General features: G+C 32.4%; 1 protein-coding gene and 1 long non-coding RNA gene across 4 annotated transcripts in view; both read right to left on the reverse strand.

Annotated features, from left to right (window-relative positions):
- Positions 1–26,035, reverse strand: part of LOC127838961 (fibropellin-1-like) — a 40,325-nt gene extending 14,290 nt beyond the window's left edge. Inside the window, exons 1-6 of one of the 3 annotated variants that reach the window (XM_052367096.1) lie at positions 25,965–26,035; positions 16,343–16,398; positions 14,965–15,104; positions 14,645–14,783; positions 13,267–13,383; positions 6,855–6,971 (exon numbers count right to left, since the gene is read on the reverse strand). In XM_052367096.1, the coding sequence (XP_052223056.1) occupies positions 6,855–6,971; positions 13,267–13,383; positions 14,645–14,783; positions 14,965–15,104; positions 16,343–16,391 (562 nt within the window). In that variant the 5' untranslated portion in view covers positions 16,392–16,398; positions 25,965–26,035. Of the gene's footprint in view, positions 1–5,596; positions 5,686–6,854; positions 6,972–13,266; positions 13,384–14,644; positions 14,784–14,964; positions 15,105–16,342; positions 16,399–25,964 lie in introns of those variants that run through there. The other 2 variants (XM_052367095.1, XM_052367098.1) reach the window with 2 other exon arrangements.
- A 22,996-nt stretch (positions 26,036–49,031) lies between these two features.
- On the reverse strand, positions 49,032–54,413 carry LOC127838713 (uncharacterized). The gene is made up of 4 exons (XR_008029921.1): positions 54,342–54,413; positions 53,579–53,636; positions 51,024–51,161; positions 49,032–49,167 (listed from the first exon to the last, which is right to left on the reverse strand). It is a non-coding gene; the product is annotated as an uncharacterized LOC127838713 (long non-coding RNA).
- Between the last annotated feature and the right edge of the window lie 6,535 nt (positions 54,414–60,948).

A 60,948-nucleotide genomic window follows, 5' to 3' on the forward strand; every position in this document is an offset into this window, starting at 1 on the left:
ATTCGACTCTGTTCTTATTCCCGTAACCAGACACTAAAGAATTTTGCTTTTTACTATACATTGCTAATTGTTTTTTAAACATACACACAGTTTCTTTTTCGTTAAATGTTTATTTTGTTTAACTTAAAATAAATAACGTCATCGACTTATCTCCACTAATCTCTGATTCAAGTATGACACAAATCAGTCACTTGCTTAAGTATTTGTTCGAAAAAGGGTCAGGAGGCAAACCAAGATAAAGTGTTAATAGGTAAACAGGTTAACTGACCGCTGGGATATGAATAAATACTGTAAACAACAAACGCATAACTCAAAAGGAACTCAATTACAACAAATCCCTTATACTGAAGGGACAATAAATCAACGATTTTTTGTTTAAAGTAAGATTTACGTTAATATATATTTTATTTGAAAATATCTACATCAGAAAAACTCGCAGATATATAAATTTTGTATGAAAAAGACATGCTATATTGATGTCGTCTATAAAACATTCGTTTTTAGCAGTATTAAAGTTTACTCAGCATGATAATCTCTTAGCAGAATAGAAAATGTTTCCATTTCTAACAATTGCATCTTTTACTATAAATCTGTTTCTAGTAATATATAGTTCTTCGTCCTGGAATCATGTGATACATATAAAGGCATATCCGTTTAATGTTGTTTGTGGTATCGTTTAATATGAGATTATACAAAATCGGGTGAGAAGATTATATTTTATATAATTAAACGGAGTTTCTCAATCTAAAAATTATTTCTTTACTTTAAAGAAAACGAATTGTGTATATTTTGGCTTTTTATTTATCTATGCTTTTGTAATGATATATGTATGAAGCAAACTTAAAAAGAACATTTTTTTATACATACTTTCTAAAGCCAAACTAGTGTCAAATATTTCAAAATTTTGCATCTTCTAATTTCTCAGAAATAGATAATTGCCTCAAGGCCAAATTTGTATTTATATAATCGAAAATTTTATTTTATTACAGGAAAATGAAAGGTATTTATGAATCAATCTACACTCCTTTGCTTTGTGTCCCTCTGTAAGTCAACTTTCTCCTTAACAATACATGCATGGCCATATGTTAAAATAATATTTATCTTCTGCTAGTGCAGTTGAAATATAGCTTTGTTTATATTTGGATGTTGTTGGTTGTTTCTCATTCTCCCCCTATTGTACTGTTTAAACTGTTTTAATTATGCAATTTTGTGTGTCCTCTTTATATTCGACATTTTGCTACAATTAGTATGGTGGCTTCTATTTTAATGCGGTTTTTGTTTTTGAGTGTAAACGAAACTGTATGCACAAGATAGGGAAAACATGAACGTTAAAAATACTCAATGATATATCGGAGAAGCTATATTGACCGTCTGCTATTGTAGCACTCAAACGGCAAAATAACATATTAATCGTACCCATGAATTAAATGAATTTAGCGGTTAAATATGTATTCCGTCGAGCATACAATCGCCAAAGCATGTCTCTGATTTAGACATCGCAAAACATATCCTTTGACATTTAAATACCCTTGTATTACGTTAACATTTAAATAAAAACTAAGATCACTAACTTTTTTCGCGCTTCTAGATGTGAACATATCTATCCTATGCGTACTTCAAACATAACAATATGATAACTGGCTCACGGGTTTCACATTGGAGCGCTCGCCAGCCAACTTGACTGTTGCACTGATAGCCTCCTGCTTGTTTATCTACACACGTTCCTCCATTTTGACATGGTTAGTTTCTATCGATTAGCTGTAGAAGTATTTGTTGTTGTAAAGGTAGTAGTAACAGTATTAGTGGAATTACAATTGTAAAAACAATAAGTAATGATACTAGTAGTAGTAGTAGAAAGAGTACCTGTAGAAGTAGAAGTAGTAGTAGTTGTGGTAATAGTATTAAGACGAAGGCGTTATAGTAGTGGCAGTAGTAATTGTGAGAAAAAGTCACACTTAGTTTACACCATGTCAATTTGTAAGTTTACATTTTATTTATCGTGTAATAATATAAAAAGTATAAGATTAACTTTAAAAAAAACTTTCGCTATTATTAATTTAAACGTTCATTCAGATTGTTCGATCAGGCTTGTCATTTAGGTCATTCAGCGTAAAGGTTTGAATAAATAATCCATCCTAAAATATTCAATGATGAAAATGTGCGTCGGTTAATACCCCTTGTTTCCGCAATACTGAATCACCATGTATTTGCTACAAATATAGTAAACTTGTTAAAAATATCGTGTTTAATTATAATTCTATTTCCACGGATATTTATGTAATAAGAAATTGTCCTAAACCATGTGACTCTTCTAGTTAAGAATATGTATATAGTCCAGTTGGACTGGCGAACTTAATTTCATTCAAAATAAAAACCTAAGAAATTTACTACGCAGAGGCATTAGTATAGACTTCTTATCCTATCGATTTTGATAACTGCATCAAGAAAATCGAAACATCCTTACAGGAATATTGTACTTATGGTGCGGGAAGGAAAATGCTGAAATTACTGCAGTCAATGAATGGAAAACCAAAGTAATATGTATGGCCATGATTAAGATATATTTTTTGTAATACAAATCCTTTTGCCTTACCACATTAACCTAAATATAATAAACATAGTCTCTGTAAATTGCTTGACGACTTACAATCTAAATCCTTCATAGTTCCTGCAGATGATGATGCTAATAATGTTATAATAATACGACGAGAGTTTTATGTCTAAACGATTTCACAAGAGCTTTCACAAACTACATCATATTTTGATTACAATAAGCAACCTAATGAAATCATTGCCGACTATATTGCCGAATGCAAAAATAAAATGTTATAGTAAATATTACTGACAAGAAATTGCCATCACTTTACTGGATACCTAAGTTACATAAAACGCCATATAAAAGTCGTTTGTTTTATCGCTCATTCATTGTCTTGTACAACCAATCAATTATAAGTGTATCTAACATCTACATTGAGTGCTATTAGATATCATATAGGAAAATATTGTACTAAAATTTATGTAAATAGTAATATAAACGTATTTTGGTAAAACAAACTCCTTAGAAATAATTGATACAATTGAAAAGAAAAATATAAATTGTCACAAGTAGGCACAATTGATTTTTGTGCACTATGTACAACGCTTCCTCACACTTTAATAAAATTCAAACGTGTTTCGTTGATTGAAAAAAAACCTTTGCAAGAGAGAAGTGTTTGTATCTAAACACTAACACACCTTGTTTTCAATACAATATTAGATAAATTCAACATCTTGACTTTTGTGCAGCACTTACTTTTCTTCTGGATAACTTGTTGGTTGACTTAAATGGTAAAATATTTAAACAAATTATCGGGGTTCCTATGGATACTAATTATGCGCCACTAATAGCTGATGTTTTTTAATATTGTTATGAAAGCGATTTTATGTTAGACTATAAAACAATATAATCACAAAATTTACCGAACGAACTAGTCTTAAATAGATCGTGTCCATCCAATACAGATGCTGCGTATTTATACTTACATCTTACTATTAATAATAATATGATTAAGACAATTTTGACTTTGAAACTTTAAATTTTGCGTTCCTAGATGGTAACATCCCGAAAGGTCCATCCTATGGTATTTACATTTCGCAGTTGGTACGTTACGCCAGAGCATGTTCATGTTTTAAAGATTTTAATGATCGTAATCGTATATTAACGAAGAAATTGCTAAAACAAGGTTATTTGTATCATAACCTACGTAGTAAATTTGCTACATTTCACTCAAAGTATGGTGATTTAATTTTAAAATATAATGTTTCTTTAAAATTGCATTTAACTAATGGAATTTCCCACCCATCATTTTATGGAGATGTTTTGAAGCGTGTACGCAACTTAAAATATCTAAAAGAAAATGTTTATATGAAATTTAATCAACTCATAAATATCAAAAAGATAAGGTGTTAACGTACTTAGAAACACATGCTTCTTGGTTTTTGATTCTATATCTTTCTTCTCTTAAAATTTGGAATTATTAATGGAATGACATTTAATATGTTTGATTCTTTAAATATTTAATAACCAAAGCTGGTTTTATTGTAAATTCGATTTTACAGTTCTGCCCCTTTTATATTTTAATTTTTATTTTACAGTATTGATCCTCAAGTTATTTTGGATTTTGTTAACGTATCATGTCATCGCTTCTAAATTACGTCATACGACACACTTTCACAGTTCTGGGCTACATTGTTTTTTTACGTCATCGTGTCATAGCTTCTAAATTACATCATACGACACATTTTCACTATTTTGCGATACATGCATAGTCCATCGGGTTTATAGCGTTAAACTATTGATATTTTCTCTCTGACGGACGTTTCTTGTTTGATTTATTTTTATTGTTTTATTTTTTTGGTAGTCACATAAACAACAAAGCTATGTAATATGATTCTTTTACACCCATTATTGCTGCTACTTACTGTTGTGCGCGATGATGATCTGAAATATTAACTTTATGATGTTATATTCTTAAATATTTTTCTAAAAAGAAAGGATGTAGTTGACACTTGTTCGTAATTTCATTTCATCGTTTCTCCAAAAGTTGGAACTCGTTTGCTCTGATCTCTTTACAAATATTGAGTAATTAAATGGTAATTTAATTTAATGCGTTTTAATTCCGGTTTATTATTGTTTAATTTGAGTTGCAATGATATGAGGTTAAATTTAATTTAAACTTATATATATCATGAATATTTCTGTGCCAAATGTGAGGTTGAGCGCTCTAAAACCGGTTTAAACCCCCAATTCTTTGCATTGACCGTTCCAAGGCGGTGACCCGAGCTTTATTCTTATACGGGTTTATGTTGTTTTGTGTTGTGCTGCTTTGTACTGTAATGGCAATTGTTCACTTGCCTTAAATAGAGGGCCAACTAATTGTATATAATAAGAATGCAATACTGCTCCAGCAGCCGGAGTTTTACTTCTTTATATAAGAAATCATAAAAGCAGTTATAGGAGTGTTTTCATGATATACGAAAATGGGGAATATTTATTTTATAGTTTAAAAAATCTAAATAAGGCCAGAATGCAGACAACACTTACCACCGCGAAATTTCCTATCGTTTGTATCATCTACACATTATTGACATTTAACTGTGACAACTTAAGCCAGATCCAAGCGCCGTTTAAGACAAGTTGAAAATGCGAAATGTTGGGGACTTTACGTACGGCGATGTTACACGAAGCTCATTACAGGTTTTAATCCTTGATATGACATGATTAGGTACGAATTGTGTGATTTTCTACCATTGAGAACAGAAAGTGTCTTAAATAAATAATTATATATTGAAAACCATTGTCAAATTTTGCCTAACTCTTACACCATATGAATGTTCACGCTAGACTTTGATTGCCATTATGGTTTGGTGTCAAGGTTAATTCAATGCAGCAATCATCATTCTTACTGAAATATGGTAGATAATATCATTCTGTATTTTTATTCGACTTTATAAATTCACAGTTATATCAAACATTAACGCATTAATTATTTTGCTTTGCTTAAATATTTCTATCCTATGTTAATGCCAAAAATACCAATAATGTGAAATCTCTTACTTGTTTCACATTGGAGCCCTCGCCAGCCGACTTGACAGTTGCACTGATAGCCTCCTGCTTGTGTATCATCACACGTTCCGCCATTTTGACATGGTATGGACTCACACGCGGGAATTCCTAAAATGGATGAAGCTTATTTCACTTCATTATTAGTATTAGTAGTTAAAAAAATATTATGATTAGGTATATATTCAACGTTTATATATTGATGCATTTGGGATTTTCGAAAAATGGATAAAGATTAGGAAAAATGTTCTCGAATAAATAATGGAATATAGGCAAACATATGGACAAATTTTGCAAACACTTATATCTTAAATATTTTCAATGTACATTGTTATTTCAATAAGGATTCTATGTCGAGATTAATTAGTATAAGAAGTAGTAGAAGTCGAAGTAGTAGTATTAGAAGTAGTTGTAGTCGTTGTTGTTGTTGTTGTAACATTTGTAGTAGAAATGGAAGTAGCAGTAGTAAAATAATCAGTAATGATAGTAGTAGTTGTGGTAGTAGAAAAAGTAGCAGCAGTGGTAGAAGTGGTATAAGTAATAATAATAGATGCAGCATAGTAGTAGTTGTAGTAGAAGTGGCTGTAGTAGTTACTATGTTTTTTACGGTTATCTTCTCATTTAGGTTATTCAGCCTTAATGTTTGAAGGAAATGATTTAAGCAGTTATAAGTATTTTCGGGACATAGACAAATTGGGAATATCGATTTTATAGTTTAAAAAAACCTAAATAAGGCCATAATTCAGACAAAACTTAACGCAGCAAAAATTCCTATCGTTTGTATCAACTCCACAAAAATGTTATTTAACTGTGACATCTTTAGCTAGATCCAAGCGCCGTTAAGAACAAGTTGAAAATGCGAAATGTTGGGTACTATACGTGGGGCGATGTTACAGGTTTAAATCCTTGATATGACATGATAAGATACGCATTGTGTGATTATCTACCAGTAAAGAAAATAATGTGTCATAAATAAATAATTATATATAAATATATATAAGTGTTGCCAAATTTTGCTTTAATATTACACCATATGTATTTTCACTTTAGACTTTGATTGGCATTACGGTTTGATGACAAGGTTAATTCAACAAAGCAATCAGCATTGGGACTGAAATATGGTATATCATCTGGTATTTTTATTCGATTTTATAAGTTCAAAGTTATACAAAAATAAACGCATAAATTATTCTGCTTTTCTTAAATATTTCTACGCTTACGCGAAACATACTAATTATGCAAAATATACTACTTGTTGAACATTGGAGCCCTCGCCAGCCGACTTGACAGTTGCACTGATAGCCCCCTGCTTGTGTATCCACGCACGTTCCGCCATTTTGGCATGGTTTGGACTCACACGCGGGAATTCCTAAAATGGATGAAGCTTATATATCTTCATTATTATTATTATTATTATTATTATTATTATTATTATTATTATTATTATTATTATTATTATTATTATTATTATTATTTTAGAACAAAAAGTAGTTGCCATCGATGTTTTGTAGGAGTAGTAGTTATTGTTATGGTAGTAGTAGCAGTGTAATGGAAGTAATAGTAGTATAACACTATGTTATGATAGCAGTAGAAGTAGTAGAAGTAGTACTTCTAGAAGGAGAAGTAGTAGTTGTGATAATAGTATTTGTATTAGAAAAAGGCGTAATAGCAGTGGTAGAAGTAATTGTGATAAGGAGTCACACTTAAATTTACGTCATGTCAATGTTGACGTAAACAAGTTAGTATCGGGTAATAATATAAAAATATCAGACAAACATTCGAATAAACGTTCGCTGTTATTAATTTTTTACGTTTATTCAAATAGTTCGATCCAGCTTGTCATTAAACTCGTTGCAATTATAAGGACAGTTTAAACTAGAAATTCATTACAGACAATGATTCCCAAATGAGTCACAGGTTTTGCCACAGACAAATATACTTTATGTTGCTTTTATACTGAAAAAATATTTTTTGCAATATTATATCAAATCAATATAATATTATATCAATATAATATCTAAGTTTAAGTATGATATCGTCTGCAAGTACACAGCCGAGCATGAATCAACACACATTCGACTCTGTTCTTATTCCCGTAACAAGGCACTTAAGAACTTTGCTTTTTACAATACATTGCTAATTGTTTTTTAAACATACACCAAGTTTCTTTTTCGTTAAATGTTTATTTTGTTTAACTTAAAATAAAAAACGTCATCGACTTATCTCCACTAATCTCTGATTCAAGTATGACACAAATCAGTTACTTGCTTAAGTATTTGCTCGAAAAAGGGTCAGGAGGCAAACCAAGATAAAGTGTGAATAGGTAAACAGGTTAACTGACCGCTGGGATATGAATAAATACTGTAAACAACAAACGCATAACTCAAAAGGAACTCAATAACAACAAATCCCTTAAACTGAAGGGACAATAAATCAACGATTTTTTGTTTAAAGTAAGATTTACGTTAATATATATTTTATTTGAAAATATCTACATCAGAAAAACTCGCAGATATATAAATTTTGTATGAAAAAGACATGCTATATTGACGTCGTCTATAAAACATTCGTTTTTAGCAGTATTAAAGTTTACTCAGCATGATAATCTCTTAGCAGAATAGAAAATGTTTCCATTTCTAACAATTGCATCTTTTACTATAAATCTGTTTCTAGTAATATATAGTTTTTCGTCCTGGAATCATGTGATACATATAAAGGCATATCCGTTTAATGTTGTTTGTGGTATCGTTTAATATGAGCTTTTACAAAATCGGGTAAGAAGATTATATTTTATATAATTAAAGGGAGTTTCTAAATCTAAAAATTATTTCTTTACTTTAAGAAAACGAATTTTATATATATTTCGGCTATTTATTTATCTATGCTTTTGTAATGATATATTTATGAAGCAAACTTAAAAAGAACATGTTTTTATACATACTTTCTAAAGCCAAACTAGTGTCAAATATTTCAAAATTTTGCATTTTCTAATTTTCTCAGAAATAGATAATTGCCTCAAGGCTAAATTTGTATTTATATAATCGAAAATTGTATTTTATTAAAGAAAATGAAAGGTATTTATGAATCAATCTACACTCCTTTGCTTTGTTTCCCTCTGTAAGTCAACTTGCTCCTTAACAATACATGCATGGCCATATGTTAAAATAATATTTATCTTCTGCTAGTGCAGCTGAAATATAGCTTTGTTTATATTTGGATGTTGTTGGTTGTTTCTCATTCTCCCCCTATTGTACTGTTTAAACTGTTTTAATTATGCAATTTTGTGTGTCCCCTTTATATTCGACATTTTGCTACAGTTAACATGGTGGCTTCTATTTAAATGCGGTTTTTGGTTTTGAGTGTAAACGAAACTATATGCACAAGATAGGAAAAACATGAACGTTAAAAATACTCAATGATATATCGGAGAAGCTATATTGACCGTCTGCTATTGTAGCACTCAAACGGCAAAATAACATATTAATCGTACCCATGAATTTTATGAATCTAGCGGGTAAATATGTATTCCGTCGAGCATACAATCGCATAAACATGTCTCTGATTAAGAGATCGCAAAAAATATCCTTTGACATTTAAATATCCTTTTATTACGTTAACATTTAAATAAAAACTAAGATCACTAACTTTATCGCGCTTCTAGATGTGAACATATCTATCCTATGCGTACTTCAAACATAACAATATGTTAACTGGCTCACGGGTTTCACATTGGAGCGCTCGCCGGCCAACTTGACAGTTGCACTTATCTACACACGTTCCTCCATTTTGACATGGTTAGTTTCTATCGATTAGCTGTAGAAGTATTTGTTGTTGTAAAGGTAGTAGTAACAGTATTAGTGGAATTAAAATTGTAAAAACAATAAGTTATGATACTAGTAGTAGTCGTAGAAAGAGTACCTGTAGAAGTAGAAGTAGTAGTAGTTGTGGTAATAGTATTAAGACGAAGGCGTTATAGTAGTGGCAGTAGTAATTGTGAGAAAAAGTCACACTTAATTTACACCATGTCCATTTTTAAGTTTAAATTTTATTTATCGTGTAATAATATAAAAAGTATAATATAAACTTAAAAAACAAACTTTCGCTATTATTAATTTAAACGTTCATTCAGATTGTTTGATCAGGCTTGTCATTTAGGTCATTCAGCGTTAAGGTTTGAATAAATAATCCATCCTAAAATATTCAATGATAAAAATGTGCGTCGGTTAATACCCCTTGTTTCCGCAATACTGAATCACCATATATTTGCTACAAATATAGTAAACCTGTTAGAAGTATCGTGTTTAATTATAATTCTATTTCCATGGATATTTATGTAATAAGAAATTGTCCTAAACCATGGGACTCTTCTAGTTAAAAATATGTATATAGTCCAGTTTGACTGGCGATCTTTATTTCATTCAAAATAAAAACCTAAGAAATTTACTACGCAGAGGCCCTAAGTATAGACTTCTTATCCTATCGATTTTGATAACTGCATTAAGAAAATCGAAACATCCTTACAGGAATATTGTACTTAATGGGGCGGGAAGGAAAATGCTGAAATTACTGCAGTCAAAGAATGGAAAACCAAAGTTTTATGTATGACCATGATTAAGATATATTTTTGTAATACAAATCCTTTTGCCTTACCACATTCACCTAAATATAATAAACAAAGTCGCTGTAAATTGCTTGACGACTTACAATCTAAATCCGTCATAGGTCCTGCAGATGATGATGCTAATAATGTTATAATTATACGACGAGTGTTTTATGTCTAAACGATTTCACAAGAGCTTTCACAAACTACATCATATTTTGATTACAATAAGCAACATAATGAAATCATTGCCGACTATATTGCCGAATGCAAAAAAAATGTAATAGTAAATATTACTGACAAGAAATTGCCATCACTTTACTGGATACCTAAGTTACATAAAACGCCATATAAAAGTCGTTTGTTTTATCGCTCATTCAGTGTCTTGTACAACCAATCAATTATCAGTGTATATTACATCTACATTGAGTGCTATTAGATATCATATAGGTAAATATTGTAATAAAATTTATGAAAATAGTAATATAAACCTATTTTGGTAAAAAAAACTCCTTAGAAGTTATTGATACAATTGAAAAGAAAAATATAAATTGTCACAAGTAGGCACAAATGATTTTTTTGCACTATGTACAACGCTTCCTCACACGTTTATAATATTCAAACATGTTTCGTTGATTGAAAAAAATCATTTGCATGAGAGAAGTGTTTGTATCTAAACACTAACACACCTTGTTTTTAATACAATATTAGATACATTCAACATCTTGACTTTTGTGCAGCACTTACTTTTCTTCTGGATAACTTGTTGGTTGACTTAAATGGTAAAATATATAAACAAATTAGCGGGGTTCCTATGGATACTAATTATGCGCCACTAATAGCTGATCTTTTTTATATTGTTATGAAAGCGATTTTATGTTAGACTATCAAACAATATATTCACAAAATTTACCGAACGAACTAGTCTTAAATAGATCGTGTCAATCCAATACAGATGCTGCGTATTTATACTTACATCTTACTATTAATAATAATATGATTAAGACAAGTTTGACTTTGAAACTTTGAATTTTGGGTTCCTAGATGGTAACATCCCGAAAGGTCCATCCTATGGTATTTACATTTCGCAGTTGGTACGTTACGCCAGAGCATGTTCATGTATTTAAGATTTTAATGATCGTAATCGTATATTAACGAAGAAATTGCTAAAACAAGGTTATTTGTATCATAACCTACGTAGTAAATTCGCTACATTTCACTCAAAGTATGGTGATTTAATTTGAAAATATAATGTTTCTTTTAAATTGCATTTAACAAATGGAATTTCTCACCCATCATTTTATGGAGGTGTTTTGAAGCGTGTACGCAAATTAAAATATCTACAAGAAAATGTTTATATGAAACTTGTAAATTTAATTAACTCATAAATATCAAAAAGATATGGTGTTAACGTACTTAGAAACACATGCCTCTTGGTTTTCGATTCTATATCTTTCTTCTCTTAAAATTTGGAATTATTAAGGGAATGACCATTTAATATGTTTAATTCTTTAAATATTCAATAACCAGAGCTGGTTTTATTGTTGAATTTGATTTTACAGTACTGCCCCTTTATATTTTAATTTTTTATTTTACAGTACTGATCCTTAAATTATTTTGGATTTTGTTCACGTCATCGTGTCATCGCTTCTAAATTACGTCATACGACACACTTTCACTGTTCTGGGCTACATTGTTTTTTTTTACGTCATCGTGTCATAGCTTCTAAATTGCATCATACGACACACTTTCACTGTTTTGGGATACATGCATTGGTCATCGGGTTTATAGCGTTTAACTATTAATATTTTCCCTCTGACGGGCGTTTCTTGTTTGATTTATTTTTATTGTTTTATTTTTTTTAGTAGTCACATAAACAACAAAGCTATGTAATATGATTCTTTTACACCCATTATTGCTGCTACTTACTGTTTTTGCGCGATGATGATCTGAAATATTAACTCTATGATGTTATATTTTTAAATATTTTTCAAAAAAGAAAGGATGTAGTTGACACTTGTTCGTAATTTCATTTCATCGTTCCTCAAAAAGTTGTAAATCTGTTGCTCTGATCTCTTTACAACCATTGAGTAATTAAATGGTAATTAAATTGAATGCGTTTTAATTCCGGTTTATTATTGTTTAATTTGAGTTGCAATGATATGAGGTTAAATTTAATTTAAACGTATAATGTATCATGAATATGTCTGTGCCAAGTGTGAAGTTGAGCGCTCAAAAACCGGTTTAAACCCCCAATTCTTTGCATTGACCGTTCCAAGGCGGTGACCCGAGCTTTATTCTTATACGGGTTTATGTTGTTTTGTGTTGTGCTGTTTTGTACTGTAATGGCAATTATTCACTTGCCTTAAATAAAGGGAAAACTAATTGTATATAATGAGAGTGCAATACTGCTCCAGCAGCCGGAGTTTCACGTCTTTATTTTAGAAATCAGAAAAGCAGTTATAGGTGTTTTCATGATATACGAAAATGGGGAATATTTATTTTATAGTTTAAAAAATCTAAATAAGGCCATTATGTAGACAACATTTACCACAGCGAAAATTCCTATCATTTGTATCATCTACACATTAATGTCATTGAACTGTGATAACTTAAGCCAGATCCAAGCGCCGTTTATGACAAGTTGAAAATGCGAAATGTTGGGGACTATACGTAAGGCGATGTTACACGAAGCTCATTACAGGTTTAAATCCTTGATATGACATGATTAGGTACGAATTGTGTGATTTTCTACCATTGAGAACAGAAAGTGTCTTAAATAAATAATTATATATTGAAAACCATTGCCAAATTTTGCCTTAATCTTACACCATATGAATGTTCACGCTAGACTTTGATTGCCATTATGGTTTGGTGTCAAGGTTAATTCAATGCAGCAATCATCATTCTGACTGAAATATGGTAGATAATATCCTCCTGTATTTTTATTCGACTTTATAAATTCACAGTTATATCAAACATAAACGCATTAATTATTTTGCTTTGCTTAAATATTTCTATCCTATGCTTACGCCAAAAATACCAATCATGTAAAATCTCTTACTTGTTTCACATTGGAGCCCTCGCCAGCCGACTTGACAGTTGCACTGATAGCCTCCTGCTTGTGTATCATCACACGTTCCGCCATTTTGACATGGTTTGGACTCACACGCGGGAATTCCTAAAATGGATGAAGCTTATTTCACTTCATTATTAGTATTAGTAGTATTATTAATTATTATTATTATTATTATTATTATTATTATTATTATTATTATTATTATTATTATTATTATTATTATTATTATTATTATTATTATTATAGTAGTAGTAGTAGTAGTAGTAGTAGTAGTAGTAGTAGTAGTAGTAGTAGTAGTAGTAGTAGTAGTAGTTGTTGTTGTTGTTGTAGTAGTAGTAGTAGTAGTAGTAGTAGTAGTAGTAGTAGTAGTAGTAGTAGAAGTAGTAGTAGTAGTAGTAGAAGTAGTAGTAGTAGTAGTATTGTAGTAGTAGTAGTAGTAGTAGTAGTAGTAGTAGTAGTAGTAGTAGTAGTAGTAGTAGTAGTAGTAGTAGTAGTAGTAGTAGTAGTAGTAGTAGTAGTAGTAGTAGTAGTAGTAGTAGTAGTAGTAGTAGTAGTAGTAGGTAGTAGTAGTAGTAGTAGTTGTAGTAGTAGTAGTAGTAGTAGTAGACGTAGTAGTAGTAGTAGTAGTAGTAGTAGTAGTAGTAGTAGTAGTAGTAGTAGTAGTAGTAGTAGTAGTAGTAGTAGTAGTAGTAGCAGTAGAAGTAGTAGTAGTAGTAGTAGTAGTAGTTCAAATAGTAGTAGAAGTAGTAGTAGAAGTAGAAGTAGTTCTAGTAGTAGTTGTAGTAGTAGAAGTAGAAGTAGTAGTAGAAGTAGTAGTAGTTCTAGTAGTAGTAGTATCACTTCATTATTATTATTATTATTATTATTATTATTATTATTATTATTATCACAGTATTATTATTATTATTATTATTATTATTAATAGTAGTAGCAGTAGTAGTAGTAGTAGTAGTAGTAGAAGTAGTAGTAGTAGTAGTAGTAGTAATAGTAGTAGTAGTAGTAGTAGTAGTAGTAGAAGTAGTAGTAGTAGTAGTAGTAGTAGTTATAAAAAGCATCAATACCGAACAGCAGTGTTTCAGCGGAATGTTCTTTATTATTGTTGTTCACAACGTTAATCTTAAAACAGTAAACATAATCGTTACAGAACCACTGCCCGCCATGTCTTCAACTGCAATATTTTAGATTTATCAATGCCTTCTGTAACGCAAATTTCCATGCATGTTTTTCGGTGTGTTTTGAAGAAAAAATATTGCTCATTATCTTGAGCATAAAAACATTACATTTGGCGTCAGCGACACGATTAATTGCGTTAAGTGATGTACATACACGCCCGTTGATTATGTCCCTAGATACATGCATTTACCCTGGTTTTTGTAGACGCTGATTGTCCACCATCCTCCGCACATCTTGCTTTTGTCCCCAGAACACGGGTGGTTACAATAGGAATCGGGCTTTTTCACTGCGTTGTTCAGCGAATCACCACAGAAACACTGTATTGTGTACTATTTGTAAAAACGGTATCAAATATGTATCAATTACGTCCCAAAGTGTGATGCCGAAAGAAATAATAAACCGTTTTATGAGTAACTCAATTTTATAACTCCAGCCATATCAAAATTTCATCCATGATTGTGATGCCAAAAAAAAATAATGAACAGTTTTATGAGTAACTAAAATGTTTACCTCCACTCCAGAGTATTTGTAATTGGAGGCACGGCAGAGATTAGCACACACATCAGGTGAGTTGGTTAGAATCTGGTCTGGTTTTTTAAAAGACAGGACACGGTCCCAGTTGTCTTGATAACAGCCTATATACGAGGTGGCTATAAGTATATAAGTAATATATATAAGTAAAACATATATATATATATATATATATATATATATATATATATATATATATATATATAGATATATATATATATATAGATATATATATAATATATATATATATATATATATATATATATATATAGTACTACTACTACTACTAGTACTATTGCTACAACAACAAAAACAACTACTTCTACTTCTACTACTACTACTACTACTTTTACTACTACTACTACTTCTACTACAACACCTACTATTACTACTACTACTACTACTACTACTACTATTACTACAACAACTACTTCTACTACTTCTACTACTACTACTACTAATATTACTACTACTACTAATACTGCTTCTAATACTACTACTACTACTACTACTAATACTACTACTACTACTACTACTACTACTACTATTTTTACTACTACTACAGTACTACAACTAATAATAATAATAATAATAAATGAGTAATGAAGCTGCGGACACATTATCAGGAGAGATATTCTTGTCCGCATGTCAATCATTAAAGTCGAATGTCCGATTGCCAATACAAAACAAGACTATGCACACTAAGACTATGCATACGATGCGACATTAAACATGAAAAATAATGTAAGATGGGTTCACAAAGTGAAGTGTAGTTTGTACAACAATATAGTATATACATCTTGAAAGTTTATGTGATATGGTAAAATGAAGTTATTACCAATCACATACTCCATTCATCGAGTATTAACGAAATTTATACAAGGTTGTTATATAAAGTTTAAATGCTTATCAATGCAAGTGTTGTTGTTGTGTTTTTTTTTCAAACAAATATTTCATCCAGCTTAAATACGAAAGTATTCGTGTCAAATGCATGGCAAACTTGTATAGCTATAGCTGATTAATCAAGGTAAAAATCGCATTTATAACAAATTGACAACAATTGTCAATGTGGGTGATTCAACGTATGAGTCGTGTTGTGATAAGGGGGTTAAATGCATGTGTAAAGTGTCGTCCAAGATTTTTCTGTGCAGCCCGGACAGACTGATCAGGGTAAACACGTTTGGTCTACACTAGATTTGTTTCTAAAAAGACTTTCTTTAAACGCAAAAATATCATAAAAACGGAAAGTGTCGTCCCTGATACCGGTATGCTAATCGGGGACGACCCTTTACGCACATGCATATAACCCACTTTTCACAATGCGATGCTAATATCTAAATCGTTATGTGCACCATACCTGACACGCTTGACAGCAGTGGGGCAAGAATAAGAATATGGAAGAACATCTTGAAACTGAAATCAACAACACAAACACAATTTAATTAAATAAATATTACAAGAATCTGAATACAATTATTTCAAATAAAACCTACCCAATTGAATCGGGATGCCATTTGTTAACAAAATTGTATTCCACATTGCTTTTATGTTTTCCAAACTAAAAGCTAAAAAAAAGTATCGTAACTTAAACCTTTACGTTAATGTATATACAACTTACAATAAGTTCATATGATAAACGTCAAAAACCTTATTTAGTAAAAAAAATAATATATTTTTAAAATTATGTTGTAAATATTCGCTACACATTCATAATAATATCAATAGTGAAATGTAACGATAGAAAATAAACACTTGTAATGCATATGCAAAGGATAAATACTATTAAACTATATATAATTGGCTATTAGTAAGATCCCGATTATCGAAAATAAGTTGTTAAATTGGCCATCTTATATTGTTCTGTTGGTTTCCGGCTCTATAAGTCAAAATTACGTGATAAAAGTACATGTAAAATAGAACAGGTTCAACTTTTACAAAGTTGCAGACAATATTATGAAACTTGTGGGCTTCAAACGTAGCGATCTATAAGGATCTATCTGACCATACCATGCTTCTATCCGATTTAGGCAATAATATAAAATTGTTGAATCGTATTTTCAAGCGCCCATTTCTGTATTATATAGGCCCGCTCAACTTGAGAATCTCATTCGGTTCGATCGTTTTTTAACCTTAATACATGGGCAATTATAACAACAGATGAACTAATACAATCAATTTTTACTCCGACGAATTATCCATTAGTGATAATGTTTTTACCAACATTATCAATTGTTAAGACTTTTTTAAAGTCTTGTTTTTGTAAAGTGTATACTACATGAGTTTGCACAACAAAACAAATATAATATCAATCTACATACGGCAGTGAGGTTAAACATGAACAAGTGTAATAAAACACATATAAAGTAAAAATTATTTAATTTATATTCAAATACATTGCATACATACTATACGGTTGGACGATTAATACTAAAGCGATAGACGACTATTAGGCATGCACGCAACTTTTGAATTGACTTGAATTTACCAGTTGATACAGATGTATTCATATATAGATATTTGTGTCGTCTATACGGCTATGTTTATTTCATTACTTTTGGTTAAATTTTCGGATTATATTACAAAGAATATGAAAGAAATGAAATATTTGTTTAATCATTGTCTGCTTTGTCGATTGTATGCACTGATCTCACGCATACGAAGCATTTGAATTTGAAGTAATACTTTTAATTACAGTTAATTTGCCGCTATAAAAAACGGCGAAAGATCATAACCTACTTGTCCGATTGAAACTAAAAAGTATAACATGCATATTTGGTTAAGATAAGATTAAATGTTAACAAGAACAAAAACGGCACAAAAGCAGTTGTGCATTTATTGCAGGAAAATCAGGGGAAAGTGCAGAATGTCCAATATGGCTTATCATCAATATTATCCGATTGTCCAAGTGCAGATTGTCCAATATGGCTTGCTATCAATATTATCCGATATTATATTGGCATACTCAACCTGTGAAAATTATGTCCAGATTTAATGATATTGTATTACATGTACTCAGGCAATTTTTTACCCTAAGACAAAATGACAAATGCATGACATATGCTTACAGCCTTCCTGCAAAGTACTCAGTACTACGGGATAATTAAATCGTCGTGTCAATTTATTGTCTTCTAGGAAATTGATGCAAACATTATACGTCAGCGGCTTAAATTCAACATTGCCTGTTAAAGCTCCAATCTTCATTAAAATAGGTCAGAACATTTGCCTCCGTGTTTGAAACTGGGTCACGTGGGCTCAAAAACAAATTATCTAAAGCTTGTGAACACCAATCTCTATGTTGCACGTTTTCGCAATACATTCATGAGAGTTCTTGCCGTGTCGCCTGGTTTACGAGTGTTCATCATTTTATTTTATTTTAAATCTACGTCGGCTGAATTAAAATGTTCCGGTCGGTAATGCACCAAGGCTGTCTGTGGGCTCAAGAGTCACCTAAGAAGACATATTTTGAGTGCAGCCATCATTAAACTTGCTAAGAACATTTATTGTAATGGTAACTCAGCCGAGTTAAAGAATGGTTCCAGTCTGTTGAATAACATGGAAGCCATGTAGCAAGTTTTATCTGATATCGACTGAATCGACTTTACATAATTACCGGGTCCAAGATAGTTTGCTTATAACTTAAGTAAATATAGCAACAAGGAAATTCAAGAAACATTATCATGACGAAAAGTCTTGTAACCGACAACTTATATCATACCACACAGGAAATTTATTAAACAAAAAAAAACTGGTATAATGAATAAAGCCTTAAAAAGTGTACTAAAAGCATTTGGGGATTAAATCGGTTTGACGGCTAGCGTAATCTCACACTTAGTTGTTCTTACGTTTCTTTGAAGTGAACTCCCTATTACTCACTTCCCTACAAACATCATGATATTTTCTCTGAATTTACTGTCTCTTTTTGAGAATGCATTTGATTAAATCAGCATTACTTTTGCGAAACACTCAATATCTGTCTTACTTTTATTTGAACTTTTTATTTGAACAATTCTGTATACATGGCTTGTCAGGAATCCAATCTAATCTCTCCAAAGATGGCCTATCGAACATAGTTGGATTTAACCTATACATCACAAAAGTAGAGTTTCATCGTAAGTTGTTCTTATCAATAACTCTCAAATCTTTAAACAGCAATATAAATTGTATACCAAATGTGCTGCCTTGGGTCATGCAACCCTTCCGTATCAATAAATATGTTTTCCAGTCTATAATATATTTCAGTGAACTCTCTAAGCAGCATTAACTATGTTCATACATATTTGTCCTCCATGATAATATGTAGAGTTTATTTGATATTTGTTAAAACGAATTTAAGGAATTGCAAAAGTGTGTATTATTTGCGTTTTGTTAAGTATTATTGTATAACTTAATGAGAAAATTTATTCTTAGATATCTAGTTCGAAAATTGTTTCGGAAGGTTTCAAAACATGGCCTTAATGGGACAGGGTAGATGTCAAATAAGAGCTTTAGTAAAACCATTGAAATACTCTTTCTGCCCCAATCATCAGGAATCTTGTTATTTTTTATTAAACTTTATATTTGCCATTTCTAGTCATATATGCAAAAGGAAATTCATTATAGGTAAGAATTAATATTATGTGAATTTGAAGATGTTGATCTTCATGATATTCATTCGTGGGATCGTGTGCGCGAAGAAAAATCCAATGAATAAACCTATTGTTTTATAATGGAAAAAGATAAAATTTTAAATTTTAATAACATAATATTTTCATAAGTATTATAAAATATTGTTAAATCCTATTAAAACATATGAGAATGGGGACGAACGGCTGAAAAAACGAAAATACCACAAAAATATAAATTGCACAACAAACGAAACAATGACATTACATTTGTGTTTTTAATGAGCTACTGTCCGCTCCAACAAAAAACAATTTAACTCTAGAAGAAAAAAGAATCAAATTAAATATCAAATTAAATTTCAAATATAAATAAGATGTAAGCTAAAACACGTGTAATTTTCATTTAATAAAGAAAAATGCTTTCACGCGAATGACTTTCCCAGTATCGATCTAATGGCGCTTTATTTAATCATAAGACTTGCAAATAAATATACATGCAACACTTACACTTGTGAAAATTCGCGGCAAAGTCGTACCTTGGTGACAAGCCTCAGTAAAATTAACGCGAATTGACTTGACATAACGATCAAAAGAACAAAGCTCTATGTCCGTATGGGTGGTAAGTTTGCTTTGTCATTGACAATAATTTGATAAAAGTAATCATATAAAACAAAATATATTGTCCTCATTTGATTTGTGATTCTTTTCATTTTCTTCGTTTGTTTTTAAGCAATTATCGTTATAACTGTTCATTTTGAGTTTTTTAAAACATATATTTGGCTATGTATATATATTTTATATATGTACGCGTGCAGTTTACATACGAAACAAAATTCCTTTGAATCACGCAACAATCATGAATAATATCGCCCATCGACATTGTCGACTCGCAATCTAAGGTGTTCTACAAGGTTAATTTGGTGTAAAAGCAGACATATTTTGCGCAAATCTTAAGTCTCGATGTGCTTTTAAAGACTCAAACATATTGTCTGATGAGATTAGATTATTGACAGACATTTTGCGAATTTTTCAGACACCCATACTTGTTATATGTGTATATTTCAAATGATATTCATCCAGGCAGGAAGCACAACAAATACTTGTTTATGCTAGAGCCTCACCCTGTAATGTTTGGAATAATGATCAAGTAAAAAAGCCAATTGTCTATTTGAGTCATTAATTTGTTCACGGCACACGGCTCTTTTAAATCATGTCGCCATAAACGCGTAATAAATCGAGGCTGCCTGCACCTTTGGTCGGAGGCCTAATAGATTGTTTGGTCCGCCTGCCCGGTAAATAGTATACCCTATAGATACGTCTCTTATTAATACTCACTATGTTGTAATACAGTTTTTAATTTTTGTCCAAACGGATTTGTTTCAATCATTGTAAAAGTGAAGTTTTTGTTTAACTTTTTTGCATTCTTAATACTCAAAATCTAATAAACATTGATTGATTTATACAATCTTTAATAAATAACCCCTTGCAAGTTGTGGAGACCCAGCACCTAGATAATAGTAAATTGTGGGTATATGGTTTAAATTAATTGTTTGCATTTTAACCCAATGATAGTTGTGACTTATCTTTTAAAATACCTTCCTATTATGAATATTTATTACAACATTTTTGAAAGGTTTGTTTCTGAGTTTTTTTTGTTAAATGAATGTTTTCGAAGCCTCTCATTTAGTTACTTATGTTTTCTTTGTAGCAGTTCTTGGTTAAACAGTGTTTTTTACAAAATTTTAAATGTTAATAGTTGTGCTAGTACACAACATCACATAATTCAACAGTATTTTAGGTCTGTCCTTTTTCATGGTTATAAAGGCTATAAGATACGTTACAATATTTAACACGTTGTTAAATGTATAAGATAGATGTCATTAAAAAATTTCCTTGACAGTATTCTCATTTATTGTCGTTATAACAATTACGCATGTACATTGCAAGTTCAATATTCAGTAAATAATTGATGATATTATAGAATTCACCAATTCAATTGTGTTGCCTGAACATATTTAATTGAAACTGGACTGAAGAACCGTCAAAGCACATGAAGAACAGCAACAACAACAAAGAATACCAGCTGGTTAAGGATCTGAAAAGAATAAAGCAAGGGCGAATCACCACAATCCAGGTAAAAGATTGAACTATCTGTCGGAGGAAAAGGACATCCTAAAGAGGTGGACAGAATACTTCTCAGAGCTTTACAACTACAGAACCGCAGGAGAACCAGAATATCCGAATTTCCCTCCAGCAACCAACAACTTTGACCACCCAATTATTTGTGAAGAAGTGGAAGCGGCAATGAAATCGCTGAAGGATGGAAAGTCAGCAGGACTGGACAACATCCCAGGACAGTTGGTGCAGAAAGGGGGACAGAAATCAGCGCCTTATTAAACATCTGCAACAACATCTGGCAGACAGGGGAATGGCACACACCGGGGATCCCTCATCATCAATCTTCCTTAGAAAGGCAACTTATTGCTGTTCCGGAACTATATACCTATTAGCCTCATCAGCCACTCGAGCAGGACATGCTAAAGATTTTGCTTAAAAGCGTGAAGCTGTAAGCGGAAAAGATAATCGCTGAAGATCAGGCAGGCTTCAGAAAAGGGCGCAGTACAACCTAGCTTAAACCTCAAGATACTGTACGAGAGGTACCTACAACACCAACAGGACCTCTACCACGTCTTTAGTGAGCTTAAGGATGAATTATACCGGGTATGACATGCAGCATTGTGGGCTTCGATGAGGCTGTGTATCATCAACGCCAACCTGACATGAGTCATCGAACATCTCTAGGACAAAGCCACAATTGCAATCTACTTCAAAAACAGCATGTTGGGACTGTTTCAAAACTACAACCGAAGTGAGACAAGACAGTTTGCTTTCTCCCAACCTCTTCAGCATATACTTGGAGAGAATCATTACTGACGCGCTGGAAGACCACGAGGGGACATTCAGCATAAGGGGAAGAACCATCACAAACTTACGTTTTGTCGATGACATATATGACAACGCCGCAAGCGAAAAATAGTTAAATAACCTAGTGAAGCGATTTGACAAAAAACCCCAGACTTCGGAATAAAGATCAGTGCAGGGAAATCCAAAACGGATGCCTTCCTACATACTGGGACATGCACATACAAATGGACTCTTACACTTAATATTTGTTATGTTAAAATGTATATTTACATTTGTAAAATGAACGAAACTAAGCCCACTCTAAGAGCAGCAAAATCCTAATTGTCCTTGCATGACCATGTACTGAATGACATTTACTTGTTTAATGTTTTGCGTCAAAATAAAGAAAGAAACCTATTTTTACCTATTCTGCAGTAGCTGTGAAAGGGGACTTAAGCAGTCATGTATTGTCAATTATTTGTTTGACAAATATAGTTTAAATTGTAATGTCAAAGCTATTGATGGTACAATTTATATAATTTGTTGTGTGAACTATGTTCTGTGTGGATTGGGATGCCCTGGATCCTCACACACTTATTTAATATGAAAATAAAGTATATTGAACGAAAACAAAACAAATGTTGTGGTCGAAATAACTTATCATTTTACTTGTTTTGTTTATGCCGTTGTTATTTCTTTTTAAAGGTTTCGTTTGCATACAAAAACCTATTAAAATTGCTTCCAATCATTTATCAAAACTTCCATTCTATTTATATAAAACTTCACTTATGAATGTCTCTTCCTTATTATCGCAGAAAAAACCGTGATTGTGCAAGTCAAATTTAAACCAAATTATCGATGCTTCGTTGGATATTTCAAAGTATCTTTAATCTTTAATTGAAGTTTGGTGGCTTGTTGGGCAAATATGTATTTTATCAGATAAATTGGGAATTAATATTGCTTAATGTAACACAATTAAGTGAACACGCCTGCAATAATCAAAGTTTTCTCTGCAGAGTTGAAAAATGTAACATTTAAAACAAGCAAATTTCGAATATTATGTATCTATTGTTTTCTTTTAAAGCTTAACAAATGTGGAAAAGTGTTCAATAAGGTCAGATGTTAGTTATTGTATTGTTGGGCTCTTGATTTTGTTATCGGTATCCCGGGTTAAATAAGTGACACAACACGTGTTTTGTCGAGAGATATTGATAACGCCTAATAACCTTTTAATTGTGTCGCAATATAAACTCGTAAATGGCGCCCTTTTATGCTTTGCATCGATAGCTTTCTTATTAAGATGACATGGTCAAAAAATAATGTAAGAAGAACAACATAATCGATAAAGTGATACCTCTTACCTCAAAATAAACTATATACTATTGGTGAAATTAGACAAAAGTGTTTTTATGGTACTTAAAAGAAGAAATGGAACATGAACACCACTTAGGTATATTACGAGATTAATGAGACTCCTTTTGATTTAAATTGCAAAAAGCGGAAGATGTAAAACAACGTTTTTAAAAGTGTAACATCTACTGGCGCAGTTAATATAAATTTGCAATTAAGCTGTTAATGCTTAGTACAATGCAACCGAAACTCAAGTAAATAATAATTATGAACAGTACGTTTATATAATATTAATTCTTCAATAATTGAAAACCTCGGGTTTATGATTATGTTCACGCTTATTGATTCTGCTGTATAAGCATAACGTTAACAAGTGCTATTTTTGAATGATTCATACATTCACTAGGACCAACAATAATGCGAATACAACAGCAAATGTAATCTCTATTACTTAAAACTATTTCGAGTATTTAATTAAGTACTGAAATAAAGACGTGAGTCTATCGAATAAACTATGTTATGATTGACTTAAACCCCTCCGTCAGCATACTTATTGCTTTTTGTTCCGAGTTTACAGGTCATACAAAATTAAGATAACACATTATGCTTATACCATACATGAGTAATGATGAAACCTTTCTATCATTATAATGTTCAGTAGATATACGTATAACTGCATTAATTGCTTATTTTAGCAATTGTGTAAAAGTTTTTGTGCACGTTAAACATTAAAGTAAGGTTGCATTACCTTTATTAAGAAAATTTAGCCAATTCGCACAGTTTTAACAAACAATTTGTGATGAGTCAAAATGTTGAAACAATTCAGCCCATATGTTCCCTATGTTGGTCTTGAAACAATTGATAAAACAACACCATTTTTTTCTTGTAATAATTTTCATGATATTTTTAATTTGTATCAGTTAAAATACGCAACTTTACAAACATCACCCGATTTGAGCGACACAATATTTCTAGTTGTAAGCGATGTATGCAGTAATGTTGATATTTGTATGATTGTTGAACATGTACGTGTACTCAACAATCGCTTGTAACATTTATATTATATATGTTGTTAAATAAAAAAACTACTTAGTTCTACATCTTTTTAGTATAGTTCGCATCTGCAGAATATTTCATCACAGAATTTTCTAAATGGAAGGTTTTTGTCGCTTTCTCATTAATTTACATCTTCGTTCTGACGGACTTTTATCTAACCACACATCATGAACACCTCTCCCTAGATGTTTATTTAAAGACCGACACTTAAATACAAACTTATTTCTTCGTTGTCGTTTGCATTTATAATGGTCTTTTACAATGCCAAGTTAATTTGAAAATACAAACCCGACCGACCTTTCTTTGACCTGATTTTTATTTGATCGGTATTTCACGTGACACTTTTGAGTATGTTTGCCACATTCAACAGTATAAGTAACAAAATCGCTTATTCAAATTGTAAATAAACAAAAATTTAAAGAGATTTTGAACATTTATGTTATTGATAAAAACTTTTTGTCTAGTAAGAAATGACTATTATAACTTTCATTATTACTTTCATTATAAATACCCTTTTTTGTATAAGATATATTTATAATTTCTACATAATCAGTATTTTTTATATTTTTTTTATTATAACTATTAGTATTAATTCTTGGTAACAATTGTTATAATTAGTAGTGTTGTTGTCATCATATAATAAATATAATAATTGCGATTTATGTTCTCAATTGTATACTGTGTATACTGTGTAAATGACATCATTAATATTTTATGTAAGTCTGTCACCATTACAACATGTTAAACTATCACAAGGGAAAAATTATGAAGAACTTAAGGTCTAACCCTTTTTCCATTATGTATGTTTGTACAAATGTATATATTTGTACAATGTAATTATTTGGAAATAAAAAAATGTTTAAAGTAAGAAATGATGTGAGTATATATAAAAATAAGAATCAAATAATATTGACTTAACTATATGCCCTATTTTTGAGATTTCAGGAAAACAAACAATTAGTTTTTCGCCTAATGGGCGATGCCTTACTCTGTCGTACCAACACTTTTAAACAATTACATAATAGTAAGCAGCAAAAATAAGCCAAAGTGATATTGTAAATAAGTTACCTTTTTTAATCGGCAGCGCTTTGTTCGTCTCCGTCCAGGAAACGGTCATAAAAAGCTTGCAAGAAACACTCCGACACTGACTTTGCATGACTGTGCCTGCTTTATTTAAATACCCGAAATGAATTGAAAAAATGTATATTGTCCAGACTGTAAACAATGGAAAGAGATAATAGGATATCCCACCCAATCACAGTAATGTTGATATTAAACCCATGCAACATTTGCACGAACAAAAGCGATGGTGAACAATGGAAACAAATGAAATTGATAAATTATGCTTTGTGAATTTGACCAGGTTTGTGTGGGTACAGTAACATCCTTCGGAAATGCAGCGCGTCAAACACTGTTTATTTATCCACACATGTTGCATGTTTACAAACGCATGCACATTTATGAATTGTTTGATGTGTGTTCGAAATGATATAGATATGCTTTTTAACTCATCATTAGATTAAAAACACAAAGAACATTGCATGTCCCATTATGTAGTGTTGCAAATGTAATCATATTCGTATCGTGCGGTATCTGATCGGTTGCACACCACAATATAATATATTCGTAATATTCAATATACCAAAACAACACCTGTGTCAGTTTAAATGATAAACTGAATCGCATGTGCCTCAATGTTCTAATATTACATAGAACAATTAATATTTCATTAAAATTATAAAGCTATTATGCAACATCTGTTATTATTGAGATGTAGCATTACATGTTATATGACCAAGAACGCCAGCTTGTTTCAAGTATTATATTCGCAAGAATCATCATGTTATAAGACTGTTATTATACCGGTTCCACAAGGTCGAACTAAACGTGTCTGCCCTGCTTCCGTCATATCTCAATGTTATTCCGTCATTCCGTCCGTTTATCCGTTCGTCAGTCCATCCTTCGGTAAAAAATGTTCCTGCGATTTCTCACAAAGTATAAAAATACCTGGATGAACCTTGGAGTACTTATGTAGAGCAATATGATAATTATAAACGATTTCGTTTAAGTTTATCAAGGTCAGATTTTTTTTAAATTTCAATATAACGAAACTTTACATTGTAATAAATTAAAGAATACTTTATATATTATCATGAAAGTTGGTATACTCCTCATTAAGCTAAAGGTTTCTCATAAGTATGCCTGACAATAACTTCCTCCGTTTATCATAAAACTGATTCCTGCGATTTTCCAAAAAAAAAAGATTCTAAGACGAAACTTGTCATCCTTATAAAGGCTTATGTAGGGATTGTGCAGAATAGTTTGTTTTTCACCTGCGGTAAAAAGGTAAGGTCACTGTTTCTTACGAGAGAACTTAACTTAACATTTATTTTTACTTAGCTTCATAGATGAGACCATTTCACTTGGAACACATACTTGACTATATATGTGTCTTGTGTATGTCTTTCAGCCCTTCCATAAAATAAGGAAACTGGGTTAAAATAATAATAGTGATGAAATGATTATGAGTGACCATATATTCTGCAGATGTCAAATATTAGGTGACACAAAATAGAATTACACGAAGTATTGCAATTTCATGAAAGGTTAATATGAAAATAATATAATTATACGATAATGACGATGCAAAACAATGGTATTATTTATTGTATGATATCTATCATGGGACATATTTAACCAACTGTTGCAAGGTAATTTGACGATAGCCCACAATGAAAACGTTACACTCGACCGTTTGACTAAATTTCACAATTGGAACACGCAATAACAGCTGTTTGAATAACAAAAGCACCCCATCAAGTATTAAATTGATGTAATGTAGTAATACTTGATACGTCCGAATAAGTATGCAATAAAAAATTACATTACTAAGCTCTTATAACAGCCTATGTTTCAATTTTATTTGGCCAGTCTAATTTTATGGTTTCCTAGGTCTCTAATAGCAATTTTTTTAATTGGATTACTTTAGACTATGTCGTTTGTAGTAAACACGTTTCATGTAATCGGTTATTCCGTTCAAATTTTATTATCAGTTCCATAATAATTCATCTAAGCATAACGTCTTTGTCAGCTGTAATTTGTGACGGCCGAACAAGAATCGCTTATAAGCACATGCACATATAATGCCATATTGTGTGGAATATAAGTGAAGGACGAAACCATGTAAAGATACTTTTAACTGTGTTTCTGCACACATTTTGTGACCTTGGAAACATGTTTAAACGTTGGACATCACTATCTTATCAGGAACATGTTCAAAGTTATTTTTTTTTTGAATTGACATTCGTGACTAAAAGCTGCTTGACGTATCATAAGCAGTTATAAGCAGTTATATTGTCTGAATTAACGGTGCTACCGGTTCAGGTCTTTGTTATAATTTGCGCTATTTAAGCTATTTAAGAACTCTCTTGATTTCGGAAAAGATTCTAGAAAACGAGGAGCGGTATTTTGCGGAAGGATAACGTGATCAAGATCCATCGCGGGCCGTTTTCTCTTCATAGCGCCAACGATATATCTAAGGTCCTTGTTCGGTATTCCGGACAAGGGATATCAATAAACAAATTTACTCTTGAATTTTGAGCCACAGTGTGCAGTTGATATTATTTCATTAATTCATTCATTCATTTATTGTACATTTGTACATATGTGGCCACCAGCCCAAATACTAAATACAACATTTGTGTGCACCTGACAAGTGTCACCAAATAACCATATTACTTAACAATTAGGTCATAACTGATATTACATATTCTTTGTACGGACATTTACGTTTTCGTATCAAAATACAATATGTATTGTTCCAATGACGTCAACGACATCAATGTAAATATAAATTAGATTATTATAATATATATTATATATATATAGATATATCAATAGAGAGAGGGAGAGAGAGAGAGAAGAGAGAGAGAGTCGAGAGAGAGAGAGGAGAGAGAGAGAGAGAGAGCGAGAGAGAGAGAGAGCACGAGAGAGCGTATATAGAGATGAGCGAGCTATCTCGAGAGCTTCGAGCGCCGCGAGACTACGCATGCAGATCGCGAGGAGAGAGAGAGAGAGAGGAGAGCGCTCGCGCGCGCAGAAGCTAAATTGCACAACAGTAGCCTAGCCGCACAAATTTCTGAACCGTGACAGACTATTTGTCAAATTAATTAAAGATAAAAAAAAGAAATGCTCGTCATTTTGCCTTAATCTAGACTACCTATTAGAAACGAAAGAATAGGTAGTCTCAAGGCATCAGCAATAATTTTACTATCAAAAGTAACATTTCAAACATCATGCTCGATTTATATACCGTATGCTAACGAAAAAAGGTCACAAAATAAAACAATACGCTATTCACTAGTCACATAAATATAGACAAAAACTGTACAGAAAATATTAATTGTCATATATGGGCATAAACAGACGCCTCTCTTCTAATGCATAATATATAAACATAGCAAAATTTTTGAATGGTTGTCACATTTCTTGTTGACATAAGTCTATTAAATACCTCTTGACTTACATTATTTAAGTAATGAAACGGAAAATACTTTCTTCTTAATTCTGCATATAATGGACATACCAAAACAACATCATACTCATCCTCAACACAGACGTCACAATAAACATAAGTTCTATATTTACGTTCCATGTTAAAAAATCTACCTTTCTCAATCATATGGTTATGTGAGCATTGCCTAAAGTTTGCGAGGCATTTCCTGATTATATATATATCGATAGCATTAAGATTCTGTTCAGTACCAAATTCACCTTTGTAATTGATGTAATGATACCATTTACTATTTTCAACACACCGTGCTCTCCAATTTACAATAATTTGAGTTTTCAGCTCCCTAACATAACAATCTAAAAATAGCTTTTCATTTAAAACTGCCAGTTCCTCCCATACATAACCAAAGCCATTGAAATACAGTGAATTTCTAACATCAGTTACCCAGTTACAATAACCTAAACTATCATAAAACATGTTATATGTAAGGCGTGGGTATCTATCGTTTGGCATACACAACAACCTTACCCAGTATTTTATACACCTTTTTGCTTATGATATATACATGGGATATCTTCACAAATCACCAAGTACAGCGTCGTTGCATACCGATTTATTGGAACCTAGGAAACGTTTACATGTATACATATGTACAGTTTCTACTGCAGGCATAGATTTAAGACCCCATAATTCGGAACCATACAATAATATTGTTGCAACTTTACTATCAAACAGCTTAAAGAAAGTTTTATAAGGTAAACACTGGAACTGTTGGAGAGAATCAAAAATACATAAAAGAGCGTTTTAGCTTTCAAGGATGACGCCTCTGCCATTTTATACATTGATAATTTACAAGTAAAATATACTCCAACATATGTAAAACCATTTACTATCTCAATAGGTACATTTGCATAAGACAATCTCTCATGTCTAGAAGGACGTCCGCCTCTCTTAAAACACAATATCTTTGTTTTCTCAATATTTACACTCAACTTATTGTTAGAACAAAACGTTTGCAGGACATTCAGTTGCTTTGTAGACCAATGACTGTATCAGACAAAAGTGCAATATCATCGGCAAACATAGGTAGAAATATTTCTACTATATCTGGAAACAATTGAATCCCGCGGATATTGTTTTCAACTAATAATGTATGTAATTCATCAATAAACAAAAAGAACAAAATCGGACTGATCTTACAGCCCTGACGTAAGCCTAAAGGACATGAAAAACTTTGGCTTAAACCTTGTGATGTTCAAACACATGCTTTTACAGAGACATAAATTGATTGTATAACATCAAAAAGTTTACCCTTTATACCTTGTTTTTGTAAACTATTATACAGAATAGGACGATTGACAGAATCGAAGGCTTTCTGGAAATCGACAAATGCACCATATACAGCTTTTCTCTTCAAACAAAAATATTTCTGAATAATTTCATATAACACATATGCATTATGAATGGTTGAGTGCGCCACCCTAAAACCACTTTGAGATTCGTATATCCTGTCGTACGCATCAGCATAAAATGTCAGTCTCGTTGTAATAATCGATATAAACAGTTTACGAACAACATCGAGTAATGAGATACCTCTATAGTTATTTGTAGAATTAATATTTCCTTTCTTATGCAAAGATACAATGATACATTGAGTCCAACTTTCTGGAAATTCACCTGTCATATATAAGCTATTGAACAATTTACGAAGAAATGGCAATAGCACAGTTTTACTATAAATAAGTTGTTGCGGTATAACATTCCCACCGACAGCCTTCTTAACATTTAGACTTTTAATAGCAGCACATATTCTTCACATGTTATACATGCATTAAATATAACGTCTTCCATATCGTCAATAATGACTTGTTTGTCGCCTAACTCTGCCGGTGAGTCATAATTGGGCAGTGTAAAAACACCCTTATAATGTTCGTACAACTCCTCCAGTGTAATATTTGGTTCGCTGCGTGGCTTGCCCTTCAGTCGCCTCATATACGCCCAAAAGTCTCGGTTACCTGTCGATTCTAGCTTGCTTATCGCCCGCTTATTATATAAACAGCGTTTCCTCTTACACGACTGTTTAAAATATTGGTTAGAGTTTAGATACATTTCTAGATCGTTGTCGGTACGACTACATCTAAAACGTTGTAACAATTTCCTACAGTCACGTTCGGCCACATTACATGTCGCTTTAAACCACGGAGTTCGCCTATTTACAAAATTTCGTTTTACCCTCTTAAAACGTTCACTTCATTTAGCAATAACACCCTCAAACTCACTGATTATTACATTTATATCTTCGTTCACATCGACCAGCTTATTTTCCAATATACAAAACTTTTCACTCAAAATTGCTTCTGTAAGCCCATGCACTTAGCACTCTGCATTTTCATCGTTTATATGGTAATTACTTATCTCCCTTTTGGAATTCGACGTATTCGGACATGGCGCTTTACATTTTAAACATAATGACAAAGGTAAATGGAAACTCTCTGGATAGTCAAAAAAACAAAGCTGTCTATATAACTAAACATACTTTGTGACACAATGAAATAGTCAATTGTACTTCGCCCGTTCGAATTTATAAACGTGAAATCAGAACTTGCGGATCCAAATCGACCGTTTACAATATAACACCCATATGCTTTACAAAAGTCAACCAGTTCTCTCCCATATCTATTAACAACGGAGTCTCGGTTTATGCGTACAATACCAATGTCACCATCAAGAATACCATCAAGATCCTGAAAAATTGGAATATTGCTGTTACACACTATGAAGTCTAACATATCCGATGTGCGTTCGTTAAGATCTCCGCATATAATATATTCTACATTCGTTAAATTTATCTCACTTATAATATCTTTTATTTGTTGCAGAATGGACCTATGGTTATTACTATGTTCATAAAGGGGTGACGACTCCGGGGGTATATACAAATTCATAAATATAACATCTTTATGAAGGTCAAATAATGATTTGTCAATTTTTAGTATAACACCGTGCTCAAAATTGTCTACAATACGAGTAATATATTTTGCGATATTGTGTTTAACTCCAATGACTACACAACCCATTGCTCTTCCGCCGTCTAATGACAATTTGGCCGTACAAAAATATAGTATATGATTTGTAAAATAATTCAAACAATAATCCGTGTCCACATCCCAAGTTTCCTGTAAACCGAAAATGTCATATTTTTCTAATCGCAAACAAATATCAAAATTACACAATTTGGCTTTAAACCTTCAATATTCCAAGTTAATATTCGTGAGTGACGTCAGTTGGGTTACCAATGTCCATGACAACACCATCTGACTGCTCATTCATCTCCCTCTGACGTACTGCCCGGTGATAAATACGGCTGTTATCACTTTTGCGTTTAGTGCACAATTCACCATTTTTAAAATAACCAACGAGGCCTTTCTTGTTTACTTCCTTAAGTTGTTGTCGTTGTAAGTACGAGAGGTCGTTTGATATCCTGATCCCCTTGGCCCTAAGCATGTCCCTGTACTTAAAAAGTTTAAATTTGTCATTGCTTCGTGAAAACGGCACCAGTTCCATGCGCGTATCGTCGTTTTCAAGCTCAGCATCGCCATCTTCTCTCGCTCGTCTTTCTCGCTTTTCCCCAATTCGCCGATTCGACACTACTGATGTTATATCGAGGGAATCACTTTCCTCCGTGACGCCTAGAACCTTATTCGCTTCAACTGCAAGCAATTCTTTTTCGTTCGTTTCCGTTTCTTTAAGCCCAAATAATCTCAATGAACATTTTAACCGATCAGATTCGATGATATTTAATTGTGTCTCAATGTGCGTTATTCGCCGCTCATTACATTAATTAATTGCATTCATCGTTGATAGATAAGGCTTGTAGATCTATATGCAGAACATCAGACATTTCCGATATATCTCCTACTCGTTCCTCTAGTTTACCCAACCTGTTATCAGATTTATTTTGTGCTTCTTCAACGCGATTAACCTTCGAACGAATAATAGAAATTTCAGCTTTTAACCCAATAATTTCGGTCTTAACACTGTGGACTTCCGACCTAACCTGTCGAATTTCATCATTTCTGGTATGGATAGCAGACAAAATGTTCTCCATATTGTCAGTCAAAACATCAGTAACAGGGTCTGGGTTTAACTCGACATCTGACGACAAAAGCAGGATTCTAGCCAAGTAGCCCGCATATGTGCTTGTATACGTACACATGGACATAATCTCCTGTCGCAATATATAGATGGTGGAGTGACAGACATCGTAATCATTTGCACCAAAAGTGTCCTCTACATATCGAACAGAGGCCATAACACAGTATAATACACAAAAAGCAGAAAATAGAAACATGCTCGTGACTAAAGTTTGTAAGTGTATGTCTGTCCCATTGTGATGGCAATGGTATTTACTTGTTTTCTGTGTTCGCCATCTAACTCTCAAACTCGTAGCAAAACTACATATATTTTTATACTATATATATCTATTACGAATCTTTGTCCATTCCAAAAAGGTCCACTAAGTCATGTATAATTCACGAATATATCGGTGCAATTAAAAGAAAAGTTTAAATTCAGAGTTTAGAGTTTTATTTATCAGGACATAAACAGTTTTTGATTGGTCCATTTTAGAGGCTTGAACACGAAAAAAGTCTGCCTAGAACAGTTGACATCAATCTTCTAAACCGTATCGAAAGCCATTGAGTTCAGCATATATATTATCAAGATACAGTATCTACATAATATTCATAGTAATATGTGATTAACGGTTACATGTAAACTGTTGTATTATCAATTCGATTAAATAATTACCATTTAACTTGTGGGAATTAATTTTTTTATAAATGCCTTTTAATCGAATTATACTTATACTCCCCAAATCAATGCCTTAAAAAAAAGAATTGACAATTTCCAAAAACAAAACATGAAGCAAAGTTATCAAAATAAGGAAATCAAATTCGCTTAAATAAATAACATCATTTGTCACAGAGAAAACAGCAGTCCCCGTCCGGGTTTATGTTGACGCAATCTCCAGAAGTTACGCAAGCTTAGCTTAAGTCAGTTTTTTGCATGATCCACATTTAAGTTTTGGTTTAATTATATAACCATAGTATTTTATACCATAGTAGCCATCCATTTTGTCTAAAGAGAACGTAAATAACGAGCATATTTCCCTCTTTTTGCATACCACTGCTTCCACTGTCACTGTTTACCAACATCTCAAACCTTGAGTTTGAAGTCAATATGTACAAAAGATGTCGAGCAATTGAATCGGAGAGAAAGCATTGGTATCACATATAGGAAGCTAAGGCACCCGTTCTATATGTGTCATTCGTGTATATGTATAGTTAAGCCTTCAAATGCCACACTTGATTTAGACCTTTATAAGATCAACGCTCAACAAAGTTCATGTTTTACATATCTTAAACTTAATCAAAGTAAAAATGACCTGTTCGCCTAGCATATTTACAAATACACTATAAGTGTAGAAGAGGCAAATCAAGTTGAAAGAGTAATATATTGACGAAACATCTCTGATATAGTAGTTTTTGTTTTTTTAGTGTGTGTTTACGTTAATGACAGGACGCGTATAAGATACAACTATAAACGAGGCTCATAAATAATATCATTCAAAATAGATTTAATAAAATATATCACACAAAACAAGATACTGTTTCAAAAAAACCAAACACGTCAAAATATTGGTTTTTGCAATTGACATAATGAATATTTTTTTTAAACAAGATATATTGCAGAGATTGGCTATTATCGTGTCTTAATTTGCTTGAATGTGCAAGACAAATGACATGTGCGAATAATAAACTTTTACAAGGTCAATTATCAATTCTAAATTGTTGGCAGGTTGATCATATTTTATATGATTCTTCGTGCAAGAATATTCAAAAGCTCTAACAATGATTTAGTTGCTATGGATACATCTTATAGTTATATTATAACGATGACACCAATACATTCGTTTCTAAGAACGGCTCAAGACAACAGCATGGTTTTAATCACATGCATCTTAAGATAAATGTATCAAAATAATTAAATTGAAATGCAATAATGTATATACAAATGTCATTATAAATCAAATATGATTATTGTAGCTGAAAATTCAGGCGTACTTTTTTGATAATGCTGTAATTATTAAAAATACGACTTTGAAAAAATCAAATAGAAGCAGCACAAATTGTATCGGGTTGTACAAAAATTGTCTTGAATACGGAGCTCTACAAAGAGGTTGGGTGGTTAGGCGCTGAAAACATAAACTTGTTCGTATGTATAAAATCACAAAGAATCTTACGCCAGCTTACCTCAAATCTATTGTACCGGAAACAATCGGAGCGAATACTTTCTACCCTTTACGAAACAACATACTCTAATTCATGTGTACCATCTAAACAAAAACGGGAAACATGATAAGGATGTCAAGGCAAAGTTATAACACTAAAAAAAGGCATAAAATCAAAATATTCCAAATAATTTTGAAATCAGCCTAAATCAACTGAACTTCTTCCAGTAAACAAATCAATTATTGCTCATGAAAGCCTTTTAGAAAAGTGAAGCAATAAATATGACTTTAAAGAAGCATCGATACTGCACAATGCTTCATGTTATAACTTAAGTATAATTTGGGTAATGTTTTCAAATAAAAAATGAGAATTCAAATGTTAATATAACGGCAGATGGTGCTTTAATAACCATAGTTTTCTTAACATATGCAGTGTTGCAAACTTCATATGTTTAGTTTAATTAGGTAAATGTTTGCACCAAATCTAAATAGTAATGCAAGCCTGCAATAAACACACACATGCACACGTTTGATCTAGTATAATTCATATAAAGAAGCTACCACCGTATGTAAAGCAAATAAAACCATTAATTCAAACATAAACTTAATTGAAGTATATCGTGCGCTGAATAATTTATTACAATACAAAATGAACACAAACTGTAATCTGATCCTTTCTTTCAAAAACATTTCTTTATCATTTAAACACATGGTTGTGTAAATGAAAATCACACACAATGGAAACAAAGGTCATAAAGCTATTTTTCTGATGAAAATTTGCAAATAAACCAATAAGCCATGCATAATGTAGAAGACAGGTATGATGTTTATAATGAGTTTGTACAATGAAAACTTAGTAATATATTAAAAAAACATGTATATTATGTTGAATTATGATATAAGGGACACTTAATTAAAATATGTATATTCAAGGCTATATCTACAAATTAAATACCAACGACAATTGCGATAGTAAGCGACGTTCATGTTTTTAAAAATATAACATATTACTTTCTTAATGTAAAAACAAAGTTTTGATATACATTTATATTGCGATACAACTTCTTAATTGTGCATGCTATAAATAACACGTTATAACGTTATTTAAACAAGAAAATACATTAAAGAACTGAAATATACTCATCAGAGACAAAAATAAAGAAATAACCAAACAGCCAAAAAAACAATTCGTTGATTCTACACTCCTATTTATATTCATTTCGTTGCGATGTTGATGTTTGCAAAAATGTATGCTTGAATTTTATTCCGACCTCAGTAATAAGTTAAACATACATGTTGAAAAAAAATATTGCTTTACACTTTAACGTATCATCAGCTCGTAAATTAGAATTATGGAGCCAATTCATCAAGCACATAACAATATTCTAGTCCAATTATCATTTAAGACAAAATAAATAATATTTATATAACTTAATTATCAACGTCCTAAAATGCTAAACCACAAAAGTGAACACATATGACTCAAACATGGGCCTGCGTACCAATAATCGTTATTACTTTCTTTGATTATATGGAGGAAACATATCTTTGTACTTTTAGTGTTGTAGCTCGTACAAGCACGTTATAAATGGCCAATTACGGGTTTAAAGACAACAAGACCATGCTACTCAGAAAGCGTTCATTACCAAAACTCTTAGTCGTACAAAACACCACAGGTTACATTCAACTATTCATTTACACACAACACTACAGTACTGATTAATACTGACCTTGACAATTAAGTTTTAACTTTCTAAGCAAGCGCTATAGAAATCTTTATCAGTTCTGCGATGGAATTTTCATTCGCAATATAGGTCATGTTGGAGATGTGTTTTGGAAGCAGATATGAGCTACTCATTACTGAAAGACTCATGAGATAAATAAAGGCATTTCACGTAAATCTTCACCAATCTTAATAAAGACATTAATAAAATGTAAATCATTTACTTGAGTGACATAAAGTGTATAAGGTGCAGTGTGTCTCATAACTAAACAAGCAAAGTCATCCTGAGCACATGTGAATAAAATGCTATCTAATTATTTGGTCATAAATGTATTTTCCGGTTATATTTTTTTATACACAGTATAATAACATAGGGCACATGCGTCACAATAAGCATGCGAACCATTACAATTGTGTTTGTATTACACTGCTTATTTAATCATAACTGTTTGTTAGAGTGTATCAAACATTAATTTAATGAAACTGTTTTCTGGTTATGTCCAACTTCATGTAGGTTAAACAATAGATATAAAGCATGGTACCACATAGTTTTATGATTCAATGACTGTAAATAAAATTGTTTAGAACGTATTTCATATTAACAGCAAGAAGGAAAACATATAGCAGAGTAACGTTTTACATTCCACATGCCAAACATTATTTAATGCACGAAACTCATTTGTTAATCACGAAACCAATCTTGGAATAAATGTGGCTTTTGTTTTCATCTAGTCATTGCAGCAGACCTGATATTGAAGTAATTGTTACGACGGCATATGGTATGTATTGTCTAAGAAGGACCGGTGTCATTAATTTATAAAATAAAATGCATATTTAGGCACATCACCAATTTAATATATCCATGACGGGATATTCCGAGCGTTTTGGTCGTACAATACACGCGAAAATCATTATTTTTAAATTCGAAATATGGGTTTATATGTCTGATTTCAAAAATACGAAAACATTTATTATTGGTCTGTGAGCACTAGAATAACTTTACTCTTGTGCATACAAAATGATACTTATACGTTAATTAATATTTAAAAATGACATTTGAGAAAGGTGCGTTTATGACTGATGGAGGGCAGTGAAGTGTTACTTTTGCCGAAAAGGGAACATGCTTTTTCTTAATAAGATTCAAGAAGAGTAAGAGTCGAATTGGTGCAGTTTTGGTTATTCATTTTTGTGATTAATTGTCTTACTCAAGATTATTCATAAACGCTATTTCCTTTATAACCAGCTGACTAGCGAAACACAATTATTCTTCTTATTCCCTAACAAATAACTACGCGTATAAATTGTTTGCGGAGAGTACGCATACATGCAAGTACGTATGGATAAGGTTCTTGTTATCAAACATATAATGAATACGTTATGTTAAATGCTTGGAAAACAGAATTCAAGACTGCACATTATAACTTACGGTAGAAAAATAGATTTGATTTAATGTGCACGAAAAAAAATATGTTAAGCTCGTCCTGAAGCTCCAAATTCACTAAGCTTTCATTATAAACTTTCTCTATCCCGGCATTAACCATGTATTTTCGATATATTTTTCCTGTGTTAAGATATTGCTATGCATAAATTTCTAATCAGTATTCCGTTTGTTATCAAGTGTTTATAATGGGTATTTTGAATCGATAGAGACATATAACAAGAGCATCTGCTATATTAACACATATAAGAACTGCATTTGTATCTGAATTTAATATTTTATCGATAGTTGTTAATAATCTCAACACAATGTCCAACATAAAACGGCGTTAAACCACAGGCAATAGAACTGGGATGCAGGGTTACTATCAAATATTTTTTTTATTTGAAAGTACGTTTTGCCACGTAAAATGTGAAATTTCGCTCAGTTTATATTCTCATTTACTTATCATTATATGAACACGCTTTGAAACTACTTGTTTTAATGTATACTGCAATGTGTTAAAAGGTCACAGCGTATGCAGTTTTTGGTGGATCAGCTGCACTGATACGTTTGTGTTTTACGTGTGTTTATGAAAGCTGTTTATATCGCTTATTTTAACACATGCATAATAAACGTGCATAGGCATTACCAGTAGCGAAGGAACGTTATTAAACTACAAGTTATAAATGTTTTACCAACACGAGGCAATACACGTAATACGCAACAAAACTTAAACTGATAAAACTGGGAACAACGACTTCAAAGTTAAATATGATTATAAACGGGTTTCTCTGCATGATAAACATCACACTTAAATAATCTCAAGGCATACCTTTCCAATACTACAAGACGTCGGTTATGGGGTTTCATTTTGTTTCAGAATAATATATATATATAAATATAGACACAAAAATGATACTGAATATGGAAACTGCCCTTTCGGTGAGCAGCAATGCTTTATGCTGCTCTTTTATCTCGATTGTCAGTGTATATAAACTATTTAGACAATTTTAATTTGATGCTTCGTTGGATAGAATGTACCATGAAGCAAAAATATAACGGATGTTGTTGCAGGTACACAGCATGACACTTTATAGCAAATAGACCTAAGTAAACAACACAATTAAGGAATAATACACGCATTCAAAACAACCGATAGCACAATACACTGCTGTTTTATAAACCTTTTAATCAATACATATATTTAATTAATTGAAAAGTTGTTGTGAGTTACAGCGTGATCTTAATTTTGGTTTCGATCAATGGATCACTTAACTGATTTAATGCCAGTTAACACCATAATTTCACTTGAATTTCATTACGTTCCGTCGTATGTGTGTGTACCTTATAGACAACAGTTGACATTTTGAAGCTGTTAAATACACTGTATTCTAAAGAATGTACTTTTGCTGATGATTATGTTCCATGCAATTATTTGGTTATGAAATAATCAACAAGCTGTCACTTACTTAGTTAGCAGTTTATTAAGCCGTGATATGAAAAACTATGTAATAGAAGATACATGAAAGACACGCATAGGAATATGCAATTTGCTACGCCCTGTTAGGTCATATTTAACCCAATCATTAAGTTTTGTGAACAATACTATTTTATTATTGACTTAAGCTAAAATGTCAATATTCTACTATACCAATCACACAATATTAGTCTTCGAATTTTCTTAGAATTTCGTGGATTGCATCAAGCAATGATCTGCACTTAAAACGTGTTTCGTTGCAATTCCAACGCATGACATATTTTACTACACATGTCCTTTTTCTGGTATATTCTGTTCTTCTTTGCCTCAAGGAACTAGCACTATGAGAGCAGTTGTCACCCTGCTAACGTTAGGATCAATATAAACGAGTTATCTCTTGTTTTCACATGCGGCTCTTAAAGAACATAAAAATTATTATGGTAAATATAGTCTCCCACAAACTGTTTCGAGGCCTTAGACGAAGGAAAAAGTCCATTGTGATCTTAACAGTAAGCTTCAAGAAGCACATGATTAAAATCAAATACGTACTTGGTTCCAAGTGTATTGTAACCATGTTAATTTACATATGTTATAATAACTATTATATGGTGTCCGCCTAGCGATCGGGAGGTCACGGGTTCGATCCCGTTTCATATAAGCCTTAAGCTTGTTATGCAATCAAGATAAATAAATAGGTTTAAAAAAATAATATAAAAAAATAATATTATAATAAAAAGATTACCGTATGTAAATCTCTAAAAACAAAATGGTAGTTACTTTCGCTTAATTATGCACAGTGACATTACGGTACTTCCATAGGAATTTTTTTTCTCCTTTTCTTTAAATCGTGTTTACGCTATGAATTTCTGCATTGGATGTAACGTTACGTCTATATTCATGTATACATATATGCATACGCAGGAATTTACTTAAAGTACACACCTAGTTATGATGCCAACGTTGTTATATAAAATGCAATCATATTTTAAAATATATTGTATGATTGGTCTATAGGGTAGGTCGATATACCGAAAGCTAACGGGTGAATATTTTACGAATTGTCTTAATGTCATTACCCTTTTTGTCCTGTCATATTTGTTACATTTAAATATCAGACAACTTATGTTATATTCTTAATTGTTCATTGTCGTTTTTGCAAATTATGGGCAGTTTCTTGCACTTTATACACCAATAAAATGCTCAAAAATGTAAATCATTTTGTTTGTAAAATGTGATTTTTTCATTCGTGAAAAATATGGTCTTTAAGACCTTCAACTCATTCGAGGCTTGATTTGTACTATGTTTATTCGATTGGTTTATGTTGTTTGCATTATCTAAATGTGAATAAATGAGTTTACGGTGTGCACGTTCCGTGCGTATTGAGTCTGTGTGGTATTCGAAACGTACTGTAGAGCAAATGCGTTGTTAATTGCGATAAATGACATGTTTATGAAAATGTACACATTGATCTTGAAACAATAGGTGTCGTTGTTTTAAATACCATGTGTCTGTATTGTGTCCTCACGAATAATGGGCGTAAGAAATAAATTAGCATTTGTTTTTTCTCTCATTTGCTAATTCATATGCAAATCACATATTTTAGCTTCATAAAACCACTTTTGCCTAGCGTTTAGAAAAAGGCCTTGGCAAACAGCGTGATGCGGCATCTCATCAGGGTCTGCGCTGTTTGCTTAAAGGAATTTCTATAAAAAATATTCTAAAATAGAAATAAATATACTCGACATCCTTAATTTTGGAAATAAATTGATCCAATTTAGAATGATGGGAGCGTCCACTAGGCATAAATGGGTTAAGAACTGAGACATGAGTTTTACGGTAATAAAGACAGACGCGTTCAAACTTCTTGAACATTTATGGAATATATGACCATAATATTTGTTTAACACATATATTTTCGGCAAAACAATTTGCTGTTAAGGAGCAACAATAGATCCAAAATGATGAGCTTTCATAGCAACATAATAAACTATGGACTAAAAAATGCCGAGTGCGTTCGGCTTTTAATACTATGAGCGTGTTCGTATTACTTTAAGTACATGACAAAAGCAACCTTTTAGGCCGGTATGCTCGTAAATTGCAATAAAAATCCTTTAACAACCTGATAAATATTTTATGCACTCAACATCCAGTTCAAACTAAAAGTTTCTGTCCTTAGGTTGTCGTTAATTAATTTTTATTTATATGATATGTGTTGATGTCAGTTGAAGATCTTTTTATCATTTCATAAATGTTCATATATAATAAATAATCAGAAGTGGCGGTATAGGGGGCCGTTTAACTGGATTTGATACATTTTATATCAATACTTTACATTTTTATATCATATAATTACTGCATTTTCTGATATCAAACAAATCTATTCTTAAGAACGAGAAATATATTTATTGGTTTAAGAATATCGAATTATATGTGTATAGTTGTTCGATAACATGAGTAATGCATGTGTATTAAATCGTTGTATATGAATAAATAGTGTTCACAAAAAGGAACAAGTAACGCATACAAGCCATAGCAAAGAGGGAAGCGGATCGGTTTAAAAGAAAATCTAAATAATTGGCTCATATTAAATTGTGTGTGTGGTTTTCGTGAATAGCAAATTGCAAACATATATGTTAAATTTCCATGTTAGCGTTGCCAACGAGTGAGCGGGTGGAAAACTACAAATACGGTTATGGTCATAATCCTTCTAGTATGTGTCGGAGTTGTCCCTTTTGTAAATGCCCTTAATGTATTCAACGTTTTATATTAGTTTGTAGAAGCAAATGACATCCGGGCTCCTTGTCCATTCAGTAAAAAACAATTGTACTTGGAGCTGCAGCTATTATTATAATACAAATTAGGACGTGACTCAACAATATTAATTATTTTGATTGGCTTTGAACTACCACAGTTGTGTAAAACGAACCGGCTGAATATCTGTTTTTCGTGGAAGGAAGAACCTGTTTGTTTTCTTAATATAAATTGACCACGGTGACGAATACAATATTACATTGTTTTGAAACCGTCCATATTTGCCTCGTGTTCTATTCATGGAATAACATTTTCAAAAAAGAAGTCTGTATTGAGAGCATTTTATGTAATACAACGAATAATTTAATACTGTTTATAATATTTAAATTAGATTCTTTGCGCCTGCAACGACTGAATAAATTAACTTCATTTAGTTTGCCGTATACATTTATCAACATATACATTATAATGTTAATATTATTTAAGTTTTATTAGATATCAAGATGAACCAGAGCTGAATATATTTTTTTGTAAATTGAACACCTGACACACCACAATTCCTCGACTTCTCGTTCAGCCGTTCTCTGCATTTTACTTAGGCTGATATTGTCTTTTTTTCCACATTTACTTTTTCAAATAACTGTTAAGTTCATTATGTTTGCTAAATTCAATATGCACGTCATGCTCATTAAAACGCGATTTATTCCAAATAAAATAAGTATAGTACACAATAACTGACGTAATGGATTGAATAAGACGTTTTAATGACATTAAGGCTTTCAACCTGGATAATTATTGGAAAGTTGCATTTATCATTGCGTGCTTATTAAATGTGATTGTGTGTATTTATTTGTTGTCATGTTGTTGTATTTGCGGTTGAGTTCGTTTATAAAGAAAACGATATTACGACGTACATACTGTTTTTTTTTCTTTTATTTTTCTTCCATTTTAAATAACTATGTTCTTTAAGTTAAAATGTGTTGTTGTCATTAGAAGATTTAATAATTTTGCTCTTAATCTTTTATTGGTTTATTTTTATTTTTATTTTAACATAAGTTACAATGTGAATTCTAATTATCTTATTTGACAATGATTGATTGTGTTTGCTCCTCTCTCTTAAATGAAAAATACTTCTAATCCGGGGATTCTTACTCATAACTGTAATCGATACTAATGTAATCATTATTTAATATTTTATTTATATTGAAAACATGTTAAATACATTACACAAAAATCAATTTTACAACATAAATACTATATGTTAATGATTATGTGCGATCGGTGTGTTCGTGTATGCGGGTACATTTCGTAACAGATGTTGAGTCACTGCAATTAATGGGGCCGAAATATCCCCCATATGCAAATTACACTGTATTGCCAAATTAACGATTATATATTTAAAAAACTCTTTAAAATGTTTTTGTGTATCGATTCATCAGAAGTAATCAGCACTTCTCCTGAAATATGGTTCAAATTTTGGTCAATCTCATGCATACTGTTAGTAAAGTTGCGCACAGGATATCGCTTAACCTTTTAACCTCATCGTGCCTTTCGGTCCTTTATTTAAGAACGCAATATACGGTTCTCATTTTAATGGCAAACTTATTCGATATTGCAGTAGAGCTAATTAAGTTTTCGTGCCTATTCATGGTGTCAGTTATCTCAAGCTTGTTTGTCTACCGTCGTATTGAATGTACTTTGAATAAAATCGAAACAATTAAGTCAAAATAATATGTCGTAGAATTCTTCGTTTGCTGATTTAATATGTTAATTAATATATTTCAGATACATTTACATAATTTTCATAAACATTTCATTAACAAACACTGCGTGTACATTTCATCGAGTCGATGATAATACGCATCCCTTTTGAATAATGATGTTTATAGTGAATGGTCACCGCGTGCCTACTGTAAAGAAAACTTTTACCAAATCTATTCTTAGCAGAAGAGCATGATTGTTAAGTCGTACATGAATATTGGTGACGCTGTTTTTTTTATAAATTATTTTTGCAAACAAATTGAGGGTTTCAAGTTTTGTTTGATATTGATGTACATATATATTTCAATATCGGTTATAAAAGGTAGAAAACAGCCATTCATAAAAATAAAATCAACCATATTCCAAAAATGTTAATTGCAATATAGAAGTAATAAAACTTTAGAGAAGATAACCCTTGTTACCTTGTTAACAATGTCTTTTCTGATTGGCAAATAACCAATATTTGCGTGCATATTACCATTACCATGCATGCATAAGCACAACACGGATAATATAAAGGCTTTCATTATGAGACTACTGTATTATCGAGAGAGGAATTCTGGTTGCCATTTTGACGTTATCATGGGACCCAACTGTATCGCGGTACTTGTCGAAAATCAATTACTTGATTGCAAAAAAGCCGATATATTACCTAAAGTTTATATCCAATGCCTAAAAAAATCATTATTTCACAAAACAAGCGCATTTATTTTACTTTGGTGTGAGTATTAGAGACGTAAAAGCAGAAAGGTCATAACCTGTCAAATCGTCTGTGAAATCTAGGTCACTCCATTATAGTTTCAAGTGTTGTGTGATATTGATGTACATATATATTTCAATATTGGTTATAAAAGGTAGAAAACAGCCATTCATAAAAATAAAATCAACCATATTCCAAAAATGTTAATTGCAATATAGAAGTAATAAAACTTTAGAGAAGATAACCCTTGTTACCTTGTTAACAATGTCTTTTCTGATTGGCAAATAACCAATATTTGCGTGCATATTACCATTACCATGCATGCATAAGCACAACACGGATAATATAAAGGCTTTCATTATGAGACTACTGTATTATCGAGAGAGAAATTCTGGTTGCCATTTTGACGTTATCATGGGACCCAACTGTATCGCGGTACTTGTCGAAAATCAATTACTTGCTTGCAAAAAAGCCGATATATTACCTAAAGTTTATATCCAATGCCTAAAAAAATCATTATTTCACAAAACAAGCGCATTTATTTTACTTTGGTGTGAGTATTAGAGACGTAAAAGCAGAAAGGTCATAACCTGTCAAATCGTCCGTGAAATCTAGGTCACTCCATTATATCGCGCTAATTTTACAAAAAGAAAATTTTTCAAGTATGGTGGGCAACAATTGCCATAAAAAATGTAATAGGGTACATAACATATTTTGTTATCATTATAAACAATGTAAATCACAATTTTCTCAAAAAATAAGATTTTTAATTAGTTTTAACTTTTACACAGAGAATTAATCTGTGTTTTTAATCATAAGACTGTAAACATGTTTATTCACAATGTGGACACAGAAATTCAGTGTCCCTTCGTATTACTCTCACATTTGTACATAATTTAAAATGAGTCCAATGTGGACATTTGTCACATTTTCCCCATGTAACCAATGTTATGTATGGGAAATTGTCAATGCCTGCAGGCTCAAAACTTTTGCAAACGCAACATGATTCAGAGTCAGTCTCAATGTCCTCATCGCTGTTCGCATCCTCATGACTCAAAATGGGCACTTGTTGTTTGCTGAGTCCAGATGTACTTGGTATAGGTGCCTTTTGTGTGTCCTTTTCTTTAACTTCAGGATCACGAGCGAATGCTGATTTGTTGGCTGCAGCTGTTAGCTGCTGAACATTCTTTTCGTCCATCATGTTGCCTGTTACTTTAAATGGAGGCACAAATCTTTTAGGCTTGGGCTTAACTGCCTGAGTGATTGTCTTTTTGGAAAAGAAATCAACAGCTGGATATTCAGAAGCTTGTTTTGCATCACCAGCATTCTGCATCAGGTTTGGTGTTCCTTCACTTGGTGTTGTTAATTCCATGGTTATATCCTGTTTATCAAAGATTGTAGATGGTGCTATCTGGGAGTCACTAATTGCTAATTTGCTGTATGGTGATATTCCAGTCTTCTTGAATGCTGATATTAAATTTTCTGGAGAAAGTGCTTTCAGATAGGGCTTTGCTGTAAGTTGGGCAATATTGTATTTGGTGATGTTCAAGCCAGGATTTAACTTCATGAAGTGCTGACACTTGATAGTTTATGTTTTTGAAGGGCCCGAAAATGCCTACATCCAGAGGCTGGGTTACATGACTTGAGTGTGGAGGCAGAACAAAAAGGATGACATTGTTCGCTTTTGCCCATTCAGCCAATGTTAATGAAATGTGTGAGCGGTGACCATCGTACAATATGAGTGTGGGATGTTCGCTGTCTGTAGGAACATAGGCAATGAAATGTTTCGTCAGATAGTTCAAAAACACTGATGTATTGGACCATCCAGACTTCGACATCTCCCCAGCTGACCCTGGACATGCTCCATTCAAAAATGTATCATTCCAGCGTTGTCCTTGGAAGACATAATATGGTGGAACACTTTGACCAGCAGCATTACCAGCTGCTATGATGGTTACTGTGGATGATCTTGCAGAGGTTATATTTTGTGGCACAGTGTCCTTTTTGCAGATGGTTTTTGGTGGGGTGTGTTCACTGTTGACACCAGATTCGTCAATATTGAATATCTTCTGAGGTTTATCTATTATTTTGTTCTCTGTTAGTACATTGAACAGTTCATCATAGTATTTATTTAGTGTTTCTCTTGATGTTTTCGCTCTTGAAAGATCCCGTTTTTGAAGTTTTGATGACTTCAGTTCAGGCCAGCGTTTGCAAAATCCATAAAACCAGTTGTCACTAAGGCATTTTTGGTCCGGCTTCATTGTCTTTCCCAAAGACTCAGCATAATCTCTCCCCACATATTGTACTGATTTCTTGGTGTACCCAAATCCAATTTCAGCCATATAGGTCACGTGGTCGTACAACTTATTTTCTTCCTCTATTGTGAAAATGGTCTCGTGACCAACTTTTGCCTCAACATCAACGCGACCTTTAATTCTATCCCTAAGGGTTGTTTCTGGTACAGCGAACATCCTTGAGGCTCTGTACGCAGAAACACCACCCAAAGTGGCCTCATACGCTCTCTGGAGGTTTTCTCTGTCATACAAGAGACGCTGTTTTTTTGGTTGAGGTTCCTGAAAAAGAGAACAAAATTATAAGTTCAAATTCTCTTATATTGTCATGCGAGCAAAATCAATTCTAAAATTTGCATTTGCAAATTATTGCTTTAATTTGCACATTATTTTTAAATATATGACAACTATGCGCTTCCGTAGATTTTTTATTCAACAGCGGAGTGACGTGACTGTCAAACTTTACAGACGACCGCAAACTGTCAAAAGTATTTTTAGGAAAGTTAACACTTTTTAAGACAAACTCTGCAAGAAAATGATGAAATCAATTAGAAAATCATTTCCGATACATAAATAAAACAACTTACCGCGACTCGGAACATTTTTTCGCCGGAAATATGTCAAACAGAAAACGAAAGTAAGGAGTTACTAACGTGAACAACCGCTAGGTGGCAGTGGAAGCGAAATATTCAGAGTTATAAAAATAGCGCGATACAATGAATGCCGCGATACAGTGGGGTCCGAGTATATATGGCCAATAAATAAACCTACAGAATAAATGATTTGAAAAGGACAATGGAATAAATGAATGGGAGCAGGGGATTCACACTTTTTGAATAAAGTTACATGCATTTGATTTGATTTTAAATTTAACATATATTCGTACTGTCCATTTCGTAGACGCTTGGTAAGGAAAACACAGTAATTGAAGATATAAGTGTCGTCCCAGATGGACTTCAAAAGTCAGAACATATTTATCAGGGACAACACTTTCCGCCTAGTAAGGAGTCTCGTTTAGACGCTTCCCTTTCACTAACAATTAAATAAAAACGGAACAGTCGTCCCTGATAAGCCTATTTTGACTACACAGCTAAACAAAAAGGCACAAGGCAAAGCTTCTTGTCTGCCCCGAGGGATAAGATGGGTTCCGTGAGTTCCGAATAAAGGCTAAGAGCTAAGATAGTAAATGGAAAAAAAACATACAAGCTTCAATAAAGCATTCCTTTTATTCATGCATATGTAACACCTTTTAAACACACACTTTCTAAATACGCCCTTGTTTAGCCCCGTGGTCTTCATTGTACTAAGTGTATGTCTTCCTCTTCCACATTACCTGGAGATGGCTGTTAAGAAAACAACGGGATGGAGATATGTGTTCAATATACATCATAAAGTTTCAAGTTACAAGTATCTTTATTTTAAGCTCAGTTCAGGCCTGATAATAGTCCTCGAAGAGGCTTTTTGCCAGAACGATTTTATAGAATCTATTATGTGCATGCATGTAATGCCGTTTGGACTGCATCAACTGATCATTTTAATATTGTAATTCACTTGTTGATTAAAACACTAAAATATGTTTATCAGGCGGCAATTTTGAAATTATAAAGTAGATAGCTTTTCGAAGAATACTGATACGTTTATTAAGGGGTGTTGCTGCAGTTTTGCTGATTTTTTTCAATCTAATAGATTTTGTTCAAAATTTATATTCAAGTACTACATACAAATACTAGATGAAAATGATATAAAAACATAGGGTCACCGGCCTTGTTTTGATTTTATTCACCATTAAAAAACATTAAAACTGAAAAATCTCTAATTGCATAAAAATGATTAATAACCTATGAAATTGGTAATATGTAGATATTATACAAGCTAAGATACATCATATATCATTAAATTTAACCACAAACTACCAAAAAAAAATGGAGAACAAAAGTTAAATTTTAAGAAATTTTAATTTTTATAATTTTTATGTAACCCAAAAAAACGTCATTTTTTTACTATTTTAACCATACAAATGAAATTGAAAAATGTTATATCTAATAACTTTCTGCGAAACTGCTCGAATACTTTCATCTACGTATTGTTATCATAAAACAAATATAAAAAAGGTGGTCACGCACTTTTAACAGAGAATTTGTTGTTTAACTATCCCTACTCTCTATGTCAAATTTCATAAAATATAGCAATTTGGCTTAACGCAAGTACCGGTATATAGATTGCTAGAAATATGCATAAATCTTAGACATTGTTTATAATCTTAGCTGGGATTCCTACAGCTTACCAAAAAACAACAACAATAATACAATATTAAGTCACAAACATAAGACAATACTGTATCAAACTCGACCTTAATCATTAATAACTTACAGGGACTTGTTTACAGATTTCGGCATGTTTTGAAGTTAGTAATAAATGCTTTGAATTGATAAATGAAAACAACAGATCTAAAGCGATCCAGTATAAAACAAGAATTAAATTAAAGAAAACAAGTTTAAAAAAAAGTTAGCCTAATCTGGGATCGAACCACTAATTTTTTGTTTTATAAACCCACTCTGTAATATGTTATGATCCTGATAACAAAAATATTGGGTTGTGATAATAGCGTATCGGTGTTGCTATAAATATATCCTCGGTTAAATAAACTGCCGCAACACCCCTTATAGAGGCGTAGTAAACCTATACAACCAGCCTTTACAAATTTAACCCATTTATGCCTAGTGAACTCTCTCATTCTTCTAAATCGGATTAATTTATTTCCAAAATAAAGGATATCTATTATATTTATTTCTATATTTAGAATATTTCTTACAGGAATTTCTTTAAGCAAACAGCGCAGACCCTGATGAGGCGCCGCATCATGCCTATCTCAACTGGGTCTACGCTGTTTGCAGGCCTTTTTTCTAGACGCTAGGCATAAAAGGGTTAAAAGACTATACGCAACGAAACACATAAAAGGACGTCATTTAACTGCGCCTGTATGCGTCAACAAGGCGGAAACAAAGCTTTGATTATAAATCGGATGGTATGTCTTCAAAGCAGGCTTTATGACTGGATTAAACAAGATGTAGAACAAACGTTTACAAATGCTTTCCAAATTTAAACTATTAATACAAGCATTTTATTACACACATGTGAGTTTTAGACCAATATATATATAGCAGCCGATCATTTTGTAGATGACACTTTAAACACATACGTGTTGGTGCCACACAGACGCCCCTACAGTTGTAAGTGGGGCAGCATATCTCACGATAGGGACATTCATTATCGGACTTGCACTCCCATGCACAGGTGGCAGGACTAATGCCGACAGTTGGACATTTTCCCGGTTTTTCTGGATGGACAGATCACAATATGGCAAACAAATGGTTAATTACATATTTAAATATAATTTTAATTGTCATGATAAATTATTAGTATCGTAAATGATAGTAATCACAATATTTCGCTTAAAAATGCGTACTGGTACAACAAATAAATATGGCATTGTAAAAACTCCATACAAACATGAATAAACATCTACAAAAATATTTTATGTACCAACAATAAGTTTTTGCATTTTTGCAAAAGAGGCAATAATCAATATTATTCTATATCCAATAAATTCATCCAATCGGCATTCTTCATATGTACCACGTGACCGTCCAATATATTCCGGTATTGGATCCAAAAAGTCTGTATTTTTTCCATATTGGACAGTTGAGTACAAGTGCACTAAGCAATTGTTTTATAACGATAAAAGCCGTTACCGAGAAAAAGTATCCGAATGTACTATAATCGATTCACACAGGCGATATTTTGCTTGTATGTCTCTTTTTAATACTTTCCTATTGAAAATATGAGAGGAAATAAAAAAACGAATCGAGAATGTGATATTAAATTAATTTTTATTGTTAGAAATAAAAAAAAAATGCAAAAGCAAGTGATATTGTTATTGCTAGAAATTGAAAACAAATATGCAACAGCAAAACAAAAAATCAATTTTATTAACCTCAATGACAACTTTAATCCAATGCTAGCCTAATAACAACTAAGTTACAATGATATGCATTTCCATTTTCCATTTTCTGTTCTTCCATCCATTTATCGAAATGTATTTTAAACCACAGTATCTGTTGATAGCGTTTGTACACAATACACATGCTCACCATTCTGACCCAAAGTCCAAAACACAATTTACGAATTCGTAATCCTGTCGGAGCGAGATGTTTTATTCATATCGAAGTTAACAATTATGCGTGACAAACACACAATCCGAAATACGTTTTGCCTTTTGGATTCGTTCAATGCTATCAAAATGGTATAATTTGCTACTAGATTTATTAAACACTACCACCTCCATATTGTTGTCCCTAAAATGCAGAGTCTTGCTTAATACTAGTATGTTTCGTCAGAGAAATGACGTCACACGAGATACGTCATAAAGTGCGTAATCAATGAATGAAAATAAAAATACGGAAAGCTGGTTTGGTAATGAGGATATAGAATAAAAAGTTTATTAGACGTTTAAACTGTACAATACGTGATATATTTGGACTCGCACACAGTTTGAAGTCATATTGGACTCGCCTTACGGCTCGTCCAATATGACTTCAAACTGTGTGCTCGTCCAAATATATCTCCGTATTGTACAGTGAAACGTCTAATAACCTATAATTATTGCTCGATGTCGGCGCTGTTCAATGGTGTGTTGTTTCTGGTTTAAGGAAGATGAAAAAGAACATATTCTAAAAAGTATAGTAATCATTTATATTTCTGAATGTCGATTTTTTTGTTTTCGCGTATTGCCAAAAGTACTAATATCACATCCGTACGGCATCTGGATAGTGTCATCTACAATCTCGAACTTCTTTCATCAAGGGGGACACTAGACACGCGAAGCGATGCTTGATATTTTTCTTGACAGTAGCGGCGACGCACGATATTTTTCTTGACAGTCGAGGTGACGCACGTTATTTTTCTTGACAGTCGCGGCCACGCACGGTGCGTCGCCGCGACTGTCGCGCAAAATATCGAGTATCGCTTCGTGTGTCTAGTGTCGCGGTCTTAAATTAGACCGCGAAACACGAGATTCGGATAATATGGGCAATATTTGAAAAATAAAATATCGTGCGTCGCCGCGACTGTCGCGAAAAATATCGTGTATCGCTTTGTGTGTCTAGTTTCGCCCTTTGAACGCAACACTAGACACACGAAGCGATACTTGATATTTTTCTTGACTTTCGCGGCGACGCACGATATTTTTCTTGACAGTCGCGGCGACGCGCGATATTTTGAATTGACAGTCGCGGAGACGCACGATAGTTTTCTTGACAGTCGCGGCGACGCACAATATATTTAACACGAAATATTGCCTTTTGGGCTACCTACACAAGGGCAATATATCAAGAATATCAAGTATCGCTTCGTGTGTCTAGTGTCGCCCTTGATGAAATAAGTGCGAGATTTTTATAGATGGCACTATCCGGATTCCGTACACCCGCCAATTGTAACAATAATCAAGACAAGAACACGTATCGTTTGTAAACAAAATAACTCAAAATAATAAGAAAACATACAGACATACACAAAAACTGTCGCACTGAATCTCAGAAGAAGATAATATCGTATACTTCATTTAACAATGCCAAAAAATGACATCTGTCAGATCCTGTTTTATTCGAAAATACTGTCATGTTATCGGTGATTGTCAAACACAGGCGTGCTAATTCAATATCTTAATATTAAAGGCTACCTACAATTTTTACTTACGTGCAAAACAGACCAAAATCAACGAACATACCAGACACAATCGCAGCAGCAGATGCATCTACAAACAAGTCGGCAAAGAAATTGTAATGATTATACAGGCGTTCATGATGAAAAAGAGGATGGTGATAATAATGATTACATCAGCTCCGGTGAAGATGGTATCGTTACTGATGATGGTGATGGCTATGGTGATAATGATGATGATTGTGGTGATGATGGTAATGATGATGATGTTTATGATGATGGTGACAATTATGAAGACGAAGAAAAGGAAAATGATTAATATGATGGTGATGGTTATGCTGATAATGAATATGTTGATAATGATTATGATGGTGATGATGAAAATGTTTATGATAATAATGATGTTTATATGTATGATGATGATGACAATTATGACGAAGAAGAAAAGGAAAATAAATAAGATGATGTTGATTATGATGCTGATGATGAGCGCGGTGGTGGCACTTAGTGGTGGTGAATGTGGCGAAAGTGGTGTTTATCACATTTACGACTACGGTGATATTAAAGTGGACGGCAACGATTTCGACCATGATGATGAGTTGAATGATCATGCGGAAAAGAATGAGAAATATCATAATAGATATCATAATTATGCATATTAAACTTTTGAGTTTATTTATTTTAAAATAAATAAAATTTTACTATCACAATATATATGCATGAGCATAGTATATACGTATTCGAATGCTTATCAAAATCTCATAAAACTATAATATGAAACGATATAATATAATCTTACCTTTATCAAAAGTCACTATTTTACTCATTCAGTATACACGTTAAGATGCAGATTGTAATGAAACTCTTGAGACGCAGCTGTGATATGCATATGAATAGTGTTGGCTCTCCGCCAAATTTAAACAAAATTTTATGCTGTTATTTTGAAATTAATTTAATAGAAAATATTAATTCCGTTTCTTGTTGACTTGATGAATCATGTTTACTTGTTAAATGGCTCATTGTTATAAACCATTTATCAGGTTTTCACGACATTTATTATGGTGACGATAGAAAATCTCCATAAAAGCAGATAAAAGCCGTCACACCACAAATGATTTGTAGCGCACGATTATAATGAGCATCTTTAACAACAAACTGACTTTACATCGGTTTAATAAACATTAATTGTTCAGAATCTGTAAACACGACGGTTGGTGTATAGACGATTCTGTTTTTATCGCCTGCACGAATTATCTCCCCTGATAAATACTCTTCAAATCTCCAGCCGCCATTAAGGAAGTGAAAACAAAGGAAAATCGAAAACGATAAAGGAGATCTCGAAACAATGTCCTAAAAACTTGGTGACGGAAGGCAATGTATTGTTGTTAACTGTATTAACAATCAGAAAAAAATGGGAAAATGGACCGTGTGAAGTGCACAAAGGTTTAATTACCAAGGGTTGTCCGTGTCTAGTTCCATTCAAATTCCATTGTATACCGGCCGAAGGGGGAAATCGTCTTCAGTGGTTGAAATCTATCAACAGGAAAGATTTTAATCCAAATGCCAAATCAGTGGTTAGTGACCAGAATAATACTAATAATAAAGAATAGCTTTAATCAAATGTCAGTTCTTCAATATTGAATATTAAATATTGCCATAAACTGTTTTAATAATCTCTTAATGACACTTCATTTACTTATAAGTCCAACATGTTGATGCTCTACAAATATGGAGCCAATTGTATACTGGCAATAGTTGGAGCAAAACCAAGTCCTATACAAAAAGTAACTCTCAATTATTTGCACTTGTTATAGTCTGAAATTATATAAATTATAATCTTGTTTACATACAGGTGATATACATGTACCTGCAAGGACGTATACATATATAAGTTGTAACCTAAAGTAGTAATACATACGGAATATTCCGCTAGTCTTTTGTTCCAAGAGTTTGTATCAGTCGAGTGGCTTGTGTGATGACGTATCACACGATAGGCGTTGCCTCGAGTGTGATGCGAAATAGCACAAGCCACGAGACTGATACAAACTATTGGAACAATTTACTAGCGTAATATTCCTTTTATTATCTGGAGCCACGAACGAAAACGGTTAGCAATTGTTGTTGTTTTTTTGCTTTAACACAACTGACGAGATAATGACTAAAACGGTACGCCAAAGTATATTTAAGACGCGTATGGATACAGTTTATGTAAATTAACGTGTAAACATTTTAACCGGGAAAACACAGGTTTCCGACACGCTTACCTTAATGACATCGTTAATCCAATGTTTATAACAATTAAGTGGACAACTTTAATTCAATGTTTATAACAAAAACGTTGAAACGATATGCACTTCCACTTCTATTATTCCATGTCTTGATCGAAACTTAGTTTAAACCATACTATTTTATTGTATTCCTATCGAAATTTACATTTATGCATGATAAACACACACCCCGAAATACGTTTTCCATTCGTTCGATGTTTTAAACAAATAGTTTACTGTTAAAAAAACACCACGTCCGACATGCCCTTAAATTCCAGAGAGTTAAAATAAAACTATTGTGTTTCGTCACAGAAATGACGTCACACGATGTACTACGTATTATATTTCGTTATATGAAATAGGGGTTTCCTATTTTCGGTGCGCGAAATTTGACGTCATTAAATGGGTCGAAGAAAGTAGTCCGGCTAGTATGGTGATACGAAATTGGAAAACAACGAGTAGCATAATACGGGATTTATGTCAACGATTGATACAACCTATATTTTGTTAAAAGCATTGAACAGGTATATAATCAAATGTAATAGCTACAATGCAATATGGGTATAGGTTTTACATTTGTAAACTTTAATCATTTTTTTTCCATATGTACAAAATGTTAAGGTGTATGAACAATAAAATAGTTATTAATATAACTATAATTTAAATTGCACTGTATTTGTTGTTTTTACTAAGGAATGCGCATCAATGCAAACTAGCTCTCTGATCGATCGGTCGGCCACCTTAACAACACAGTTGTGGGCTTTGCCACCAATTCTGTTCAGCAGATAACTTCAACAAAAACGCTGTACCTTTTCCTAAGTATTGCACATATAATATGAATAATGTCAATCTTATGTCCTTTGATTGAATACTTGCATGTTATACACGTCCCAGCAAATACTCGTTAAGGAACAAACTTTCAAAATTATTGTCATGAAATTAAATAATTTATGGAAAGAATACCTACAATATTTTTAAGACAACCACATATCTACGTCTTTATATTCGTTTGTTATTAATAATGCCTGCGTACGTCTCTGAACCTTAATATCTGTATTGTGCCCGTTCCAAGGCAATGACACAATCTTTCATAGTTGTATTGTCTTTTTGTCCGGTTCGGATATTACTCACTTGCCCTAAATATTGATTATTTCTTTGTGTTTCTTATATTCTGATGTTTTTTATCATTTTTCAAATGCATTGAAAAGAGAAGGGATTTTATCGGTTAAACAATACTGATTTTAATTGTATGCTGACAAAAACGTGCATTTGTAATAAGAATAATTTAATACTGTTTCTGACGTTCCCTATGAACTGCTTGCATTCTATTAGTTTGTATAAAGACAGATGTTCATTTTTCTATAAACAAATTACGAATACCACGTTAGCGTATGTGGTTTGTACATACAGGTGTTTTTGTTATATAACGTGTGTGTTGCGATGGTGGGCATTATGCTTTTTGTTGTATGCGGTCTGATGAATTTACTACAAACAGCTTTATTACGGCTCTGTCACCTGTATTGTTATTATTTTTGCATCAACACATCCACCAGGTTTTTTTAACTACTATTTGCATGATTTCTTTAAAATTATAAATTTACATATCTGTGACGTAACAGGTTAAATGTTATATTAAATATTAGTATACAAAATATTACACGCATTAGAAAAGTGTAAAACAACAAAAATTCAATTGGCTAAAATTCTTACTATAAGCAATATCTTACATACAAAGAGACCAGCTAATTAATGAATTAGCGAATACATGCTTCCGAACGATATCAGATGACCAGCACAGATGGCAATCAAAAATAACGTCAAAACCGACCAGAATAACACACCAAGTTAATTAATCGTTGCTTATCATGTTAATTAAACATGCCTTGTGGTATGCAACCTGCAGATTTATTGCTTATCACGTTAATTAAATATGCCTTGTGGTATGCAGCCTGCAGATGGAATGTTGTATGATTTCATGTAAATAGCGTACATGTACTTCCTTATTTGTCTATCTTATAAGCGAGATCCCGTCGGAAATCGACACGTCAGCATTTGGTGTTCCAATCTATATTTATACACTGTTCGTCAGTAGGGGGGAGTTGGTTAGAGAGCAAGAGACGGCCGGTCAGTTCAGTCACACAATTTGTTATTGTCATGGGTCCAAATGACCTTCTCATTTAACTTACAGTTTATAATATTTTACGAACATTGGGAACGTTGAGTTGAAATTAAATCAATACAAATAAATCTTTATGAACAATGAAAAGGACTTGTGTAAGTTTATGATTATGTGTGTCAATCACTATGTAACATATTAACAAAAATATGATGAAACTTTAATTAAACATAAAATATGCAAATCATGTTAACATACTCATTTGTGTACGCCCTGAACTTTTTAAAATTAATATTAAAATTGCAATAAACACCTGTTTATTACATATATCTGGTTTGCATGACGAAACAACAATGACGATTTTTTTATTTACAAACATTACTCACAGGCAAATCTTATTTGGTTACATTTTTGTAATGTTTCTTGAAATGTGTTTATGTTTATCTGCGTTTAAAGTCGTATTTTATTATAATATGAACCGATACATTTTGCAAAATGTTAAATTTAGCACATATTCGTTATGACGATCGATTATTTCTCAGAACGGTTGTATATGCATACAATTTTGCCACGAGATACGACTCGGGTTAAACTTTTCACGAGGCCTTATATTAACGGAGTTACGCTGTTCGGGCAGGCACTGGTAAAACCAACATAACTGCAGTAGGTATGTGTTAGCGTCTAGATAACCTTGCTTAAAGATCTATAAATAAATAGTAAATTTATAGATAAAGAAGGAAAACGGATTAGGCTAAGGTAACACGATCTTCTCGATTATTTATATATTGAAAGAAAAACGCCATTTAAACACAATAAAGAAAAAAAAAATTGGTTATACATATTTATTGTATTCAAAGAATTTGGAATATAATACATATTGAAATGAATCTTGTGTGGTTTATGTGTCAAACCTGTGAAATGTAAAATAGATTCATAATTTCGAAAACACTAGGGATTTGTTTGTAGTTAAAATATCTGTACATGTCAATATGTCAGTTGGAAGAGTGGCGTATTAGTATACACGGGTTTTTGAGTTCGAGTCCAATACCGGTCGTAAGTAAGCAATTGTATTATTACGCCTGAAGTTTATACTGGCGTAGTTGAATAGCAAATAATTGCAATGCGTTATGCGTCATTGAATACCGAAAACCATATCGTAGTGATGTTAGGGCATGTATACAATGCGACGTAATAAGCAACCTGCTTAACTTTTTTTCCGAACTGCTTGTATTATGGACCGAATCAATGTGTCAGTTGGTAGAGTGACGTACTTGTATCAACGGGGTCGTGGGTTCGAGTCCCATTGCGGTCGTGAGTAAGCACTTGAACTATTACGCATGTAGTCTATTCTGGTGTAGTTGAATCGCTATTATTAGCGATGCGTTATACGGCTATGAATGCAGAATACAGTGTGACAGATTGCAACCTGCGCAACTTCATTTGGAAACCTGTCGCATTTTGTATTTGACAGAGCCGCACGTGTCATCATAGTGTTATTTAGATAGTACTGTTTCGAAATATTGCACTCGTATTCCACACGGGGAATGTTCCATAAACTCATACATATATAAATCTGACTACAATCCACTTTAAACTTGAGGATTTGATGACCGCCTATTTAATAACTTTGTTTCGAATTCTGAATTTTATCAATCTTTAAATCTCGCCATATTAAAAAAAAATGAAAATCATATATATAATTAAAAAAAACATTCTGTTTAGCTTATGTTTACATGTTGAAATGGTTACTATACTTGTGGACTGTTTACCACTTGTACATGTTTGAAAAAATGCTCTAACCTACTGTTATGAGCCGCGCTCTGAGAAAATGGGGCTAAATACATGTGCGTAAAGTGTTATTCAAGATTAGACCGTGCAGTCCGCACTGAAATGTTCTAAAAACACGTGCTAAAACCATGACTATTTCCACTTATCTGATGTTAAGTAATTTTATATGCTCCTTCTAAGAAGCGTATCTACTTTTTGTCCTGTCATTTGGTCTGTCGGTCGGAAAGTCGGGTCACGGTCCGTAGATCAATATCAGGGAACGCGTTGACTTCATGCAATTTTTATATGATGGTTAACGAAAGAAAGAAAACTATCAATTTGAGGTAAATAGATTAAAGGTCAAGGCTACTGTGACTTGTTCCATGATATTTAAATCATTTTGTAACCGCATGATATCAACAGATAATTCTTTGAAATACAATCATGTTAGTTTTTATTATGGTTACTAGGGATAAGAGAAAGACGCATTTTTCATTTTTGCACAATATTTCGAAACTGCTTTGACCTACACGCATGCACATTTGTATAGTGAAATAATTTATAAATCCTTACAATATAATATTAATATAGAGTGTTGAATTATTGTGGAATTATGTATATTTGCTCTAGAGTAATACATTGTATATACATTCATGCAAAGACTAAAATAATACAACTTAAACCAAACTGAACGCTTTGTTTACCTTTTATACCGCTTTGTTTACCTTTTATACCACTACTTTTACCTAGTTATTAGTTTAAATTTAGCATATCCTATACAATGTATTTTCTCTGTGTATATTCTAAAGTGGCGCAGGTGGTAAGGTCGTGTGGGGAACACATTTTATTCGGCTGATCTTACAGGCGTGCGTTTTAATCCGAATGTGATTATAAAAAAATAATGTATAGGTTGCACAAACAACGAGAGACACATTGCTTTGAACTATACGTAACACTAAAAATATCTCAATTTGCATTACATATTTTATTATGCTATACATGTACATCTATATTAACAGAATAGTTGCAAACAAAACGAAACATGTTATGCTATTAAATTCAAAATGAGAATAATTTGTCCAAATCGAAATTAAACAGTTTAAATTGTCTAAATGAAAACAATATTTCAAATCAGCAGGTAAACAAACTTTCATTAAACTGGATGTGCATCCATTTACTGTTGAGGTTAATTAGAAGCATTCTCAGTAATTTCGTAAAGTAAATGCTGTTATATTAGTTAACCTATGGAAATCTAG

Source organism: Dreissena polymorpha, chromosome 7 (assembly GCF_020536995.1).
Source record: "Dreissena polymorpha isolate Duluth1 chromosome 7, UMN_Dpol_1.0, whole genome shotgun sequence".
Lineage (NCBI taxonomy): Eukaryota > Metazoa > Mollusca > Bivalvia > Myida > Dreissenidae > Dreissena > Dreissena polymorpha.